This window comes from Takifugu rubripes, chromosome 7, assembly GCF_901000725.2.
Source record: "Takifugu rubripes chromosome 7, fTakRub1.2, whole genome shotgun sequence".
Classification (NCBI taxonomy): Eukaryota; Metazoa; Chordata; class Actinopteri; order Tetraodontiformes; family Tetraodontidae; genus Takifugu; species Takifugu rubripes.
In genome coordinates this window covers 514,496-573,158 of record NC_042291.1, presented here as the reverse complement: position 1 = coordinate 573,158, position 58,663 = coordinate 514,496, and the positions used below count along the sequence as shown (strand labels likewise).

At 40.4% G+C, this 58,663-nt stretch overlaps 5 protein-coding genes across 15 annotated transcripts; 3 read left to right on the top strand and 2 right to left on the bottom strand.

Annotated features, from left to right (window-relative positions):
* The first annotated feature begins 13,864 nt into the window (after positions 1-13,864).
* On the top strand, positions 13,865-15,584 carry LOC101074004 (ladderlectin-like). The gene is made up of 7 exons (XM_011618231.2): positions 13,865-14,055; positions 14,132-14,161; positions 14,244-14,411; positions 14,570-14,661; positions 14,854-14,979; positions 15,129-15,228; positions 15,362-15,584. The coding sequence occupies exons 1-7, from the start codon at positions 14,007-14,009 to the stop codon at positions 15,430-15,432; spliced, it is 636 nt and encodes a 211-aa protein (XP_011616533.1). The 5' UTR covers positions 13,865-14,006; the 3' UTR covers positions 15,433-15,584.
* Positions 15,585-17,749: 2,165 nt separating this feature from the next.
* On the top strand, positions 17,750-22,516 carry ethe1 (ETHE1 persulfide dioxygenase). 2 transcript variants are annotated; one of them, XM_029839200.1, is made up of 8 exons: positions 17,750-17,820; positions 18,451-18,671; positions 19,928-20,072; positions 20,595-20,743; positions 20,838-20,967; positions 21,096-21,185; positions 21,459-21,575; positions 21,695-22,516. In XM_029839200.1, exons 1-8 carry the CDS (start codon positions 17,784-17,786, stop codon positions 21,739-21,741), a joined length of 936 nt encoding a protein of 311 aa, XP_029695060.1. In that variant the 5' UTR covers positions 17,750-17,783; the 3' UTR covers positions 21,742-22,516. The 2 variants fall into 2 exon arrangements, with proteins under 2 accessions (XP_029695060.1, XP_003977175.1); XM_003977126.3 differs by lacking the exon at positions 17,750-17,820 and adding an exon at positions 18,183-18,297.
* A 1,294-nt stretch (positions 22,517-23,810) lies between these two features.
* Positions 23,811-41,205, top strand: LOC101078953 (pleckstrin homology-like domain family B member 2). 5 transcript variants are annotated; one of them, XM_011618223.2, is made up of 16 exons: positions 23,811-23,920; positions 23,993-24,056; positions 30,004-30,156; positions 30,275-30,385; positions 30,593-30,730; positions 31,862-31,990; positions 32,997-33,173; positions 34,525-34,635; positions 36,115-36,207; positions 36,355-36,436; positions 36,811-36,976; positions 38,141-38,222; positions 38,557-38,703; positions 39,075-39,285; positions 39,544-39,629; positions 40,584-41,205. In XM_011618223.2, exons 3-16 carry the CDS (start codon positions 30,013-30,015, stop codon positions 40,716-40,718), a joined length of 1,812 nt encoding a protein of 603 aa, XP_011616525.2. In that variant the 5' UTR covers positions 23,811-23,920; positions 23,993-24,056; positions 30,004-30,012; the 3' UTR covers positions 40,719-41,205. The 5 variants fall into 5 exon arrangements, with proteins under 5 accessions (XP_011616525.2, XP_011616526.2, XP_029694073.1 ...); XM_011618224.2 differs by having other exon boundaries at positions 23,855-23,920; positions 23,996-24,056; XM_029838213.1 differs by lacking the exons at positions 23,811-23,920; positions 23,993-24,056 and adding an exon at positions 24,109-24,176.
* Positions 41,206-42,127: 922 nt separating this feature from the next.
* On the bottom strand, positions 42,128-49,673 carry si:dkey-24p1.1 (B-cell receptor CD22). 6 transcript variants are annotated; one of them, XM_011618229.2, is made up of 17 exons: positions 49,110-49,673; positions 48,689-48,784; positions 48,197-48,601; positions 47,312-47,581; positions 46,915-47,166; positions 46,476-46,739; positions 46,099-46,386; positions 45,142-45,423; positions 44,647-44,916; positions 44,241-44,510; positions 44,068-44,140; positions 43,936-43,981; positions 43,719-43,843; positions 43,544-43,601; positions 43,177-43,259; positions 43,036-43,120; positions 42,128-42,894 (listed from the first exon to the last, which is right to left on the bottom strand). In XM_011618229.2, exons 2-17 carry the CDS (start codon positions 48,738-48,740, stop codon positions 42,682-42,684), a joined length of 3,036 nt encoding a protein of 1,011 aa, XP_011616531.2. In that variant the 5' UTR covers positions 48,741-48,784; positions 49,110-49,673; the 3' UTR covers positions 42,128-42,681. The 6 variants fall into 6 exon arrangements, with proteins under 6 accessions (XP_011616531.2, XP_011616530.2, XP_029694070.1 ...); XM_011618228.2 differs by having other exon boundaries at positions 48,689-48,760; XM_029838210.1 differs by having other exon boundaries at positions 48,197-48,784; positions 49,110-49,672.
* A 931-nt stretch (positions 49,674-50,604) lies between these two features.
* On the bottom strand, positions 50,605-57,071 carry LOC105419302 (sialic acid-binding Ig-like lectin 10). The gene is made up of 9 exons (XM_011620785.2): positions 56,868-57,071; positions 56,230-56,637; positions 55,520-55,831; positions 55,105-55,425; positions 53,975-54,256; positions 53,605-53,886; positions 53,406-53,514; positions 53,242-53,308; positions 50,605-52,666 (listed from the first exon to the last, which is right to left on the bottom strand). Exons 1-9 carry the CDS (start codon positions 56,917-56,919, stop codon positions 52,277-52,279), a joined length of 2,223 nt encoding a protein of 740 aa, XP_011619087.2. The 5' UTR covers positions 56,920-57,071; the 3' UTR covers positions 50,605-52,276.
* Between the last annotated feature and the right edge of the window lie 1,592 nt (positions 57,072-58,663).

Genomic DNA, 58,663 nt, shown 5'->3' with positions numbered 1-58,663 from the left:
TCTCACAGAATGATGATTTGCCTTTATTTAATTGCTAAGCTAAAAAAAAAATTCAGATGATAAATGAGGGCACTTTCAGAGCAATGCCCAGGTCTGTCTGCAGCCACTCCAGTGTCTATGGGACATAACTAACTCCTCCAATGATGTGTGCTGGCACCATGCGTGGAAGCATGGACTCAGGTATAAAAATGTCAGGTATAAAAATCTGCTTGTGAAGCAGGTAATTGATGATTGGGTTTTATTTAAAGTAGAATCATCAACTGATTTAATTCCAGGAAGACAGCAGTGGACCCCTGGTAGGTGAGACAGCTACTGGGGACTGGAGGCTGGCGGGGGTCATAAGCTGGGGTGCGGGTGTCCCAACAAACCAGGAGTGTACAGCAGAATAGCTCAGCTAATCTACTGGGTTCAAATGAAGATAAAGGGTTTTTTTTAAATATATTGATCCAACACTTTGTGCACCTGTTCCATGAGCTATCCAAGAGCTATACAAGTTTGTAGTGGTTATGGAACGGAGAGGAAAAGCTTTCAGGAATTGAGACAACTCTCCCATGGACTGGTACAGTTATTACTACTACTACTGCTACTACTGCTACTATGAAACTACTATGAAACTGCTCATTTCATGCTGTGCACTACCTCATTGACTACCATCAGCTTAGTCAGATTAGTGCCATCATTTGCAAAAGGTAAGAAATCCCATGTGGAATTAGACAAAGACAACCTGCGAGACCATTGCATGGTTGGGATGTTTATACCTGCAGGTACCAATTGATAAATACTGCATTTTGTCACACAGTGCCCTTTCTGAGGCTGAAGTTCAGCAGGTTGTTCAGACAGAGTAAATGTCCATTAGGTGGATCAAATCAAATCAAATCAAATCAAATCAATCTTTATTTCATATTATATAAATCATTATTTATATTTTACAATCAAAATTGTTTCAAGGCGCTTTCCAGAATCCCAAGGCCTGACCCCAAGCGAGAGTGGCAAGGAAAAACTCCCCTTTAACAGGAAGAAACCTTAAGCAGGACCAGGCTCGTGTAGGGGGACCCTCCTGCTGATGGCCAGCTGGGTAGAGAGAGAGGAGAGGGGGGAGGACAGGTAGAGGAGAGGAGAGGAGAGGAGAGGAGAGGAGAGGAGAGGAGAGGAGAGGAGAGCAGAGCAGAGCAGAGCAGAGCAGAGCAGAGCAGAGCAGAGCAGAGCAGAGGAGAGGACGGGCACAGAGCACAGAAACACATACAAAAATACACTGTATTAAGGATGTTTTGTTGTGTGTCAGAGCTGGTGGCTGTGGATGAACAATGACACTTTCTTTTACACCAACTGGTACTTTCAGTCCTCCTCTGTCAGCCACCCCTGCATGTTTTTTTACGGACCTCATGCAAATGCAACTGTTTACATCACTTTAGGAGACGATAAGACTGAAAAGTTTCTTCCTGATTTAACTGGTCTGAGTGTCCTGTAAAAACAGGAAGTAACATAAATTTGTCTTGATATTGTCTACTCCATAATTTTTAGATGGTTTGGGAAGAACACCCAGTGTTCTTCTGCTCTGCGCTTCATCTGCTCTTAGACCCCATTCAGTTGTTAAGCATTTGTTCTCATGTGTCTGCTATTGATAGCACTGATTTATTGTCTGGTTGAATTACATTTCTTTGTTATTGAATTTCTTTTTTTGTGTTAGTTTTTGTACATGACTGCAGTTTTTAATAAGAGAAAAGAATGTACCAAAAAAGGGTCTGTTAAGCAATTTATGATCTATCCTCGTAAATGAACAGTATTTCTAAATATTTTCTAGTTGCCTTTTAACACCAAAAGAGTATTAGCAGCAATGGGGCCTGGGAAAAACCCAACAACAGGGTGTCATCGGCATAACAATATCTGGATACCACAAGGGTTCAAATTTTGGTTAGAACCTGATTAGCTCACCAGTATTTGTAGTTCTCAGTCTCTTGGGGAGTGGGCTGAGAAGCAGAGGGTTCTTGGATTGAGCCACAGTGCAGACAAAACATGGAAGGCCTTAGGGGGTGGTGCCTGAACACATTCTGATCACTGCTGTGGTACCACTGACTAAGGTACCAATCCCAAATTGCTCTAATAAGGCCCTGCAATGAACTGGTGACTCATCCAGGGGTGCACCCTACCTTCGCCCATTGTGTCCCCATGACCCTAAAAGGGATAAAGCAGTAAGCAGCATAAAGCAGCAAGAAGATGAGATTAGATGAGCTGTGGATTTTAAAGATATTCAGGTAAAATTTCTGTTTACAAAGGGGTAAAAGTAACTGATACAAACTCTGTCAGGAAGATGTGCAAATTGATGCAAACTTCACTGTAGGACACCAAACAAGACAATAATTGTTTATACTTGCAAATGCTGATTTATTGTAAAATAAGCACAAAGCCACAGTGGATGAATATCAATTTTTCTCAAAATATTTTAAGTTGCAATGATGCAGTCATTAACAATGAATCAATGCACTGAGCCAAAGTAATAATCAAAAGCTATCTGACTAATCATCAAAAAATCTCCAAATTGAAATAAAAGAGAGAAAAAGAGTCTCAAAGATGTTAAATCAATTAAAAAAAAGAGTAAAGTAAGTAAAAAATTAAAAAAAAAAATAAACGGAAGAATAAATATTAATATAATCCTGTGTAGTGGCAAATCAGTAATTTGTCAAAAATGGGAAAAGGTTAAAAATGCATTCTGCTTTCACATCACACACCCTCCATAAGCTTAAGCAACATTTAAGTAGGCTGTTTTTCCCACATTCCCTATACAGGTGTTCCCCTCCACATCTCCCATACCTATGTTTTACGTTAAAAACTGTACCAATGTGGCCATGTTTAACGTTTGTAACACCTAACAAGAGGCTGAACATACACTCCAAAACTGAAATTATTCAGTTTAGGAGTGTAGTCACAACCTTGTCAGGGATAAACTTATCTTTTACTTATATTTTTTAATTCTACCATCACCAACATGCTGTGATCTTTCTCACCATGCCTGGATGCCAACAGGTGCATGAATTCATTAACTGTTCAACTGTTCCATTTTTCCAGCTCTTTCAGGTTTTCTCGCAAGGGTATTCTTTATATGAATTCTCTGGTACTGCTACCAAGTACAACCATTTTCTTATCTGCAACTTTTTTCACTTTTTCTCATTTAAGTGCTTTATCTCTTTGTCCGGTCTCTTAGACTGTTTGTCCCACACCTATGGGACTGGAACCTCTTTCCTGATGGCAAATGGCTAAACAGACACAGTACCAACATCGTGGTATGATTTTTTTTTTCCCAAGATCTTTGCTGTGCTGATGAAGCTGAAGTTGGCAATCATTTCAAGGGGTTGTATAGGGGAGCTGATGATCTTCTCAACAGACCTGGTGTTTCACTGCAATGCCCTCCTGTCAACAGCAGAGCAGGCAGAAAACCAGATAATCACACAGTACTTTAGCACTGATGGCCTGATAGGACCCCTGCAGCATCTTCTCCGGGTGGTTCGTTCTCACAACTCAAAGAGGTGAAGTCTTCGTGGGCCTTTTTGACCAGCATTGATGCTGGTGTTGGTCTTCCAGTTGAGGACCTAAGAGATATGTGACCCTAGGAACTTGAAGGAAGACACACTCTTTCTACTCACCCTATTGATAGTGAAAGGGGCATGGTCTCCTCCCTGCCTTCTGAAATCCAGGACCATGTCTTTTGTCTATGTGGTGTTCAACTCCAGGTTGTTGCACTGCTGCACCAGTCTGCAAGCTCCTATCTCTCCTCTCTGTAGGGTCGGTAGAGTCATCACCTCCTGGAATCAGGCTGACGCCAATGGTGTAATTGTCAAACTTGATGATGCAGTTTGAAGGGTGACTGCAGGAGCAGTTGTATGTGTAGATACCATAGAGGAGGGGATTCAGGGTATAGGAGTGGAGCTGACCTAGCTTCACAAGCTGTGGACAGTTGGTCACTCTCATCCAGGAACACAATGAGGGGGATATGTTCAAATCAATCAGCTTCTCCAGAAGGATGTCAGGGCTGATGGTGTTAAATGCTGAGCTGTAAGCAACAAACAACATCCTGACTTGGGTACCTGGGACTTCTACATGGTTCAGGGTCATGTGAAGATGAGTGGCAATGGCATTCTCCGGTTTGCCCTGCAAGCTGTGCATGTGGTAAATAACAAGCATTTCAGAGCACTTCATGACCACAGACGTCAGTGCTACTGGTATGTAGTCATTCAGGTCTGACGTTCTCTTGGGGACTGGGATGACGGTTACTGCCTTCAGACAGTAGAAGAACTTAGCATGTGGCAGGGCATCCCCCTCAGGATCCCTACCAGCTGCTCTACACCTGTGTTATGAGTTGGAAAGTTGGCAGGGTACCAGGCATGCAGATGTGGATGTCTTGAACTGGGCTTAGACATGATTGGCGATTGGTGGCCCCTGTGGCTTCTCAGGTGCTTGATCTCCTGCCACACCTGCCCTGAGTCATTGTTGTCCAGTTGTGATAACCCCTATTGTCCCAGAAACCGTGGCCTCAAGTCAAAGTGGGTCTATTAACTTCTGTGCGCGTCTGTAAAAGCCTCAGCTGCACATCCTCACATTAATGTTTGTTTGAGTCAGATGTTATTTCTCACCTTATTATTTAAACAAATATTATCATTAAGCAAAGGTGGTTCAGAACTCACTGTTTGAAGATTTACAAATCTGAATTATTTTGTTACGTGGTATTCAACAACAGCTCAGCTCAACTTCAGTCGTCAACACAGATACCGTTAAATGAGGGCAGACTTTAATAGCACTAAAATAATCAAATAATAAACCATAAATATGTCAAATCTGTTCTCTTTTACATTTGCTTGGATGCCAGAGTGCAAACAAAAGCAGAAATAAATCTTCAAAGGTTTATTTTAAAATCCAAATAAATGAAGATGTCAGGGTTCCTGGGCACAGAAAGGGAATGCTTCTGAGGTCTAAGATGACACTTGAGCTGAAAACGATCAACTTATAGTTGTGTAAGGTTGGCTATGACTTTACTGGCCAACCAATCAAATTGGGGGTTGTGGAGCGCCAACCAGGGTGAGGTGAGGACAACAGGAGTGGAAGATGATCCAATGAGAAAGAGTGGAATTCTCAGATATGACAAGAGGAGGAATAAAACAGTGAGTTACCTTGACTAGTCACCTTGCCAGTCACCTGAGTTGGAATCAACCAGAAAGCTTAGAGAAAGAGAGTTGTGACCAAAAGAGACTACCTGGGAGTATCAGATGGATGGATAGGACCAAAAGACTAATCTCATCAGCACATGCAGGAGTGATGGTGAGGGGAGTCTTGTGATTGCAATGGCAATGGCAGGAGGAGATTATGTGGCCGGAGTGTCCACAGTACAGACAAACCCTGCACTTTGCTGCCTCTCAGACGGGGATAGCTGGGCTCAGCCCAGTTGCATCAAATCAAATCAAATCAATCTTTATTTATATAGCGTCTTTTACAATCAAAATCGTTTCAAGGCGCTTTCCAGAATCCCAGGGCCTAACCCCAGACAAGCAACGGTGTCAAGGAAAAACTCCCCTTTAACAGGAAGAAACCTTGAGCAGGACCAGGCTCATGTAGGGGGACCCTCCTGCTGATGGCCAGCTGATAGAGAGAGAGGAGAGGGTTGGAGGACAGGCAGAGGATAGAATGGAGAGGAGAGGAGAGGAGAGGAGAGGAGAGGAGAGGAGAGGAGAGGAGAGGAGAGGAGAGGAGAGGGAGAGGAGGGGAGGGGAGGGGAGGGGAGGGGAGGGGGAGAGGAGAGGAGAGGAGAGGAGAGGAGAGGAGAGGAGAGGAGAGGAGAGGAGAGGAGAGGAGAGGAGAGGAGAGGACGGGCACAGAAACACATACAAAAATACACTATTTATACAAGCCGCCGGCCGAGTGGGTCAGCAGGGCCATCATCATGCAGCTCCGAAGGCGGCGATACCTGTAAATGAATACAGAAGGGGGGGGGGAACTACAAAGGATCAGCATAAGTAGTCTGCTTGATGAGGAGGAAAGGAGAGGAGAGGAAACCATGACCCAGTGGGGGGGTGACAGAGGCCTGTCAGGTGATCATGTTTCCGGAACCCGGTAGCCTTGGCCTATAGCAGCATAGCTAAGATGTTAACCTAACGATTAGACGACCCCCTAAGTATGATAATTTGTCTGTCTATAATAGTAACTGGAACTACAGAATTAGTAACAATAAGCTTTTTCAAAGTGGTAGTTTTTTAGTCTGATCTTAAAAGTAGAGATGGAGTCAGCCTCCCGTACCTAGACAGGGAGCTGGTTCCATAGCAGGGGGGCCTGTTAGCTAAATGCTCGGCCCCCCATTCTACTCCTAGAGACTCTGGGAACCACAAGTAGACCAGCATTCTGAGAGCGGAGCGGCCTATTGGGCTGGTAAGGTATCACTAGCTCCTCCAGGTAGGATGGAGCTAGGCCTCTGTTTCACCCGGTGTCTTTGTCTGTTCAGCATGTGAAATGTTTAGTTACTCCTCTGCCTCCTTTAATGAAGGGACTAGGTGCAGAAAGTGTAGTTTATTTACGGCTATGGAGGCGAGACTCAGTGAGATTGAGACGCGGTTCCGCAGCTTAGCTGGAGCTGCGTCAGGTAGCCAGGAGAAGCTAGCTGCTACGGAGCCGCCTAGCATAGCTACAGCTAGCGGTTCCCCGGCAGCAGCCGAGCAGCCGGCTAGCCAGGGCGGCTGGGTTCGGTTCACAGGAAGCATAGCCCAAACCAAAGGCCCACGGTGCACCACCACCGCTTCCCGTGGCTAACCGTTTTTCCCCACTCGGCAACACACCCGCTGAGAAACCGACCCTGGTAATTGGCGACTCTGTTTTGTGCTACGTGAAGCCGACTCCAGCGACCATAGTCAAGTGCATTCCGGGGGCCAGAGCGGGCGATGTAGAAGCCAATCTAAAGCTCCTGGCAGGAAGTAAACATAAATTTGGTAAAGTTATTATTCACGTCGGAGCAAACGACACCCGGCTTCGTCAGTCGGAGGTCACCAGAATTAACATAGAGTCGGTGTGCAACTACGCAAAAACGATGTCGGACTCCATGGCATTCTCTGGTCCCCTCCCCAATCTGACCAACGATGAAATGTTTAGCCGCATGTCGTCGCTGGTTGTCACGGTGGTGCCCCGAAAACCAGGTGGCCTTTATAGACAATTGGAGCACTTTTTGGGGAAAACCTGGTCTGATTAGGAGAGACGGTGTCCATCCCACACGAGATGGTGCCTCTCTCATTTATAGTAATTTGGCTAATTTTATTAGACCCAAAGTACCTGACAACCCAGGGTCCAGACCAGGATGCAGAGTTGTAGTCTTACACACCTCTCTGCTGCTTCCATAGAACCCTCATCCACCAATAATAATATTTAACACTATAGAGGTAGTCTCTGTTCCACGGTTAAAAGTTTACCAAGCACAGAGCAAGGGAGCGGTCAATCACCATAATCTTATTAAAATTAATACCAAAGCACAAGTTGGAGGAACTAATATCACAATTAAATGTGGACTGTTAAATATTAGATCTCTTTTGTGTAAATCCCTGTTAGTGCACGACCTGATAGTGGATCATCACATTGATTTATTTTGTCTTACTGAGACCTGGCTTCAGGAGAAGGAGTATGTTAGCTTAAACGAATCTACTCCTCCTACCCAACTTAATTATCACATTCCTCGTTTTACTGGTCGAGGAGGGGGAGTGGCAGCAATCTATCACTCCAAGTTATTAATTAGTCCTAGACCAAAATATGGCTCCAGTTCATTTGAAAGTCTGACTCTTGGCATCACACATCTGAGCTGGAAGACAGAAAAGCCACTTTTGTTTGTAGTTGTATATCGGCCCCCTGCTGGGCCACATTCAGAGTTCCTTTCTGAGTTCTCTGATTTCTTATCTGATTTGGTCCTTCGAACGGACAAAGTCATTATCATTGGAGACTTTAATATCCATGTAGACGTTGTAAATGACAGCTTCAGAAATGGCTTCATTTCATTACTTGAGTCAGTTGGTTTCCTCCAGCAGATAAACCAACCAACTCATAGCTTCAACCACACCCTAGATCTAGTTATGACTTATGGTTTTGAGATAGAACATGTGTCAGTGTTCCCTCAGAACCCACTCCTGTCAGATCATTCTTTGATCACTTTTACATTTATGATTAAGGATTCTTCTATGCTCAGAGCACAGTCTCACTATAGCAGATGTCTTTCAGATAATGCTGTAGCTAAGTTTAAGGAAGTGAGCCCTGTGCTAATCCCAGGACCACTGTGTGTTTCCCCAGGGATCAATTATTATAATCTTAGCCCTGCTGAGGTTGACTCTATTGCTGAAGGTGCAGCAACCTCACTGAGAATCACACTTGATTCTGTTGTCCCCCTGAAAAAGAAAATAGTAAATCAGAGGAGGTGTGCCCCTTGGTATAATTCACATATCAGGACCCTCAAGCAGAAAGCGCGAAGACTGGAAAGGAAGTGGCATTCTTGTAAAATAGACAGCTATCATGTAGCCTGGAAAGACTGTCTATTAGTTTACAAAAAGGCCCTCCGTAAGGCTAGAACAGCTTATTTCTCTTCTTTAATTGAGGAAAATAAGAACAACCCCAGGATTCTTTTCAGCACTGTGGCCAAATTAACCAAGAGTCACAGTGTTTTAGATCCACGTATCCCTTCTTCCCTTAGTGGTGAAGACTTCATGAGCTTTTTCACTGATAAAGTTCTAGCTATCAGAGAAAAAGCTAACCAGGCCATCCCAACAACTGGACCATCACCAGATGTGCTGACTGTGGGAACATACAGGTTCTCCAACGAGCCCTTAAACTCCTTCACTCCTATATATTTTTCTGAGGCATCATTGCTGATTCAGAAATCCAAGTCGACCACGTGTCTCTTAGATCCCATCCCAACACACCTGTTGAAGGATGTTTTACCAGTGATAGGCAGCTCTATCCTGGACCAGATCAGTTGTTCTTTAGTGACAGGTTATGTACCCCGGTCCTACAAGGTGGCAGTGATTAAGCCGTTGCTTAAAAAAAAATCACTGGATCCTGATGTCTTAGCAAATTATAGGCCAATATCCAACTCTCCTTTTATCTCTAAAATTCTTGAGAAGGTGGTGGTGACTCAGTTACTGGAGCACCTGCAGAGAAACAGCCTGTATGACATGTTTCAGTCAGGCTTTAGAGCTCATCACAGCACAGAAACAGCACTTCTTAAAGTTACTAATGATCTTCTTATAGCTTCAGATCATGGACTGGTCTCTATGCTGGTTATGCTGGACCTCAGTGCTGCTTTTGATACAGTTGATCACAGCATCCTGTTACAGAGACTGGAACATGTGATTGGGATTAAAGGGACAGCACTAGACTGGTTTAGATTGTATTTATCTGATAGATACCAGTTTGCTCATGTCCATGGTGTTCCCTCTTCATACAGTAGGGTTAGCCATGGAGTTCCACAAGGTTCTGTACTTTGACCAATCCTTTTCACCTTGTATATGCTTCCCTTAGGGAACATTATTCGGCAGCATGGGATAAATTTTCATTGTTATGCTGATGACACTCAGCTTTATTTATCCATGAAACCAGAGGAGATAGAGAAGTTAGTGAAGCTCCAGACCTGTCTTAAAGACATAAAGTCCTGGATGTCTTCAAATTTCCTCCTCCTTAACTCAGGAAAAACTGAGGTCATGGTGTTTGGTCCTGAACCTCTCATGGATATATTAGATCACATGATCACTCTACATGGTATCTCATTAGCATCTAGTCTCTCTGTGAGGAATCTTGGAGTAACTTTTGATCAAAATCTCTTCTTCAACTCACACATTACATTAGTCTCTAGAAGTGCTTTTTTTCACCTGAGAAACATCGCAATGATCAGGAAACTACTGACGCGGCATGATGCTGAAAAGTTAGTCCATGCATTTGTTACTTCCAGGCTCGACTATTGTAATTCTTTATTATCAGGGTGTCCAAACAACTCTTTAAGAAGCCTCCAGCTGATCCAAAATGTATTGACAAAAGAGACCACATAACTCCTGTACTGGCATCTCTTCATTGGCTGCCCGTTAAATTTACAATAATTTTTAAAACCCTTCTTTTGACCTCCTCTCCTCTCCTCTCCTCTCCTCTCCTCTCCTCTCCTCTCCTCTCCTCTCCATTCTGTCTTCCCCCCTCTCCTCTCTCTACCCAGCCGACCATCAGCAGGAGGGTCCCCCTACATGAGCCTGGTCCTGCTCAAGGTTTCTTGATTTCTTGATTTAATCAGACCACCAGTGAACAGGATACAGTCAAAAATCAAAACTCTTGATGTGTGAGAAGTAGTGATTGAAAAATATGTAAAAGTAAAACAGAAAAGGTAAGGATTAGATAACAGAGAAAAAAACAGAATCCAAGTTTAGCAAAGAAAAATAATCATTTAGTTTTACTTTCAGTTTAACCCCCAAGATAAACATGTTAATTTGATCTTGTCATGAAGCAGAGCCTCATGTTTGTTTGTGTATCTATGTGTATCACAACAAATATTGTGATAATACCATAAGTGTACTTTAGTCTTAACTGTAAAATGATTTATGTTAAAAATGGTACTGTGTCATGTAGTTCAAAGCCTTAAAAGGTGCAGTTCCATCAAGAGAAAGTTAACTGATTAAACTTTAATGATCTAATTTCTTGTTTTGTTAAGTAAGAGTAAAAATAAACTGAATGTGTGTGATTCATTAATTTAAGAAAATGAAACCTACTAATTATAAGCTTTATTGTTGTACTGTATACAAGTACAACAAATTAAGATAAAATACAGAGTAACTAAAAACTCAGCTGACTAGAATTCATAATCACCAGTTTGAACCTCATCCCACAATAGTCACAGAGAAGTAATTTCAAATGCTGATTAATTGATTAATGAGCACAAAGCAACAGCAGAAAAACATCTGTGATTTAGTGACTTAGCCCAGAGAGTGAACTTCAGTCTGCACTACAACAGAGATAAATGAGGGCTGACTTTACTGGCACTAAAACAATCAAATAATAAATCCTAAATACGTCAAATCCAACCTTTGGATGATCATGTGTGACCACAAGCTTAACAAGAGACACAATAATAAATATAAAAGTCTCAGAACAATAAAAGTAAAAACAGATTAACAAATACAAGCAATAAAGCAAATTTGGGATAAAGTTGAAAAAGAAAATTGTTGATGTGTGAAAAATGATAAGATCAGGATCTCAGTGCAGTGGTTGATTTTTGTTTTAATTCAGGCCTGTCAGACTGGTGGAGAAGGAGCATCCAGGGGATGAAGGTGACCTCTTCTTGCAGAAGCTAGGGTAGGAAGGGTAAAAGGTGAAGTTTGACCACAGCAGCCTCTCATCAAAGGTGAAACAGTTAAGCTCAATGCGCCAAGGGTTATACTGCAGGCCATGTCGAACATTGAGCCTGTCATTGCTTGCCAGATGAAGTGCTGTGAAGGGATGCTAGGTGCCCTTGGCCCCAGCATCGGATCACAGGGCTTCTCATGAGGGTTTATGATGGAGGAGGATGAACGGAAGGATGATGGCTAAGCTGTCATCCATTTTGAGCAACACGTCCCACCCCCTACAGGACACCCTGGCAGCATTGGGCAGCTCATTCAGTGAACTCCACCCTCGCTGTGTGAAGGAGAGGTATCACAGGTATCTTTCCTGCCGGCTGCTGTCAGACTGCACAATAAACATAATGCCCGCTAGCACAATCTGAATATTAGATATTCTGATATGTATATTGTATTCACCCTATGCACAGGTTTATAGGGGCCGAGTATCCATTTACCTGGATTATTGTAAATATACATCCTCTTTGTATATTCCAAATTCTATTCTATTTGATTTTATCTTATTTTTCTCTGCGTGCTCTTGCTGTTGTTGCACTGTAAATTTCCCCGTGTGGGACAATAAAGAACCTGAATATGAAGTAGCGGTGCTTCATTGCCTAAATGAACCACCCAACTGGTTCATGTTCCAAGCATTTGATTGACTGACATGATTCAGTCAGGTTGATATTTGAGCATATACAATTTTTATATGCAAACTAAAAATGCACAATTTGGGATTATTGTCAGAGAGTTGTTGCTGTTGAGCTGTTGTTGGTATTGTGTTCAGTTTCTAAACTAGATCACTAGATCATCTCTTCAGCTGGGAAGAGAGGCTGTTCTGACATGTGGTTAAACTGATACTGCTGATTAAGTAGGTGTACTGCAGGTGTACTGCGCAAAAATAAAACACAATTCACAAATCACTGTACTTGGAGACTTACAATCTAAATTACTTACCGGTACTCATGAGGTATTAAACAAGTTCTCAGAAAGTGAACTTGAGTCTTTCAATAACAAGTTAATTGATTAAATACGAATGATCTGATTAGTTCTTTTGTTCAGAGTAAAGAAATAGAAACCCAGTTATTATAAACTACCTTATTCCATAAAATTAAGATGAATAAATAAATAAAAGCACTGTTCTTAACACACTTTTCTGCTGACTGGCTACTGTCGCACATCAAAACCACAGGTGTGACTGAGCAACTGTCTTCTTGAAGTGCAATTAAACTCGAAAGACTTAATTACTTTTACAAGAGTTCATTTTGGTTTGAACCCATTTTTCCAATTGTCTAGTCTAGTGAGTCTGACATAAAAGATACATTTCACTCTTCTCCATTCATTTTTTTTACAGCAGGAAAATGTTGAGCTTGGTGTAAGACTTTATTTGAAACACATTTGTACACAGTAATTGGTTCTACTTTGATGTGGCTCTGGTAGATGTGATAGTCACCTCGATGTTGTAAAGTTTTCGTCTCGGCCATACATTCTTCGGCAACACATGGGACAAAATAAAAACTTGGTTTACATAGATCATATCTCTACTGGATCAGTGCACGTGGTAAATGTCAGATAAAAGAGCCTAAAGCTCGTGCTGAAAAAGCTATAAAAGTGATTTCTGTTTGCAAAGGGCGAAAGTCTCTGATAAGAAATGTCTTAGAAAGATTGTGAGCAAGAAAACAAGCAAATTTGTCATATTATTAACAAAAAAAGTGGCTTTTCTGTGCAGGTGGTTCACAAATCACAACACTCTATTTAAGGATTTACAACCTGATTTACGTATTTATAAGGTATCAAACAAGAGCCCAGAAAGTGAACTTCAGTCTGTTGTCGGCACTGTTACACAGATAAATGAAATATTCAAATAACTGACCATAGTTAATCCAACTTGGGAGTTAAAATTTGTGATCACAACAAGATTAACAGTAGACCTAAAAATATAAATGAAGGGCTCAGAAAAAAGATGAGTGCAAAAAGAGAAAAAATGCTTATTTTTTTTAAAGTCACTCCTAACTTAGGGTTAGAATAGTTTAACAACTACAAGCAATAAAAGCAAATTAAGGATAAGGTTTACAAAAAAGATTATGCAAAAAAGAAAATAACAGGATGTTTTAATCAAAGTTACTTTTAAAGTTCACTTTATAAAAGTTACTTTTATTAAAGTAAATCTGATTTATTCCTTATATTTGTTGAACTTTGACTTTTTTCCTATCATCTTATCCAGAGGAAACTTCCTGGAACCATAAATGTACTTTAGTCTTTAGTCTCTAACTGTAAAAGGCTTTCTGTTAACAATGGTTAATATTCATTAGGTGAATAGGGAGGGTCTTCAGCAGCACATGGGAGAAGATAATGACTCATAGATTAATTATCAAAGGGTCAGTACAAGTTTGTGGTTATTACACCAATAAAGCAGCGTGATTCTAGAACAAACAACAGCAGCAGCAGGTTCTGACATGAACACGCCCACGTGCTGCTCAATGTGGATATAAAGAGCTGCGACAATCAATCCGCTCATACCTGACCAATATCGACTCACCTGACAGTGAAGACATCCACCTGTTTTCAGCCAGAGGATCTGGTCACTCTCAGCTCTCTTTAGAATAATTCTTCATCTCAACACAGAACGACCTGCTCAGCATCACCATGAAAACTGTGCTGATCCTCTCAGTCCTGCTGTGTGCTGCCCTGGCAGGTCTGACACACACACACACACATACACACACACACACAGGATGATTAACAGTAATCTTTGTTCTTTGTGTATGCAGCTCCAGCAGAAGTTGAAGAAAAGTCTCCAGGTGGGTGTTCAAGCTGTTTGTTTTTATCCAACCAGGCATTCAGATGTGGATCTGACCTCTGACCTCTTTAATATATTCACAGAGATGCCAGCAGGATCAAACCCTCAACCAGTGGAGGAACAAATGGCTGCTGCACCCGCCGAGGAGGTAGTGAGCGAAGATGAGAACGGAGGTGCTGATGATGCTGAGAAGAAGTCAAAGGCGCTGCAAGAAGAGGAGGATGAAGAATCTGATCCTGCTTCCAGAAATGGTAGGAATCATGAAATAAAACAACCTGGTTTGCTCTTGTGTTGTATCTATGGTCCCTCACAGCTGGGAGGATACATGTGGGTGTGATTTGAGCAGAAGTTTCTGCTGTGACAGCTGGAAAAGCAGTCCAACAAAATAAACTCAGCCTTTTCTCTGCAGCTCGTTTTAACTTCTGTCCAGACGGCTGGTTCACTCACAACTATCGATGCTACATCTTTGTCAATTCTCCCATGAACTGGTACAGTGCTAAGGTACTTCTACTACTACTACTACTACTGTTACTACTACTACTATAATACTGCTCTATTCGTGTTTTGTACTTACTCAAAGTGTTGGTGGCTGAGTCAGATTGGTGCCATCATTTGTGAAGAATGAGAAATTTCAATAAATTCCAGGGTGTTCCTGTTTTGGTATTCAGCCTTTGCTCTTGTTCTGTCCAATAGGATCACTGCAACAGTTTGGGTGCTCACCTGGCCTCAGTCAGCAGCCCCAGAGAGTACAGCTTCCTGCAGCAGATGACAAAAACATCCAGCCAGTCCATTGCGTGGTTGGGGGGTTTTTACCTGCAGGTACCAACTGATGAATATCTGGTCACACAGTCCACAACCTTTAGAGAAGGCAGGGTTTTGGACTGTTTGAGGCTATAGTCCAGCAGGTTGTTCAGACAGAGTAAATGTCCATCAGGTGGATATACTAAGGATGTTTCATTGTGTGTCAGGGCCGTTGGCTGTGGATCAACAATGAAGGTTTCTATTACACCAACTGGTACTCGCAGTCCTCCTCTGTCAGCTACCCCTGCATGTTCTTACGCACCACATGTAAGTGCAATTATTTTATGTCACTTCAGGATATGACATGACTGAAAGGTTTGCTGCTAGTCTGAGTTTCATGTGAAAACAGTAAGCAACATGAATTTGTCTTAATATTGTTTTCTCTCTCCATCATTTTTAGATGGTTGGGGTAACAGCCAGTGTACTTCTGCTCAGCGCTTCATCTGCTCCAAGAGCCCATTCAGTTGTTAAACATTTGTTGTAATGTGTCTTTTATTGACAGAAATGCCAACAATTTGTTGTCCGAATGAATTCTAGTTTTGTTTCTGTTGTTGAATTTCATCTTATGTGTTTAAGAATTTTGTACATACCTGCTGCAGACGGGTTTAAATAAAAGAAAAAAATGTTTCAAACAAGTGGCAGTCAAATTTCTTTATTGTCTATCATTGTAAATTAGCAGCATATCTCTTGTTCTTTATAGTCACCTTTTAACACATGAATTATGCTACCTCACATCATAGGATTTCTATCAACCTAACAATGACCAAATACCTTATGGGTCCAAAATTTGGTGAGAAAGTGTTTCATCTATACTCTACACAGACACAGCCCCTCTTTCAAAGTGTATAACACCATCTTATTTCTCCTTACCTTTGTCCACTGAATCCAACTTGGAAACTGTGGGAACCAAAAGCTAATGCTAGCTGCCTGCTCTCTTTGTTGTTCAAAGGCTAAAGTAGCATCTCTTCCTGCCACAGACTCTGAATGCACAGACACACAACCAGAATATCAGAAGAATTATGATTTATTTTTTTTAACGTGCACAATAAGGACAGCAGTGATCTGGCAATGTCGTTCTCAGGTCTCAAGTTCCAACCTAAATATAACATGAGCCACTGATTTTTTTTGTTTTTTTTGTGTGCATAATAGAATCAGTGCAAACCACATGGATAAACAAATATAATTACAGGTGTAATGACCAGAGAAATGTACTACAAGTTCTATTTGTAGGAGTGTGTTTATCCTGAGAATTTAACAGTCTGTTGAACTGTTCCTGAGTGTGGGGGTCCAGGCTACAATGCTGCAGCACTGTCTACCAGGTGGAAGCAGCTGGATCTGTCTGTTAATGTGCTGCTGAGGGTCTCCTAGAGTATGCTTGTCTTTCTTCCTGCAGTGCTGGAAGTAGAGCTCCACTATGGATGTCGAGGTGGTAACCAGGTGGTGATGCAGCCAGTCAGAACACGTTTGACGAAGCATCTGTGGAAGCAGCAGAGTCTCTTGGAGTCCATGTTGACTCTCCATTTGTGGAAGAAAAAGATCCACAGTCTGGCTGTTTTATTGACTTCGGTGTAATTCCAGGTCAGGCCCTCAGCGATGTGGGCATTCAGGCACCTACAACTGCTAACTCTCTCCACTACTGTTGATTTCCATGGGGCCTCATCCTGCAGATTCTTCTGATGCTCACTTTTGGAGGAGCAGGCTGAGCACAGAGCTCTGAGGGACAGCAGTGTTGATAGCTAAACTGTGGAATGTGGTGTCTATCAGCACCACCTGGTGCCTTCCTCGCATATCAAAATATTTTTCACCTGCAGACCCAACTCTTGACAAGATGATTGACAAGATGAAGTCTAGCACCGCATTCTTACCAACAGCCAGAAGAGGGAACGCGTTCTCAAAAAGGTTGTTGACAAAGATGCACACTATACCTGAAAGGGGAAATGTTGAACTTCACTGCAAATGATGGGCAGCATGACATGATGCCTAAAATCTCCATACAGTCAACAGGTCACATTGAATTTAATGGCAAGTACAAAGAAAAGGCATATGTTCTCTTGTCTAGGCTCCAAAACATTGACTTCCTCACTGTATGTCAAGTTCTATCCAACCTTACAGGTATCACAGTGCAGCCACATGTTCCAGTCTTTGTGTACAAGGAGCTATGTGAGACAATCAAGGATGAATTCAATCGGTTGATCACAGCATCCTGTTATGGAGACTGGAACATGTGATTGGGATTACAGGGAGAGCATTAGACTGGTTTAGATTATATTTATCATATAGATGCCAGTTTCCTCACGTACATGATGTTTCCTCTTCATACAATAGGGTTAGTCATGAAGTTCCACAAGGTTCTGTACTTGTACCAATTGTTTTCACTTTGTAGTTGTATTAAAGAACTGTATTAAAACTCAGGACTTGTATTATTGTATTGTACTTGTAAAGTTTCAATGTCCTCAAATTTCCATCTCCTTAACCCAGACAAAACTAAGCTCATGGTGTTTGGTACCAAACTTGACAAAGTGACAAACTAATCTGTTCTCAGAATGCTGGTAAAATTGTGGTCCCCAGAATCTCTGAGTAGATTGGGTGGCCCAGCATTCATTGTAACCTTTCTGATTTGTTGGTTTAGTAACCTCCACACTTTAAACAAAAGCTGAGGGATGTGGTTAAACTTTGGCAAAAAAACAAACAATTTACGTTAGCCAAAATGGTCTTGACTCCGTCTACAAGGCTAGAGCCACCCAGAGGGGAAGTGACATTCTGGTAATCCCTCTCCAGCCTCTTCATGCAAAGTTTCAGATAATCCCTTCCTATAGAATCCAATGCTTGTCAACAGTGTCAAACCTGCTGACCCTGAAGGTTCCGTGAGTGTGTGTGCATGTATCTGTCTGTGCCTCCAGCTTTATGTGTAAAGCTGATTCGACTTCCAGTACAAATCAACAGTACATTTTTTTTTTTACAGATTCTGTTAAGAAGATTTTCAATGTTATATGGCCCCAACAATATAATTATCAGTGATCAAAAATGCTTATTATCGCAATTGTCAAAAATCAAAATCAATTCTACACATTTAAGTTGCATGTAAGGGAACATTGACTAATACTTTTGATATTTCCATGACATGATTACCTCTACATGTCACCAGTCACGTAGTCCACTGCGCTGAGGACAACTCTTAAACGCTAAAAGGACAATAAACTGTTATTAAATTTGATGCCACTTCAGTGTGTGGCTGGTTCTGCACGTCTTTATTGGCCTAATCTTTTTTTGTTAGGAGATAACACAGCTCATTGTAGGTAAATTCAAGCAGGTGTAAATCATAGGGAGCAATCTCAGGTAAATGATTCCATTATGTCGTTATACTGCATGAATTTTAACTTCAGGGAACAACAACGTCAAGAAGCCAGTTGGGCGCAGGACTTCCGGGAACCTTCTTGACATTACTCCCGTTTTTCGTTGATAATATCAGATCCCGCCTTTTGTCCTCAGAACGAGCTGCGATGTGCTCCCTGATGAGCAGAGTGAGACCGGTCCAACGGGCTCTGGCTGTCTCGCTTCAGCTCAGAAGAAACACCGAGAGCTCGAAATGCGCTCCAGCCGAGAACAGGTGGTCCTCTCCCGGTGTAAACGCTGGCGCTGACCCGCTTCGTACTACCCGCAGATTCTATTGTTCGAGAATGGCGTCCTCGAAAGGACTGTTCTTTAGACAAGTAGGTTTATGCATTTCTACAATGTTGTGGGTGTGTTTTTGTTATACGGTGAAAGAAAAGCAGCAACTTTTAGCCAGTTAGCTGGCAACGTTAGCAGGAAGTGTTACCCAGCGGCTGTTAGCTAAAGTGTTTTGGTCCCTCCATAGATACATACGTGCTGGTTCTGTTCCCCTGCAGGCTACTGTTGTCACTACTGTGTTACAATCTACATTCTCCTATTACACCTTACATATAACATTCTGCAGATAATGCTAACGTTTACCGAAGAGATGGATTTACTAAATGTGTGTTACACTAGCCGTCTCATAGACAAACTGTCCGCATTCCTCTCAGACTGTATAAAGTATAAACTTCGGATGTTTTTTTTCCTTGATGCTGACTAAGTCCCTCCTAACATATATACCGGGTATACATATATACATTTCACATTCCCTTATTACTCACATTTGATTAATGAAAGGTGATATAGTGGGATATTTCCTTTTCCATGCTTAACCACAGAATCACCAGATTATTTAAGTGTGTCATTAAGTTCACTGACTGACCTCCGTAGTTGTCATGTTTACTTCACAATCCCATGAATGTAGCAAAAAAAGTCTACCCGTGTGTGTTTCCTATAAATGTCAGCAACTTTGAAGGCTGGTACTCACCAACCTGATGGTGTGTGAGTTTACAACAATGTTGTGTGAATGCGCTATTTCAGTTTTATTCCACCCTGAACAGTTATTTGTCACACAGCACGACAGCAACATGGCCCGGTGGAGTGATGCTGTTTAAATTCCCAGAAACTGCCCGACACTTTTGCAGGTTACTTTTACATAAATATATAAGATATTGGTTTTTAGCTTCTGCAGTACTTCCCCATGTTCAGTTTGATATAGCCAGGAGAGCCAGCCCATTACGTAGTCTTTGTCAATGTTTGTTGTGCGATGTCGTACAACTGGCCTGAAATGATCCCGGTTTTTAGTTGAAGAGTAAACATTTACAACTCTCCCAGATTTGCCCTGCTCACCCGGCACAGCAAAGGTAACATTTGTGGAGTTGATTAAATTAAGTAATGCTAGAAGTATAAAAAGAAATAGTTCTACCAGAACAAAACAGTGGAACAACCAATTAAAAGAACACTGGACTGAAATTTGTTGTGCCAATTACAATAGTCTTTAGTAAAGGCTGTGTCATATCCTTATTCATAGTCAACATATTGACTCAGTAAATTATCTGGTGGTTCACCAATATTTACTATTGCCTGTGTTCAGTTGTTTGAGTCTGAAAGCAGCACCTACACCTACCTGCTGGCAGATGTAGAGACCAGAGAAGCTGTCCTGATCGATCCTGTGCTGGAGACCATTGACAGGGACCTGAAGCTCATACATGAACTGGGACTCCATCTTAATGTTGCAGGTATTAAATGTTCCATATATGAATTAAAGTTTAGGTAGGGAACACGACAGAAATTAGCAAAATCTAGCTCGAGTACACATTCATTGCACATGATTCTGTGTGAGTTTTAAATGTTTTCACAGCATAATAATTACAGCAGCAATTAAGTCTGAAACTCCATCCTAATTATAATAAACAGGAGCATACAAATAACATGCCAAATAGAAGCAGTGCTAAACATTTGAAATAGTGAAGTTAAAAAGGAAAAAAATAATCAACCCGGAACTTAAGATCCAGCAGCGAGCTACACAAGCATGCACACACAGTGTGTGTAGGTCCTAAAAACACACTTTCTGTTATTGTAAACATTAGTGATATATAACCGTGGTAATAAGGTGAGATGATTCTCTGATGACTTGTGTCCCACTTATCATTACTCTAGTAAAGATTCATAGCAAAAGCTGCTTTTTGCTTTTATGGCTATACTGATGAATTTTGGACAACATTATTTCAACCAGGCCTTTTTTGTTCTCCTTGTGACAGTTAACACCCACTGCCATGCTGACCACATCACCAGCACAGGGTTGATGAAGACAAAGCTGGTGGGGCTGAAGAGCGCCATCTCCAAATTCAGCGGGGCGACGGCAGATATCCTCCTGTCAGAGAATGACAAGATCACCTTTGGGAAACACGTATGATGAACAGGTTCCTCACTTCATGTATACTGTTAGTCACAGTATACCACACATTTACAAAATGAACAACTTAAAACGTTTCCCTCTGTAGTTTCTGACAGTGTTGGAAACGCCGGGACACACTGATGGTTGTGTGTCGCTGGTGGTAGACGATCGGAGCATGGTTTTTACTGGGGATGCTTTGCTTATCAGAGGCTGTGGCCGGACGGATTTCCAGCAAGGTACATGGATGTCTTGTCACAGCTTCTTGCACACTGCCTGAAAAATCTTGCAATGTTGCTGGATGACCACAAGGAGGCAGTACAGCATCTGAAGAGTCTAATGTCTGCTTAATGTTTCCATAATTCAGGTAGTCCGGAGAAGCTGTTTGGGTCAATTCATCAGAAGATCTTCACTTTGCCTGACGAATGCCTGGTCTACCCAGCACATGACTACATAGGTCAAATGAAAATGCATACATTCTTGTGTTATTTCCCTAAAGTGGCACCAGCCTTTGAGTTGCGTCAGTCTTGTCTAGTATTTGTGAAAACACGTTGTATTTTTTTTAAGTTTCCCATTTTAGCAGACCACGACAAGATGTTGTTCCACATTTGCAATTGCATTTTCAGTAATTTCTTTATATTTTCCAAATGTTTCTGCCAAGTAGTGTGATTTTCAGGGAGAACCTTGACACCACAGGTGACTTCTGGTGCTCTGTCTTTTTGTGCCTCAGGCCAGCTGATGTCAACAGTAGGTGAGGAGCGCAAGTTTAACCCCCGTCTGACCAAGAGCTTAGATGAGTTTGTGAACATCATGAACAACCTGAATCTTCCCAAGCCTAAAAAAATTGGTATTGAAAACATACATTTACACATGTACACAAGCACTTACGCTTTCAGTCTTCCAAGCAGTTACTCGCTGTTTCACATGGATCTTCTGAACCAGTTTTTCTTCTGTCCTTTTTTGTAGATATTTCAGTGCCTGCAAATTTGGTTTGTGGAGTCTACCACGTGTGACGGTCCTGAAGATGGAAGGACTTCAATGACAGACTGGCTGAATTATTGCATTCTTCTTCTTTTGTGCTGTTAATCAATCACCGAAGGCCTTCATTGCATGTGGCAGTGATGTAAATAGATGCAATGAAAATTTGGGTGATTTAAAGCTAAATAAGCTCAATTAAATCCCAATTTATGGGCATAGTTATTAGCTTTAACAATAATCAGATACTGATTTATTGATGTTAATAGACAAATTGGGTTCTATTGTGTTGGAAAAACATTTTACATAATAATATATGGCTTTCTTTTGTATAATGAAACAAATGCTTTGAAAACAAACTTTTAAAAAGGATAATGCTTTTGTTGCACAAGTGAATTACTTAGAAATAAGCGCCTGCTTTTTATTTTTGACTGTGCAGTCCTACTGCTGCCATCGGAAGCTGTGCTTAAATACAGTAGGCCAGGAGTTACTTAATCTGATTAAAGTTCCAAAAGACCCTTATGTGTGTGTGTGTGTGTGTGTGTGTTGTGATTGTTTATGTGCTGCAGAGTCTTTCAACTGGGTGCAAAACATTGGATCAGAGTGTTCCATTCAAGGTTTGGTTTGTATTCATGAATGCTCGACTGAGAGTTCTATTCCAATGTCCTGACTTCTTTTGTTGAGGTTCCTCTCTTCGAAAAACACACTTTTCAAGCAGGAAGTTGAAACTCTGCAATTTGCATGATTGTCCACTGACCACATATTCATTTAAATCACTGTAAGATGCTAAAATAAACTCCCACTTCAAATGTCCCTGTCTGGATTTCCATGCGTTGCATGTGCACTCTTTTTTATAAGGTTTAACAGGTGGTTTGGTGGGGAGCATTTTAAATTTTCCTAAATTTTTATTGGGTCAATATGAGAATATTTTCATCTGCAGGTGTTAAAGAGGCAGATTTAAATCTGACCTGATGCCAGTTAACTGGTGATATGTCTGTGCCGTCCCTACCTCTCGTCTGAAGGCAGCTGGGAAAGCCCCCTGACCTCAGAAAGTCTGGTTTGGTGTGGAATTGCCACAACAAATATATGAAAAAGGGCTTTTTTATGGTTGTAACATATGCATATTCATCAGCTGTATACTAGCTCAGCCTCACATATTCATGTGCATTTTTTAGAAGGAGGTGAGGTGTCTTTGCTGAGAGGCAAATGTGCCAGTTGTCCTTTCACCCAGTGTGTTCCATCCATCCATCTGCCTCACCACAACACTCATCACTGTAGCCCCATGAACATTTGTTCCACTGTCCACACATCAGTGGAAACACTCTACAACACTATCAGCTCTTCCATGGAGAGGTCAGTCGGGGTGAGAAAGTCCTTAGAGTGAATTCCTTAGATAAAGCCTATAGGGAATAAAACGTTGATCTGCGGTGCTTGGATTTAAAAGAAACTTTTTTGTCTGTCATTTTGCTTCAAAAATGTCATCAATACTGTTCTACAGTTGTAGCAACTGCTAACACAACAGACAATGAGGTCTATAACAAATAGTTATCATTTGGGCCATTCTAAATGTTAAAGGCACAATACCTTGCCAATAATATAATAACATCCCCTTTGGAGAGAGGTGGGGTACTGGAGGGGGGGGGGGGGGGGGGGGGGGTAATGTACAGACCGAGTGGACAAGTCACCAGCTTGAACTTGTAATACATTATGGAATTTTAATCACGGATATAAGTTTTCTGTATAGCCTTTGTTAATGATTTTAACTTGTTCTATAGCCGGCATGAAGAATGTAAGTCATGGGATCACAACAATTCACTGAGCCACCACTCTATCTCATATATACAGTAAAGTTTAACAGAGCAGCTTCGTTCTCACCTTTTTCATTTTTTTAAGTCAGCAACCCTGAACATTATAAAGTTTCTTTTTATTTTTAACGTTTCTTCTTTTCACCCTCACAATGAGCGCTGCACGAGCATGAAAACGTGCTGAATTTAAACAGATTGTGATGAACGATATGGTGCATGATATGGATGATGCTATGCTGCACCCGACAGGTCCAGTCTAGTCTCCAGTTGCCACATGAACCTGGAGCTTTCGCGTTTTTCTACAGCGCAACACTTTGTAGACGCCCCCCATCCCCCGTGACGTCACTCTGCGGTCCCACCTGTTGACGCTGAGCGCGAGCTGTCAGCCTGCCTGCGCAGTACGCACGTGAAGGTAAATAACGTTCGGATATAGAAAGAAAGTTGCTTTTAAACGCTCGTATAAACATTCATTCTTTTCTTTTAGTAGAGTTTGTTGGTGCGCGGGTTTGACTGGGGTTTGAACGAGAGGACGTCGCCACGCTTTTCAGGTAAAACTTGCTCACCGCTTTAACGCGCTTCTCATTTATTGGCTCATTAGGTCGGAAGTTTACATTCAAAAAGCTCGATTTCCCAGGTCAGTGGGTAGATTCCTTCGATTAGACGCAAACGTAAGCATAACTTTTCAAAATTCATGTATTGTACATTGTAAATTGTGGTTTAATCCTTTAACCTTTTTGTAACTCCTATTGCTCCTAGAAGAACAGGTAAACTCGCCCTGTCCCTTGACAACTATCCCAGTTTACAAAATGAGCCATGTGTTTACTGTGACATAAAGCTGTTACTTTCATCTGTCCATCAACAGGACAACCGGAGGACAGGACAGTACAGAGGAGACTGTCCTGGTTTGGGACGACTTCCTGTCTGACACAGTCAGATAGTTGCCTACTCTACAAGAACTGAGACATTATTGTCACTTTATTGTTATAACCTTTGGACTCCCTTTGGGACTGCACATCTTTACCCAAACTCTCGTTATCCTATATTTTAATGAATGAATCACTATTTTTCTGTGTCCCAGTGCTTAAACAATTTACTCAGACCAAAGGAATTCCTGTCAGTGATGCCAGGAATTGAGACAGATTATTGAGAAAAGGGATTTGCAGTGAGGGGGGAGTTGGGATGTTCTGACATCAGGAACCTTAAATGCTACTACTTGTTTTCTTTTTGTATTAATAAGTGACTCACTCAGGATGCAGCTTTTTTTCCACACCCTGTCATTTCATAGTTGGAGCATTCGTTAAATGAATAAAATCGGATTGTTAACTTCATCTGAACTGACGACGCTGTTTGGTCATCAACCTATATGTTAAGAAAGTAATGTATTTATGATTATTTTTACTTTAGTTTCCAATTATCGATATATGTTTAAATTAGTTTAGCTGTTCTAGCATAGATTTAAATACAGGCTGCTATTGATCGCTGGGATGGTTGGACTTGACATTAATTATTGCAATGTTTGTTTTTTTAAAATGCTACTAGCTGATGGAGCCTATTTAAAAGAAAATTTGATTTTACAAAACTTCATAGTGGATTTCTTAGTGGTGCTAGCAGAGTCTATGTGAGTTGCTGGTTTAGGTTGCTGCAGTTGTGTCAGTGCCATTTTGTCTGGCAGGGTCGGTCACATTTCCGGACCAGCGACAGCCACAACTCCTGCTTCTTGCCTGTTCTTCAGGTTCTTTCTTCATACCTGGCAGCAAGCCAGCAGGAGTTCCAAACCGTTGTTCCATATTTGAGGCTTGTCATCCACCTAGGAGCTCAAATCACTCAATTAATGCCACTCTGCTCACGCTATTGGTCTAATTTACTGTCCCCACATCAGTTTGAAGCAGGAATTTATAATGACATTTTATTTGTCATTGCTGTCTTTATGGGAGTCATTTGAAAAACTTGATAATGTTTGTGGCTAATCTGTGATCTCTCTATGATTATTGTAATTTATTTCCTAGTAAACATTTCCATCAAGTGGGTTATTAATGTACAAAATAAGCCAAGGGTTTTCCAAAAAAAAGAATCATTAATCATAAGTTACCTATGGAGAAAGTATAAAAAAGAGCCTACTGCAAGTTATTCTGCAAAAAGCGAACATATACAGCAAGTTCAACACAGAGCATGAGTAAGTTGTATATCAGTCAATACTCCTATCAGCTGGCCAGTGCTTGAATATAAACATCTGTAAGATAGGTGGTTTTTGCGGTTTTGTGCATTCATACAGCAGTTATCATAAACTACCTAAAATTTAAAGCTCTTCAGGTAACTAAGGAGTCACCTACACAATTAGAAGTACACATGAACAAGCACTGTAACATTGTTGTTCAAATTAAAATGAAAATCACCCAGAGATAACTAAAAAAAACTTTCATTTATAGAAACAGACAGCAGATTTCATGTGAGGGTAATATTTTCAGGACACAGACATGAAACAATCAATTGGTGAACATAGACAGAGAAATGCAGAATAACAGAATATCATAAGAAGGCTTACCAGTGCTGTGCAGATGTGTGTGATTTAGATGCTAATGTGGTGATGTCAGGCATGAACACTGTTGATGCTGGGAAACACTGTTGTAAAGATGGGTCAATAACCTGAATGTGTACCGGTACATGTTCACACAAGACCAGGGATGAGGAAATGGTTTCATTAATTCTGGATTTTAGCTACTTTTATAGCAGTCTTCTTTCAGTACAACACGGTGCCTTTAACTGACTTCACAACTTTTTCGGCCACCAGAAATATTCATATATTTTATGAACTCACATGACTGTCAGGGAAAGTGGAAATTTAACTAGTTATGTTGTGTAGTTAAAAAGGTGAGCTTCAATGGTTTATGTTTGTAGATTAGCATTCTGCTGCTTTCAGGGCTAACTTCACTTTTCTGCATATCAACTGACAGTAACCCAGAAGGCAGTCATCTCATTATGTCACATTGTTTTAAGACTCTGCGCGTACTAATTCAGATTTTAATTTTTTTCTCACAGAGTGTGTTGTGTTTTCTTGTTTTGACAGGTGTTTGCATTTATATCTAAGCTACATTTGTTTTCAAAATAGTACAGCAGGTTTTATTGATTAGCATTTCTGTCATCTGGGTTTTTAGATCAGGTCTGTTTGGATTGTTGTTAGAATTAGTGGTACAGTTGTTTGGACCAAGGTGGTTTACAGTACTACTTTGAATGTGGCTTTGTTCCAGTGTTCATGCGCAGCAGGTTTTACAGTAACCATTTGCAAGGGCAGATACTGACAAGCTGCAATCAGCACTCACACCCACGCAGAGAATAACGCTGTCAGGGCCCTTTTATTCTCTTGATTCCTGTTGGAATATTGCTGTTGTCAGTGAGTTGACTTTCTTTGTGGACAGACGATGCTCTGTCCGGCTCTTCTTTGTAGCCCCTCACCAATGAAGGGTCGAGGTCATCACAGAGTTATTGTGGTAACTGGACTTTCTGGGTTTGATACGCATTTATCAAACGTTGATAGGGCATTATTCACACCGAAGAAAGTCGTGTTTTCTGTGGCCCTTGTTTTCTGTGGCTCATGTTTAAAGAATGCTATTTACAGTGTATTACCCCTCAGTTGTTTACAGATCTAGTCAATACTTGAGTCTCCAGAGCTTATTCATTGTGTGCCTTTAGTAAGCAGTGTTGGGTTTGAGGCTTTATGCATTTTATTTATAAACCAATTTTATTGACTTTCCTTAAAGTGCTATCCTCAGCAACATTTATTATATTGTTATGCTCAGATCCTTTGTCTTCAATATGGACTCCATTTCAGAATGGGGTTTTGGCATTGGTTCTTCTGGAATGGGTATTACCCTCAGGACAGCTCTTGTATGGTGTTGCCCCCCAGAGGTACATTAAGTACATTTTTAGACCTAGCTAAGGTTATCCTTTCCCACTGTTGAGATAAAATTAGATGTTTATGGCCATATAGGTGGCACGGTGGTGGTTAGCAAGAAGCTTCCCGGTTGGAATCCCGTTTGTTGCTGATTGGGAATGTTCTCCCCGTGGTTTCTCTCAGTGCTCTGACTTCCTCCTGCAGTCCAAGAACATGCATATGCATGAATGGTTCCACGTCTTTCTGGATTGACTCTGTGATCAATCAATCAATCAATCAATCAATCAATCACCTGACACCGGCCCACCAGCGTCAGATCATTTCCTATAGGAGAGGAGAGGAGAGGAGAGGAGAGGAGAGGAGAGGAGAGGAGAGGAGAGGAGAGGAGAGGAGAGGAGAGGAGAGGAGAGGAGAGGAGAGGAGAGGAGAGGAGAGGAGAGGAGAGGAGAGGAAACCATGACCCAGTGGGGTGACAGAGGCCTGTCAGGTGATCATGTTTCCGGTCCCCGGCAGCCTCGGCCTATAGCAGCATAGCTAAGATGTTAACCTAATGATTAGACGACCCCCTACGTATGATAATTTGTCTGTCTAGGATAATAACTGCAACTACAGAATTAGTGATAATAACGATGAAGTCTGGGTGTACCCGGGGCCAGCTGGGATAGGCTCCAGCCACACCCAAGGACCCCACAGGCGTAAGCTGGTTCAACATGGATGGATGTATACAAATATTTACTGAATCCTGCAACTTGTCCATTTTAGTCTTTAAAAAAGAATAATGTGCGTCTTGCGGGTAAACATGACCTCTACTAGCACAACACAGAATCAGTGATTTGACCGTCAGTGGTCAGGTCAAACTGGCTTCTGGAAGAGAAAATGTAAAGTATTCTTGAGATGTTAGTTTTACCTTTACGACATGCTAACTGATGCATTGTGTCCATAATGCATGTCCGTTATGTTATGTTAAGTTATGTTCATAAGTTCTACTGAACCTTCAACTTTCAAAGAGTAAATATCTAGATGTCTGCTTCATATAATTATCTATTGCACAAACCTGCCTTCCTGATGCTGAATTGTGTCTCTATCCAGAGGATTATCTCACTCTGCAGGGTCGCTGTCCTCCCTTAAATCAAGTCTCATTATTATTCTTTGATCTGGATGCCAAACTGAACCTTTCATTTTCCTACTCATAATATCTTGCTGTCTTATACTTTATTTATATAATTCTAATATGTTTTCATGATCTTTGAAAAACACACTTGTGGTTGTGGACCTTACTCTTAGGTATGCATTTCTGCGTGGGTGGGAGTGTTTTGGGGGAGTTCTGGTGGTGATAGCCTATCTGAATGGACTTTAGCTGCAGCTTAGATTGCAAATACTTGTTTGGATATTGCTAAGCCTAAGGGGTTGTCTATTTACATATAAGTTAACAGATTTTAGTGGAAATGATAGAAAATGATTCAGTTTTATGCATCTGATAAAAGCTATAGATGTAGCCATAAACCTTCTAATAGACCTTTTGGTTTTTGTTATTTAGAAAGCTTCACCCAAATGTCAGCATGCAGTAAATTTGTATTTGTTGACTTGGAATCGTGTTGTTTTGTCCTTTATGTGATGCTACTGGTGTCAAACGTCACAGGCATTAATAACTGACTACTGTAAAATGCAGTAAGTTGTTTTGCTTCAAGGAAAAAAAGCTTCATCATTAAGAAAAAAACTGTTAACGTGTGGCAGAATTCCTGAAAGTTATTAATATTTCTTATCAGTCACATGTTACCATATCAAATAGCTGCCTGATTTGGTCATACATTTCAATTAGATAACTGATGACAAATAAATCACCAGAATAAGGACATTCTACAATCTACTGATGACTGGTTCAACCCCCACTTTCATCTCTGCCATCCTTACATTTATCTTTTTTACGCTGCCTTCACGGCGTCCCTACAGTCTAATGAGGTCTGAATAGAAGAAGAGAGGGCGGGTGTCTAGAGAAGGGAAGATTGGGGGGGAAAGCTTGAACAATGGGAATGAGAAACACTTCCCATAGATTGGGTTTTGGTTTTGTCTGCATCTTTGTATATGCCTGTATTCCACAAAGTCGAGATCTTAGGAGTAAAGAGAATGAGATCTTATGGGCCTTTATAGCAGCATATTTGTTGGAGTGCAGTCTAAACACAAGCATATGTAAATATAGATTATTGTAACAGAGAACAAAAAATACAGTAGAAAGGCTTCAAAGCCCATACCAACTCCTTTCAACCTCCATTTTTGTTGTCATTTCTGTATTTCAATCAATTCTGCTTCACTTGAAAACCTTAAAAAAAGAAAGGCTGTATGAACTTCTCACACGCGAGCAAGAGACCCTGAAACACAACCACAAACCATCAGCCACATCCTCAATCTGCCTTTTCTTTCACTATTATTCTCCTTCCCTTTCACTATTGTTTTTGAAAATCTTGCTTTCTGTTCTCTAGAAATCTGTGGGAACTTCTGTGGTGTGAAGTTGAGCACTGTTCAGCCACGTCACCTGATCCCAGATGAGATTTTTAATGACACAGCTGATTTCGTAACCTCAATGTTGGGAACTCTCTCCTCCGTCTCAGCTTTCATAAATGCCCCAACACAACATGGAAGGCGGTGGGAGCCATTGGCAGGAGATCATGCGATTCCCATGGATCCCCAGAGTGGCAGAAGGCCAAAGTCCCTCCTCCTCAGGGGCAGAGTCAGACACAGAGGGCAGCACAGAGAGTGAAAAAGTGAGCAGTGTTATCCCATGTGATTGTGACTCATGTAGCATTATATTAGAGTAGAGTTTTAACTAAAAACATTTGACATTTGTGTGACCTGACTTGTTTGTGGTTCTCCCCCCATCAGTCTTGCATTAATAAGCATGTTCCAAGTGCAATGAGGAATATGACATCACCATCAATGCTCCAACAGAGAATCGCAGAGATTGACCAAAAGAAGGAAGAGCTCAAGATTGAGGTGAAAATTAGAAAAGCAAAAGTGAAAAAGAAACACGTGTTCGTCCGACCTTCATATAGCTTAGATGTCAGTGCCTTTATTTGCGGCCTCTAAAGTCTGCACGGTTTCTTTCTGAATACCACCAGTCATAGTGAAAGAATCCAAATTTGCCACTTGCTCACTGTCTGGTCAGTATGATTCAACTCAGCAGTGTCTTGGGTCTCTCAGCTGCAGCTGGAGATCGCTCTGCTGCAGGGTGAGTTGCAGACGGAGAAGAAGCAGCTGCTCAGACACACACAGAAGCTTCAGGCTTTACAGCAGGAGCCCAGAAAAACTGAGGAAAACAGACACAGCTCCAGACAAAAGGTAGCGTTTCCATTTTTTTATTGTTACATTCTACTTTTCATTTGTCTTAATTCTGTAAACTGCATTTTAAAACAAGTTTTAAATCAAAACCTGGACAAAGCTACAGTGGTCAGTGATTTTTGTGAAGTAGGATGTGCTATTTATTGAGATGCTATCAACAGCAGCATATTTCATGCTATCATAATGGTGAAAACGTAGACTTACATAGCTGCTTTAACATGCTCTGAGAATTAGCTCAAGTCTTCTGACACCAACAAACAACTCATACCATCAAAGACTGCTCTAGCTACCTTTTAACACTTGTAATGTACCATACCCTTTGGAAATGGTCCATACTATGGTAAATGACTGGACATTGGTATGCTGAGCATGGAGCTGATAATTTGTTTCCTCTATGACCAGTCAACTTGTTAAAAGTTCCTTAATTACTTAGTTCATTTAGTTCATGGCCACTACAATGGCTATTCAAAATAATTGTTTTCCTGTTGAATGAAATAATGGCCTCATTTTTAATTTTGAAAATCAACTGGGTTCACGTGGTTTCAGTTAAAAACAGAGTTGCCTATTCATTGAACCTAGAACTGCTTCTAAATGGAAATGCTCAACATTCGTCAGCATGCTTCTCACGGAAATGCAAGGATTGTTATATTTGCAGTGAATAAACTCTGGCTATCATGGTGCAGCCGTGACGTATCCTGAGTTCCCCAGTACCCAAAAGTAATAAGCTTTGCTTGTCACCTCTAAAAGGAAACTACATATAATCCAACTGGTGTCCACTTGCTCTGTGTCTGTAATCATAACATCTAAGTTATTTTGCTTCTGTGGAGGCTAGAATCAGGCCTGACTAGCATATATCCTGCAATTGTAAGGCATGGTCTCTGTGGTACCCAGATCAGCCCAAAATAACAACATATGTTTTTAGTAAAAAAAAAGAATTGTATCTCTGTACATCCAGAATTCCGTGGTCTTTTAATGCAAACAAACATTTGACAAGTAACTTAACTCTTAAAAATATATTTTACAGATATTTAGCACTTTATCTTGTTTTCTTCATTTAAATTCAGTGGAGTTTGGATTTTCTCAGTACAGAGGTGACACCGATTTTGCTGCATTTAATGTCTCCTGTGGAAGGAAAGAGACAGTCTAGAGGAGGAAAGACGCAGGATGGAAATGTTGAAGTGGAGGTGCGAGGAGCAAGAAAAACTGATCCCCACTCAGCCAGAGAATCAGCGAGAACAGCTAAAGCAGCAGCTGCAAAAGGTGACAAAGAAATGTGCACACGACACCTTTTCATTTAAAAAATGAAATCTATTCGATTTTAGACCACCCCTATTTATTTTTTATTTCCTTTTAGGTTGAGCAAATGAAAGTATTTATTGGTTAACAGACAGAAACAAATAGCTTTTGATAAGAACACTTATATACAAAACTGTTTAATCAGCAGAGAAACACTGTAAAGGAAGTCCTTATGAGCCAAATATATTGACTCAAACACGTGCATATTTTGGGCTGTCATCCAAGATTTAAGATTTTTGAACATTTGATTGTTCAACACCTGTTGAACACAACCTAGTGTGTCTGTGTCCCAGTGAGGAGATGTTTTTCTCTTGGGAATGCGAAAAAACAAGTTTGAAAACAGAATTAAGTGAACCCTCTTTCGCAGCAGGACAATGGTGCGTTGTTACCTTTGCTGTGGCCTGTCAGCTAAAGTTTGAATTATCCATTAGTAACAAGTCTGGCAGGAAATCCACCACAAGGGAAACGCCCCAAAACACTAAGGCAAGCTGAGGAATGCACAAGTTGAAAAAAAGCTGGGTATTTAAAAAATGAGACCAGTTTTACTTGCACTGTACCTGCTTATTACCTGAGCTTTATTTGGTTCATTTGTTTAAAGTTATAATTTTCGTATGTTAAAAGTGATTGATTCAAATGTTAAAAGATCTTATGTCATAATGAGACAGAATTTGTATGTTACAAATGAAAATAAAGACCTATTTTTTATGAGCAACATTGTATTCATGAATAACACAACATACTTTACAGCCTACTGAAAGTCCTTACGATGCAGTATATCCTCATTAAACATATGGAGATAGATACTCTTTCTTTTACCCCGTGCTGACAAGGAAAAAATACACCAGAAAACAAAGTACACCCGCATGATTCATTATTATTATTAATACTATGAATTATTATTTCAGAACTTTGAGCACAAAGTGAAACAGACAGTTTCTTATTGTAGGTAAGAGTTTTGTTACTATTGCAGGACAAGGAGGCAATGGAAACAGCGGTTCGGGCCTTCGAGGACTGGGAGTTCCGTGTTCTGGAGAAAGAGAGTGGCGTTGATGATGAAGAACAAAGCCCTCCTGACATGGAGCATAGCTCTGACGCGGAGACTGAGAAGGAACTCATATCTCAGCAGCTATTAGTTGCTGCCTCTCAGGTGAACAATAAACTTTACACACCTCAGTCTGTGTTGAAAGCTTTGTAAATGTGCATGGAGTCGGTGGGCACATGTAAATATCAGCTGCTAAGGGCTGGAGTGGAAGAAGATGGCTAAATCAAGTTTAATTAGAGTCCACGCCCCCACGGTCTGCCTGGGGGGGGGGCTTTAAAAGCGCAGAGTTTTGACTCCCTCTGTTCTTAGACTCAAATATCAGTATACAGTGATCCCTCGCTATATCGCGTTTCATCTTTCACGGCTTCGCTGCTTCACGGATTTTTTTTTGCGAGTCGTTCATTGCAGTTCTCAAATATAATCGAAGGTGGCATATCTGTTTATAAAAATCTTCTTGCTCAGAAAAAGAAAGAGCGCCAACAACTACCCATAACAATGTTCTTCAGTAGAAACAGACGCTACAGCGGAGCGGAGTCAGGACGAAGAGGCACAGCTGGGACTGTGAAATGTACAACTGTAAATTATATCGTTAAAAGCTTCTCCTGGTTGCTTTTTACTCCAACCATTCTGGAATCTTCTTTTTTTTATTCCTTCTGTTAAAATGATGCCAAAACTCACAGGCTGAGACATACACTCATGTCTGATTGTTATCACTAGTTGAAATCTGCCCCCCCCATAAAGCTGTAACTTTCAAAATCTTTTCCAGAATTCACATGACCATACAGTAAACTGCAGACAGATCAGAGGCCACTGAGAGAGAGAGAAAGAGGCTGAGAACAACATCAGAGCTGTGATGAAAAGATAAACCACATGAATGCCTTTGAAATATATTAGAATATGAGTTTCAAAATAGCAGCTTCAATGTGCTCAGACCCCCCACTGAGTGCTTGCTTTCATTTCCTGCCTGAAATGTCTCAAAAATATCATGTAAATTGCTTAAATACCTTTTGAATTGCATTTAGGTTTTAATAATGATTGTGGTACGTTTTCAGTGATTTATTCCCCCTGAAGCTCTTGACGTTTATTACACCAGATGATGTAACAGCAAACTTTTGCAGCTGGAAATATTTAAACTTGTTTACACTCATGCACATAAATTTCCTGACAGAGAGACCATCTGGTCATTGTAATTCCACTACAACCTCGGAATATAGACAGCAGATAAATGGTGAAGACACTGAATTGTTAGTATTGGTACCAATGAAAAGTGCGTGACAGATTTGACCCAAGTGCAGTGATGGTTTAAATGTTACTTAACGTTGACCACAACACTGTCACACAACAGTACTCATATATTTGTACTGGTTGAAGATTAAGTTAACACAGATAAACTATAATGGCTGCGTCTGGTCTTCTTCTGTGCACAATAAAGCTGCATACTTGTCTGCATCTTCAGGAACGAGCTCGGCAGTTGGAGAATCAGCTAATGGAGATGGAGAGAGAGAAGGAAAGGGAGCTAAATTCTTTGAGGATAGAAAAGAGAAAGCTCATCCACACGAGCAAAATGGTAAGAGGGTTTTTCTGTTACTGTTGTCTTCTACTCTTCAGGGTGATCCCGTGCTGATAATACAGTTTTATTCTTTTTACTCTAACCATGTTGAATTTATTTATAATTCAAATTTATTGCCATATTGCCATTGTTCTGTGGTGTTATTTAATGACTGGCTATATCACATCTTTATATACGGCTAGTACATAGCTAACGACTATAGTGTGCTCTGTTTTTGTTATGTTATTCCCCAGAAAAGGTGTTTTAACACTCAGCGTCATGCACTTATATAGACACTGATTTGAAAGGACTTAAAGAATTTTCAGTAGTAATCCCCCTGTTATGGTTATTTTGGCCTGAACGTGAGACAGTGCTGAATCATTGCCATCTTGTTACAGCGCCTCCAAGTGGCCGTGAAGGCTTTGTGCAGTCCAGAGGATTTTAAAAAGAGAAATGCAGGACTCAATCATTGTACAGACGCAACGCATATTTATTTTGTGGAACACTATTTTATTATTATTATTAGTGTTTTGTTCCTAATAGGGCTGATGTCATCAGATATATCTGCTGCTTGCCAGAGGAATGTGCTAATATTTTGTTTGTTGTGAGTACATGTTGCGTGATTGGGTCACTCAATAATTACCCTACACGGTTGCTTCACAGCCAGTGGTTTGAGCTTTAATCATAGTTCTGGCCGCTCCAGCTGAAATGAGCTGAAAGAGTGAGAAATATTGGCTGAAGTTGGAGGGAGGAGAGGAGCAGATGGAGGGGAGGAGTAAACAATGCGAGGGAGGGTGCTGCAGTTGTGAATGTGTGTACATGTGAGTTAGATGGGGTTGAGGCAAGCCGGGAGAAGTTTCACATCTTTCTTTGCAACGATTGGTAAGATGAAAAAAATAAAATAAACCGTTTATTTGAAATTTTGTACTGAAGGAGTGAATTTAGTGTTTTAATGTAAATCACTTGATTTTTTGAAGTTTATCTGCTCTTGGATCAAGAGGGCTGAGCAAATTGAATGAGGGCACCAGGGAGTGGCACAGCAGTAACCAGACAACATGCCCAATTGTAAACTGATACCATATGACTGCAGGAAATGTTTATTTCTGCTTCTAAAGCCTCTCGGGAATAACTATTTATCTGAAGGGTTACCACCAGAATCTGTACCCAACTTGAGTACACATTGTCTTCACTGTGACAGGCATTCTTAATTGGTCACGTGGAAACACAGCCCAAAGGAAAAGTTGTCGTTTCTTTCTTTTTAATCCTCCCCACCATGTGGGTGACTGACTCGCTTGAGTTTAGGAAGGAGGGTGTGAAGGGCTGAGGAAGAGATAATAAGAAAATACTAATTCTTTAAATCATTATGAAGAAATAGTCTGGCAGAATGTGACATATCAAAGGAGGTCATTTTGGCTAGTGTTCGTTAATCACCCATTTACCAACGCAGAAGCTGTACAGCTTCTTCAAGTGCGAGTGTGATATCCTGTCCTCCTGCAGGTACCTAAAGCCAAGAACCCATTCACTGCCATAACCGGGTCCACCCCCTGCATGATGTCACTGCCTCCCCCGTCTGTGCACAAGCCATCTGAGGTATGTTACCACGGAAACTTTTTGACTCATGTTTGTTGATGGTTAAGAAATTAAAGTCCAGTTACAGGCAAATACAGATTTTTAATCAAATTAGCCTGTAGGAATGGTTCAGAACTAAATTTCTATTTCAACCGTTTTCTTTGATAGGAACAATGCAAAAATGCTGTGAGCTTGCCCAGAAGACGGAGCTTGCATTCCAAGCTGAACGACAGGCCTCTGTCAGCACAGGGTGAGCCTTGAGGTGCCCTCTTCTTGCCTGCTTTCTATCACCCGTCTGATTAAAGCTTGACATCAACAGTAAACAACACCTGAGTGCTCATGTTGTGTGTTTACTCAGTTCACTCCCTTCTAGTCAAATCAGAGGTGTGTCAGTGGGGCTGGCAGCTTGTGGTTTGTGACGGTACAGTGCAGGGCCTACCTGAACAGACCGGATTAGCCAGACACGCACATAAACACACACCTTTATGTGTGGCTGTCTACCCAGCAATGTCTTGTCTTGTCGGGAGTTTGTCAATACAATTATATTGGGATCTGCACTCTTCCCTCACTTTTGTAGACTGTTTATTTTATTATGCTTGTTACAATGTCAGTGTCCTTTCTTAGGTTTAGTGAGGATACTTCCAAACAAACAGACACAAGAGGCCTTCACTTCCCCACGTCCGTCACACAGGCTCACAAACGGGCACAGAGGTGACCACGGGGCCCCCATCAGCAATGGCAGTAGCTCCTTTACGTCCTGTAATAGTGCGTCAAGCTCTCGTGCTCCCAGGTCAGTTAATTTACAGTTGAAGCTGATCACTTTTTGAAATTGCATTGGTGATCATTACATGGTGGTTCAGAAGAGTGGAGGGAATTAGGGCAGATGACATAGTTATTTTTATTATGATTGAAGTCTTGCCAGATTTATCTTGATACTATGGATCAAGATAAATCTGAACATACATTTCAAAATTATTTCAGTAGGTCAACAACGTCTAATGAAAGATTAAGACCTGGTATTCTCTTTCATCACTATTTTACAATAAATGCAGAACATTCCTTACAGCAATTGTTGGGAAGTGCAACACGTATGTGTAGGATAAGTAAAAAAATCACAATCATTTCCCTTAAAAACAGAACTGAGCTGTTCCATCAATAAACTAAAGATTTCTCCAAACCACAAAACGCACTTCCTTCTTACTGAAATTAGCTTACTCACGGGTTCTAGCTGAGCATTAGACAAAGATTTGACAGAAACAAGCCAGGTTTTTACAAAGGGAGGCCGTCAGGAAGGTCACCCCATGTGAGCCCAGTCCTGCTCAAAAGTTAGTTTTTCTGTGAATCGCCAATGTGCATTCGGGATTCTAACAGATGCTGTATGAATAAAGTTGAATTAAATTAAAAATGTAATTATTTGAGAACTTTTTTCAAGATGTAAATGTCAAGGGGCAGCTCCAGATGCAACAAATGCATATCCTGTTCTTACATTTGACACAAAGTGGCACCATCTCAGGATAACTGATGTTAAGGGCTTCAATCCATAAAGGAGCATGTCCTGGCTCTCCGTTAGGCACGGAAACACCCAGTCTTTGTTTCCACCATTCCTCTTCACTTAGCTCAGTCCCTAAATCTTTGTTCCAGAAACATGGTCACGTTCATCGTGCTAGCCTCCATCATCCTAGCTTCAGGTGGAGATGGACATAATCATAATTTGGACTCTGTTTGTAGTATAGTAGTGTTTAGTAGTCTCTGAGTGTGTCCACCGCCCTGATCAGTGCACTAACCATACCTCCCTCTGCTCTGTTCACTTTCTTTATATAACATCTGTTACAATTTTAAAAAATTGTCCCTAGGCACTTAGCAGTAAAAGCTACTATAAATATATATTTACCCAGCTTGTCCAAGTTCAAGTGAATAATTCCGCCTCATTAAAGTTTTTAATTTCTCATAACAGTCCAAACTTGCTTGACCTAAAAGAGATCGAGAAGAAATTAAAGGAAGCCAAAGCAGAAAGAGAGAAGCTGCTGAAGGAGAGGGTGAGTCGGCTGCCTACTATGGGAAACTGAAGCTGGTTTCTCTATTCCATCAGGACACACTGCTTTAGACATGGCTGCCTCATCACTGACACCCACTCAGCTCCTACACGACGGTGTGAGAGTCCACGCGTGGAATGTGTCTTTGCAAAGTTGTTAAGTGCCAACATTAAGTGCAGCCAAATGATTCGGTTAACATTGACTACAAAACTCTTGTTCATTTGAAACGATTCTGCTCTCCAAATCTTTATTTTATTTATATAGAAATGCAACTGAAATGCATACAGATTCATCTGGTCATGATTCACCATCATCTGGTCTACATTTCTACACCCAGGAGGAGCAACGGTGCTTGATGCTGGAGGAGAAAAGGCAAAGGGAGCTGGAGTTCCACAGACCAGAACCAGTGGAGCCAGACTTGCGACAAAGACTAGAATGCGATTCAAATGAGCAGCCACAGACAGTTTTTCCTCCAAACTCATTGGTATGTGTGCAATAAAATGCAACATCAGACAGGGACCAAATCAAACAATGCCGCAGACATGTGAATATAGTTTAGTTGAAGCCTTGGGGCGAGAACCTCCATAAGAGCTGTAGCTCTTCATCTCTGGCAGGAGTGTGAAAACCTCCAAGCATCCACATCAGTTTTTCATTCATCGTCCTAATTTATCTGCTGAGGTAGCTGCAGTTAGCTGCTACATACGACTCAGCACCTGTAAAACAATGCGTGGTTTAAACACACGTGTTCCAGACGTTTTAAAGTCTGCAATACTTGATTTTCCTCAAGTACATCTAAAACCATATTAAATATGTTGACTCATGTACCATACAGTAACTAATTTCTAATGTCTTCAGCACCACAGTCTACCTCTCTTCCTCTCCCCTGCCTTTGACCTTCGGGCACACTTGGAGTCTCTGGGTCACGGAGTGTCCAACTGCACAGACTTGCGGCTGACCCCCCGGCGCTGCGCAGGATTCCTGACCAAACGGGGCGGCAGGGTGAAGACCTGGAAGAAGAGATGGTTCCTGTTTGACATGGACCATAGACGCCTGGCGTACTACACAGGTTAGAACACTGCGCAGATGTTTTCCAAAGAATCAAAACAGCTGCATTATATAATGTGGTATCAGTAACGCTTACAGCTGCTCTCTGCCAAGTCCCCAAAATTGGATTCAGAACTGTAACTAAACTGTAAAATCTAATTACAACAAGCTGATATTTAAATCACACTTCCATTAAAACTAAGCACATGTTGCGTATAAAATGAGTTGGGAGATAAAAAGATATATTTTGTTGCTTTATTTGATTCTCGCTTTCTTGTAGACTGTGATGAGAGGAAGCTCAAGGGAGTCATCTACTTCCAGGCCATAGAAGAAGTTTACTACGATCATCTACGAACAGCCACTTCTGTGAGTTGATCTCTAGTGCAGCATTTTCAAACAAACACGATACATTTAAAACTCCATTTTATGAGCAGACTTTGTCCTTGAAGAGCATAAGAGTATGTCATATGGGCTTGCAGTCCCTTTTATGAAACAAGGATAGCAACATTCCAAATGTTGGCACTTAACTGCTGGACTAGAGTGAAAAAACAAAGTCTGATCATTTCAAGTTGAATCAAAGTGGAATCTTTCAGTTTTAAACGTTGCACAGAAAGTCAGTTTAACCCTGATCCACCGGGAGTTGGATCATCACCCATTGTTCATGTTCCACACATTTGCAAACTGTTTGCAGCATTTGATGATGGAATCCGGAGTTAATTGTGTGATTTCTCACTCATGATTACCAACAGTGACTCAGCATGTCAATGAAAACCTGCTAATGATGAATGTTGACTAATTGATGAGCTGACATAACAGGCCAGTGTACAAAAGGTGTGTTATGAGATTGTAATTAAGCAAATATCATTAATGTCTTAACCTTAAAAGGTTAGGCTAAATTCCCCTATAGTTTACAGATTTTTACTAACATAAAATAAAGTTAAAGTTGCTGATTCAAAAGTTAAATTACTGTATGTTGCTTAGATCTTTGTGTGTCATGTGACACTTGTGGCTTACAATTTATCCAGGATTGTAAATCCACTGCAGTTTATCATTTTTAATGTCTTCTTTTTGTTCGTGTTAATGCTGTTCCCAGCCATTCTCCAGTTTCACGCTTGTGGGACGCTGGGCTGTCCACAGAGCTGCATCTGTTTTTATTAACTCAGCAACGCAACAATATCCTGCTCTTCTGCTTTTCATGACATGAATAATAAAAAACTGAAAGTTTTGGGTGCAGCTAAATCTGTCTTGTCCCAAGGTTTGACACACATTGTGTACTTGCATACGTGTCTTCACATCTCATTTTCATCTGTCTCTGCTCAGTCTCCACGACCCAGCTTGACGTTCTGTGTAAAGACCTATGACCGTCTCTTCTTTTTGGTGGCTTCCAATGCGGTGTCCATGCGGATTTGGATGGACGTCATCGTCACCGCAACGGACGAGCTCAGTCGTTATTGAGCTCCTTTTGGAACCTGGAGTGAGAGACTAGGTGGGTCCTGTGGACACAGACATACAGAGCTCCAACATCAGGAGGAAACTGTTACTGGATGGTGATGATCCAGTGGTGACAAAGTCACAGCAGCGCGCACACTGAGCGTCTGTTACTGGGATCTATTATTCACTGTCTCTGAGCACCTCCTCCTGGCCATAGTGTCGCATTACAAGCCTGGTTTACATCCCACTACATGACACTACAACACAACACAATAGAGGAAGTGGATGCACCTGTTGTACAATCCAAGCCTGCAGTGAACATTTAACTGTTGAGGTTGCATTTATTTACAATGTCAAGTGATTCCATATCCTATGTGTGTCTTATTATATGTATAAATGATTTTTTTTTCACAAATTAAGTTATTTGGAGCTCAATATGGGTTTATTTTGCAGATAAATGAAGACATATACTGTTATGAATGCACTATTAAATGTTTATTCATAAGAAGTTGTTTTAGTTGTTTTTTATTGAAAGGTGTATTTTACAAACACATATTGTATTTATTTGAATTGAAATGTGAATGAGGACAAACTCATCGGAGTGGGTTCAGGTAGTTTAACGCTCAGTAATTTAATTTGTGTTTTTTTTACTGGCTGATTTGGTTGGAGGACATGCCTGAATCATACCAAATCAGGGTCATTATGAATATTCTCCAATCACCCCATGAGTTGGTATTAACTCCATGTATTTAAAAATGTGGACATGCTAATGATTAGAAGAGACTGACTGATCTCACAAATTACCCGACTTTGATGTGAAAGGGCATTCACTGAGCTTGTGCCTACCTGAGAACATTTACCGGCCATAATCATCATATTTTCTCTGACATTATCTTATGTTTACTTCCATGAGGGCAACACCTCATGCTGTCCTGATCTCACACTGGTCTTGAGGTCACCTGAAGTCTAGATTCCACAGACACCAGTCTCATAGATCTCATGATGTGCTGTTGAACTATAAATCTCAGATTTGCAGATCCAAAGCCCATGTTCTCTAGAGCACAGTCAGAGCGGCTGTTGGGTCTTTGGTCACTTATTTTTCCAAAGAAGTGGTCTGTTCTAAAGCATTTAGGAGACTAACTCTGCACCATGCACAAAAGCAATAGAGATGTTCATTTATACAGCACAGAAAATGAACGCTGCACCTCTGAACTCCTTGAAGTGAATTGTTAAAACCAGATTTACCACTAAGAGCTGTGAAGTAGTTCCTGTACTGTAAAACTTCAGACCTTAACAAATGTAAGTCTATAATCAAAAGACAGCGCATCTTAGTTATTAGCTATTAGAATTGCAAGCCAAATAAAAGCACTGATGAATACGTAGATTATACAGCCACAAATTGCCGCTGTAATGAATGTCAGCCCCCAAATGTGCCCTTTGAACAAGCTCGTTTATTCATGCGGTTGGTCAAATGTTACCACTATAGTCTCCTCATTTCTCTTACCACTATTTTTAACTTAGCTTTTTATGTGAGAGACAAAAAAAACAGATATACACAGCTACAATATAATAGTTTTTATAAAGAGAGAGATACACAACAAGAATTGCCATTTTTCTCACAGTTTTAAAATCCATAGATTGTTAACTATATGAATAAACACACTGATAAGTATTTTAAACCTATTGCACCCTAAAACACACGTCTATGTAATACATTCAATTGAGGACAGTAAAATGTTAAAATTGTATAAACGGGAATATTTAATTGCTTTAAATAGGGGTACAAGTGGAACCTTTTTGTTTAGCGATACCTGTGAATATAGGCCCACATATTTTTGGAAAAGAAAAAGTGACTGAAAGTCCTACCATCTTTCACTGAGCGACTAACAAATGTTACAATATTGTTTTTGATCTCTTTACACATGTTAATGAAAGTGTATATACAACAGAGCACTAAAGCCACCTTAAAAACACATCCATGGCTGACTCAGAATTGGACATCAGAATACTCGGTCTCCTCTCCGTCACATGTCCTGGACTTTACCAGACGATCAGACTTTGGCAAAAAGTTCACCGTAGTGTAGGAGAGGTCCATTTCTTCCTCACTGGTTTCTGCTGAGTCATCATTCCATTGGTTGGAAGGTTGGACAGCTTGTGCTACACTGAAGTTCTCGTAGTCCTCCAGCTCTGATCCCACCGTCTAAAGTCAATGCAGAGAGTGCAGTTTTAGTTTAGGGTGTTATTCCTGTTCACCTATAGGAGTGTTTTTCCATCATAAGTACAAGCATGGTAGGTAAACGTCATATAGCTGAAATAAAAGAAACCTGACAAAGTGTCTTACCGTTTCAGGGGAATGTTTTTGAGACACTATTGCGTTTGCAACCACCCTCATCTCTTCTTTTGCCTTCGGCCTACAAGAAAATGGTCTGTGAATTTGTTAGTTAAAGCCAGACCAGACACCTTAAATAAAAGAGAATCTCACTTGTTTCCATTTCCAAACTGCAAAGCTGCATAGTTTAAAGAGTCATCTTCCATCTGAGTGACCGGATTTTCTTCAGAGGACGTCTAAGAAGGGGCACAGAGGAGACAATTGTGGATTTGGAATCATGTCTTTCATTGGTATCAAATGCTCAGATCTGATGAGCCGGTGACCCATCCAGGGCTGAACCCTGCCTTATATGCAGCTAGGCTAGACTCCCAGTAATCCCACAAGGGAAATGACAAAAAAAAATCTAATCTGTACTCTTCTATATTTGAGCGGACATGAGTGTTTCAAAGACAGCAAGGCTTCTGTTTTTTCTCAGTCCTGTATTTTAATGATGAATTAATGAAGTTGCGGGGAAACTCACCATTGCTGCAGGATGTAGCTGCAGATGATAGTAAATGGTGTCAAAGCTGGACCTGGGCCTGTTCAACAGCAACAGTAACAGTCATTCTGCTTCCCAATGAGGACACGTTGCAATATGAGCAGGAGCATAAACGTCTTGTGCTGAGCAGAGGCGATGCATGTATTTGTTGTCTTACGTGCTGTCTGCATGAGGCTGCCATCGCTGAGCCTCTGTCATGCACGGCTGGTCTGGCAAAAGGTCATCTCTGCTCCTGGAGGGTGTTGCACTCACCGACTGATTGTTCCTCCCTCTGCCATCGCTCTAAATTAATGTACACGTGCACATAGATAAAATATACAATTTGGCTCAGATCTGTTCAAGAAAAACAAACTCTTGCATCAACAGTTCATCACCGGACAAGCAAAACAGCTTTTATTCCATTGGAAATGATTCTTGTGCCTAAAAAAATGGGGGAAAAGGACAAAACCGATTATAGACGGAAGAAGTTTCAGCAGAATATTTTCAGAAAATATCTTATACCCTACCTGTGGGCAAAGAAAATGATAGCAAAAACAAGAAGAATGGCCAAAAAAATAATGAAGAACTTTATAAAGCCTCCTGTGTTGTAAAGAAAGAGAGAGTTTTAGTGTGGAAGAAAAGCTGGTGAACGGGCGTCATTGTTGCTCAGTGCAGGGCTGAAAAGGACCAAAAAACTCACCACCAGCAAACAGTGTGACAGGCTCCGACTCTCTTTCATTGATTTCATTCTTTGCGATGCAGTAGTAGATGCCAGGTTGGTCTGAAAAGACTGTGAACATCTCACGCTCAGACATTTTGGCATCCCTTCCTGGGTCCTTTCCTTTTTTGTACCATGAGAAGTGGTTAGCTGGAGGATAACACTGAGCACTGCAGATCAGGGTCACAAAGCTCTTCCCATCTTCATGCTCCATTTCTGGCAAGATCCTGATCTTTGTCTGCTTTGGAGCGTCTAAATAGGGGAGAGTTATTGTTATTGTCTTCTAGAGCAATTAAACCGTTTCCTTCATAAGGAGTTAAGACTTCATGAGGACTATTTAAGGATTTTTTTTTGTAATACCATTTCTTGATTGTATCAGCCTACTCACACATTACATGAACCACAGCTTGCTGAGAGTTTCCAGTTCCAATTGCATTTGTGGCTCTGCAGCTGTATTGTCCACTGTCGGAAGGACTGACTGACTCCAGGGTGAAGGTCTGGGTGTTCTGGAGGATTACAGGCTTTCCGTCAATCCACTTCATCCAGGTAAATGACGTCACTTCTGGGTAGGACTTAGCATTGCATTGCAAAGTCAGTGATGTGTTTTCCTTGATCTTGAGGCTGGATTCAGGTTGGACCATCACCTTTTTGGGTGCATCTGTATTTTTCCACAAATGTGACAAAAACTGTCAATGATTCATTTCATAGGCCCAGTGAGCAGATGTCTGGGTAAATTAGCAGTCCTGTTCAGTACTGAAGTCTGAAAATCACCAGTAAATATACAAACAGATTGTAGAATGAAAAGAGAAAGATCTTGTTTTTGTTTTCTTCCCATGCTGTGGTTCTTATTTTTGAAAAATTATGACGTGACTGAATCACTTACATCTCACCAATAACTTGTTTTTCTTTGTCTGTGAACCTTCTGCGTTAGTTGCAGTGCAGTTGTAGAAACCCGCATGGGCTGCAGTTGCATTAACTGTATAGCTGAGTTGGTTGACGTGCTGCTGGCTTGGTAGCTGAATATACTCTGGTGAGGAGTTTGTTGCCAGCATCTTTGTCAGTGTGAGCTGTGCCAGGGGAAAGCTTTCTACAGTACAGTTAATGGTGACGAGCTCCCCCTCGGTGGCCACAGAGTTCATAACCAGGAGGAGGTTGGTGGGAGCATCTGCGAAGAAACAAGATTAAACAGGAAGAAACCTTGACTCCTGTTCATGACTGGCAGCCTACACTAATGGCTTATGGTGGCATTGCTAAGATAAGGCTAAGACAACGGTTGGATTGCTGTAGCCATCGAGTAAAGGACTACAACGGTTTTTCTAACAGGAGAGATAAGCTTAATCTGAAAAATCAAGAAGGTTTTAGCCTTCTCTTAGCCTCTTCCAATCTCACGTAATACATGTGGTGCTCCCTGCCGCTGCCTCGACCAGGGTCGAGGTGTTGTGTGGTGTGGTGGTGGTGTTTACCTCTATTGTAATAAATGACGTTGACTGGATGAACAAATAATCGGAAAATAATAATAAATATGAAAGTAAATGCAATACAGTATATGTAAAGTATTATAATAAGGGGCGGTGAATGTTTGTGTTTCTATAAATTAGCCCATCTAGCACCAAAGACCATATTCTAAGTCATTTAAATCACATTTCTTGTTTATTCCCATGAGTGATTTGAATTTCAGCAGGTCAAGTCTTCATAGCTGATGCATAAAGTTGCAGCATTGTCATTGGTTAATCAGATTAGCCGCTCCAGATTAAATTATACCTAAATTGATGTTTCTGATGGAGACATGCATGAGTTATACATATCATGAAGCATTGTCCCCGATAGCTAAAGTACTTACAGTGAACAACAATGCACTTGGGCTTGCTCTTCTCCCCTGTACCGATGGCATTGGTTGCATTACATATAAAACAGGCTTCATCAGATCTTTGGACTTCTTTCAAGGTTATGGTGCTCCTATGTGTTGACATCCATAATTGTGAGTCAACCTGGGTCTTGTTTTTGTAGCGGTACCAAGAGAATCTTTGTGGAAATGGTTCGGCAGCCGTTACACAAGATATATTTACATTCTGGCCGACTTTCACATTATTGTCTTTACTGAGGGAAATGTTCGTTCTCCTCGGGCTGTCTGAAAAATAATTAGATTGAATGATTACTATAGCCATAACAGCAGAGGCACATAAGCCTTATAATAGACAGGAGTTACATAAAACTTACATTGAACTTTAATTTGAACTGGGTTTGATGTTCCAGTCCCTATGCTGTTAGTAGCTGCACATGTGTAGGATCCACTGTCATCTGGCTCTAATTGTTTCACATAGTGTTTGGAGGGACCATCAGAAACTAATTTCTGATTTTTATACCAGGTGTAGCGCCCAGGCTCTGGGTTACTCTTCAGTAAAATGCAGGATAAAGACAAGGTCTTGCCCTCATTAAGGACGATTTCACCCAAACTCTCGTTCAGCTCAACATGTGGCTTATCTGAAAGAAAAATGTTTGATATTTAAGCTCATCAGTGTTATAATTTATCAAAAAAATCTCTGTGATGGATGTATTTCTTGCAAATTCATCTTCATTGTTGGTAACTTAAAAATATATTTAATGTGACAAACTATTAAAAAAAGATTCCAAATTGTGAAATACTGAACGGACTTACATTGAACAATTAAATTCATCTCATTGGATTTTTGTTCTCCATGTGTGTTATTAGCTACACAATAGTAGTTTCCATTTTGTGAAGGTGCAACTGATGTGATGTTCCACTGTGCCAGCTTGGACACTTGAGATCCATTTTGAAACCACGTAAAGTTGGGGCAGGGTTGACCTCTGGCAGAGCAGGAAAAGGTCACAGGCTGGCCTTGCTTGACGAGCAAAGGGGTTACTTCAGCAATTACGTTTTTAGGCTCATCTGTCCAATAAAAAGAAAAAAAACCCATCTGTCTTTGATTTAAAAAAAAAAAAGTTCTTTACACAGTCACCATCACCAAGAGGTACAAAATGAACCATTAAGTGAAACCAGTACATCAATATCCGCTCTGTGTTTCTGAACTCACATTCAACCCGTAACGTCATCTTTTGAATCAGATAAGGGTCTGTGTTGAGTTGAACTTGACATGAAATCTCCATCCCATCATCCTCCCAGCTGGCTGTAAAATTGGCACCAACAAATGTTTTGGTGCGTTCCTGATATTTGAAAGTCTTTCGTGGTACAGATGAAAGCATTAGCTCCTGAGGACAGGAAGCCACGGTAGAGCATCTTAAGACCACATTATCAGAGTCTTTGACGACAGGGTGGTTCTCCAAAGCGACTGGACACCGATTCGCTGAAAATATAAAAAACCCCAGACAATTTAAAAAATAATAATAGAATATAATTAATTGTTACTGTAATACAATACTGCATGAATTAAATTAGCATTTAAAGTAATTTCCTTTTTAGCAATTATCAGACAGTTTTTACTCTTTTAAATAGTTTTTAAAAAACAAAAAGTATCAACATTATTCATAAATGCAATAACCAATTTAAATCAATTTGTTTAAGCAAACTACATCAAAATATAGAGGAACTACTTGACAAATCAGCCTAACCAGCATGTTTTTAGCAGGGAGACACAGTCCAGTGTTTGATTGTAAAGTTTTATTTTTATTTGTATACTTTTTTATCTACGAGCTGGAATCTATCGCCATGAAGAAGGTTAGAATTTTATTTGGTTGCAAATCTGCTTTAAAGTGGAGACGACATGAATCGTTTTTCACAACTTGCTTTTCACACGATATCTATTTAAGGATTGGCTCTAATCTCATCAATGTGTCAATCAAAAGCCATTCAAATGGAAATGTAAAGATTCCAAACGATAAATTAGTTGGTCAATTGGGAATTAGAGAACGACATCACTTCCTGTGTGTTGAGAACTTTAAGGTTTCTAATCATCACTGACCGTTAATGGAGAGCCTCGCTGTTTTAGTAGTCCAGACAATATTGCCTTTATATCTGAAACTGTATTCTCCATTGTCTCCTTTCTCCAGGTTGCAGATTAAAATGCTGCATCGTGGTGACGAGCTTGGCATCGTCCAGGTGGTGGATGCAGAGCCAACGTATTTCACTCTTGTTGCAAAGGCTGGACTGACAGGATATAGTGAATTGTTGGAGCTATAAATTATAGTGGAATTAAAATCCTTTTTTTCATCATCCCATTTTGCGTCTTTCATCCAAAACCAGTTTGAATCTGTAATATCAACATATTCTGATACATGGCATTTGATTTCAGCACATGACCCCTCTGTAGCAGTCAAGGGACGGTCCTCTAGTTCGAAGTACTGGTGTGTGTAATAAGGAGAAACATCTGTTGGAGTAGAAAAGTCAGACTGCATATAAAATGTGTATAAATACAATTGAAAAAAATGTAGTGGTGTGATGAAGACAATCCTACTTTTGGCCAGGCTTAGAAAGAGAAACCAAAACGTCTGAGCCTTCATCTTCATGCAGAATTAACGATAGACATCTAAAAGTATAAGAGAAGAAAGCACTGTACAAATTTTACAGGATTATAGGAGGTTTTTGTTTTGACATACTTTGCTATATTTTCATTTAAAGGCCAAATCAGTTTTCTTTCTAACGCAAATGCTTTGTTTTCTGGTCTGAGAAATCTCTTTCTAATTTTTCTCTAATTTTACAAACAAATTTAGGATTTTAGGACCCCAATAAAAGAACACAAACAAAAGCCTTGATGAATCTGTGCAACTATAATTATTGCTTTAAAAAACACTTTAAACATTTTAAAGCTTGGGTTAATAGTTTTCTGATATATTTTTTCCCAAAAATATTTTACGCAAATAAATGCTTGTTCTCACCTCAGAGGAGCCACCCGTTAAAGTTTGCAGTACTTCTCGGAAAAAGGAAGTGTCCACAGTTAAATGATTTCAAACCATAAAGGTTTTGCATACCATCTCTAAAACTGCTCACCAACTGCTTTTTGCGGGTAAGCACCTTCCTTCTTCCTCTTTTTGTTGCTTTGAGAAATTAATGTTAATTCTCTGCCATTAGAAAAAGTGACTCTTGGTGCAGGTTTAAAGTGCATAGCAAATAAAAGTTTTTGAAGAACCCAAATAAATTGAACCAAAAGCAAAAAAATGAAGCATCAAATATTAAAGCTGAGTAAAATATACGATACACTTCTCAAGACCCACTATTTTCTCGGCATCTGTCAGCATTTCATCTGTAGTACTGTTAAAAGCACAGAACACAGCAGTGACGGGACGGGTGACCTGTCAGAACAATGCTGCCATTTTGATTAAATTGAAGTCCATTTTCTTGGCACTAGACATGCATTACCAGCCCAATAGACCACTCCACTCTCAGAATGCTGGTCTACTTGTGGTCCCCAGAGTCTCTAGAGGTAAACCTCTCCTCTCCTCTCCTCTCCTCTCCTCTCCTCTCCTCTCCTCTCCTCTCCTCTCCTCTCCTCTCCTCTCCTCTCCTCTCCTCTCCTCTCCTCTCCTCTCCTCTCATAGGAAATGATCTGACGCTGGTGGGCCGGTGTCAGCGGCTCAAAAGGGCCGCCACTCATTCAGATCAGCTGGAGGTGTGGCAGGTGCCATGATGTCACCTCAAGAACTGAAAGGAACCTGTCCCAGAGAGGCTAACAGCATGTTATGACCCCCTGATTTCATCTGACTAACACTTCATCACTCTCTTTATATATAGATAGTTACATGTAGACACCCACTGAGAGAGAGAACAAGTCACTGGAATGTTTTCAGGCTCCAGTCAACAGGTCCAAAAAAATTCCAGTCCTAATAGTTCTATAAATATTTTTTGATAATCAATTTGACTTCATTTACTCTTTGCCAGCTCATTCTGTTGCCTTCAGTACAACTCTGCTGTAATGTGACTGAGCACTCTAATCCTGCCTTTTCTTCACTGTAAAATTTTATAGTGTTTACTCAATATTTATTCTTATTATTTTACTATTTATTATTTAAGTTTCAGGCAAGTTACAGCTGATTGAAGTTGTAAAGGAAATGGCAAACATTTCCTGACATCATGTTCAAAATTTCATATTCAAATTTACTGTGCATTTTTTTTCGTTAAAAATGTGACTAAAACCTGATGAAGTTTGAAAATGGGGAACTAATGTCGGCTACTGTATGTTTAAGGTTTCAACATAGATTACTTTTAAAGAAAACTTTAAAAGAAAGCCGCTTTTAAATATCAGCAAAGGAAATTGACATCTTTTTCCATATTTATGTCTTTTTCATCTTTCAGAAGAATGAATGAACAAAATTGTTTGCAAATGACTTAAAATGATCTAAATAACCATGAAAGAAAAAGGTGATGCTCTCCGTCTTCCAGTAAAGTTATGTAAAGTGAATTTATTAGCGCACTCCATGTTCATCCAAGCAGCATTTTCATCCTTCTATCTTTTATACAACTATTTGCTTTACAAACAAAATGTGTTCAGAAATCTAACTTTACCTATATTTACAAGATTAAGAGTCACCCAAAAAAGATTTGCCTTCTTTCAAAGAAAGATATCAAGGGTATCATTTTTAATGTCACAATTTAGGAGTAGCCCGAAGGGGTAATGGCGAAGCTTCCCTACATGAATAGAAGTCCAAAGTTAATGTGTATGGAAGCGTGAATTCAAAAGATATAAAGAATATATTATCATATATTTTCTACAGTCAGAGAAGGAATTATTAGTCGAAAAACAACTATATATCAAGCACCTCCAGGTTAATTGCCATATTTTTGAACCAGTCCACCAATAAGACATCTCAAGAGTGCTTCTTATGCCTTCCAGTTGCATTTGGAAATGAAGAGTCATCTAGAGGTCATAACAACAGTAGGCCTCTTGTAGGGTGCTTAGCATGAGATAGATATTCATGTATCTGCACATAGCACTGCTATTCTGCTATTCTCATCCATAAGGTCCAAAACTCTACCATATCATTTCCAGAAATCCTTCCATTCACCATCCCACTCCGGTCCTCCAACAACTCAATTGGCTCCCTAATTAAATAACATATACGATAAAAATCATGTTCCCCAACTCAGCATGTTTCCACTGCAGAAACTTGAGATTAATTTTACAGGGCCAGATCTTTGGTGTGTCTCCAACATTTACAGGAATTCTTGCAGAGTTTAATCAGGTCCCTGCTACAGGGTAGGTACTTAAACCATCCCTGACAAATTCCTGAGGGGGAATGAAGTTAAACCTAGAGCAGGATGTGACAAGGAACCTGGCAGAAGAGGAGTTTTAGCCTAGCAGACACAGCTACTCCTCCAGTATCACAACACCACATGTGCAGTTTTCTTAATGTTCATTAACACACTGCTGTGTACACAGGAACAAGAGATCAGAGTTTAAAAAAATATCGCTTGGGAAACACTGTAACCTCACACTTCACGGACTCAGCTACTTCCTCCCTGATGTTTTCTTTAGGTCGCTGAGGGCCAAGTGACAGGAACTGCTGCTGTGGAGGTCCTGCCGCCAGTATTTATCAGGAACCCCCGCAGTGGAAGCCTCCTCCAGGCCCTTCACTATCCCTCTGAACTACTGCTCTTCCTCTGCCTTCCAACTCACTCAACCCTCTGTCTACCAGCCCGTCATGGGGTCCATACCCTTCTGGCACACTCTGGAACTCCCTTCCACATATTCCTTTTGATCAACCAATTATTCCTTTTACCCAAGTGTTGTTTTTAAGCTATGCTGTTTTAAGTTGTGTTTTTTCTTCCTTCCTTTCTCATCCTTTTTTCTTTCTCTATTTTTACTGCCTGTTTTAACTAGGTTTTTATCTGTGGTCTGTCTGAGAGCCAAACCAGGGAAGCAGCGGTAGAAAACCTATTTTCCTTAAAGGATGGTAGGAATCCATGCAAGGGTGCTAAGAGGCCAGTGTGGTCTTAGATGTGTTTTTTTTTTGTACAAACAAGACACAACAATGAAGCTCAACAGAACCTGAAGGTCCATCAAATACATCAGTCCATCATCAGTTAATAGGAGGCTTCTTTGACGTCTTCATATGTCATTCATTATATCTTTTACATTTGAATACACCTCTGTGTTGTCACCTCTCTCTTCTTCTGAGAATGCTTGCTTCAATTCCTCATTCTCTACCATCTCTTCCTTGTTGCCCTCTGTCATTTTACCTTCCACTTTGGCATTTTCTTTTCTTCCTTCTTTTTCTTTTTTCATGATTTCTGAGTATTCTGTTTCCATGGACTGTTGTGTCTTGCTTCCATTCCTGGGAGTATTTCTTTTCAACACTGAGAAGTCAATGTTGGCGTACTCCACATCTGTTAGACCGGCATCAAGATCAACTTCATTTGCTTCTAGACCACCTCCTCCCTCTCCATCTGCCTTTTGGTAGCATGTGTGATTCTTTTCCTCTGGCAGACCAGCATATATCTGTTGAAAACAATGTCAGTTGGTGTCAATCATAAAACAGCTGCAATAAGGGACAAGAATATTTATGCTGACCAAATGTTTCTCAGTTTCATACATTTTTATATCTTAAATGGGGAAGAGAGAAATAGTTCCAATGAAACTGCATAAATTTAAAATTGAAAACATCTATAAAAAACAGCCCATTTAGCATCTAAATGTAGTAGAAACCAAGTGACTATGTGATTATTTCTTAAACTCCTTTAAATTACAAAAAATAATAAATATCCTTTAAATAATATTTGTGTCAAGAATTTTGTCTGCTGCACAGCTCTGGCAGTCTCCTCTACCGGCCATCCGAAACATTGATTCTTTCACTGTCTTTAAATCCACCATCTGTTTCAATTGCCTCCTCTCTGTTACCACGCTGTCCCAGCACTTTGGTCACTTCTTACGCTTCTTTCAGGGTTATGACTGCTGTTTGTTTTCACTTTGACATTACACATTTTTCTCCTTTCTCCACCCACCCACCCACCCACACACCCACACAGACAGACAGACAGACAGACAGACAGACAGACAGACAGACAGACAGATACCAATGGATCCCCTTGACTGGCAACCATCTCCAGAGGTTCATTACGGTTGCCATAGTTTTTCAGATTCCTAAAGAAAATAAATACAGTTTACTGATAGACCTATTGCTTAAATTATCCATGAACAGATTTTCAGTGATCATTAAACTACATTATACGTACAGCACCTTGAGAATAAATAGCAAATGGCTGCTGAAAGAATCACTCCAATCAAAAAGGCAATGGTGACTTCTGGCCAGGAAATTCCTTTAGAAATTGGATCAATAATCACTGGGACTAAAGAAGAAATATATACATACGTATAGTTATGTTGCATATGAGTGTTTTGCAGCAGGTTTTGTTCTTCTTATATTCAGAAATATCCACCTTCCGGTGTTGTAATCTCTGTGGTTATGAGGGTTTCTTTAATTTCCCCATTGCTGTTGCTGCTGACGCACTCCACTGCAGGGTTGCTTTTGTCATTTGCAGATAGACTGAATGTGCTGTTGATGGTGTTTTTTGAGACTGTGGTGATCACGGTGTACTCAGTGTGGTTCCCTAAACGCCGCCATTTAATGGATGGTAAAGGGATCCCCTGACTGACGCACACACAGGTCAAGACCTTTGAGCCCAGCTTGCACCCAGATGATTTTAAAATCCTCGGAAAGACTGGAACAATATAAAAGAAAGAGCAAAATTGTGAAGGAAATATGTTTTGATAGATGATCTATTGGAAAGACTTGGAAAATCTACTTACTGGTCACCATTATATCAGTGTAACTAGAAACACTGGTCTCAAGAAAAGCTGCTTCACAGATGTATCTTCCAGAGTCTTCTGTAGTCACATCAGGGATCAACAGTAGGGCAGACATTTTGTTGTTCTCTTGGTCAGTACTCACTTCATAGTTCAATTCTGCACTAGAACCAAGTTTAGTCCACCTGATACGAGACAGAGGATAACTCTCAACCCAGCACGTCAGATTCAGAGAGTTTCCTTCCTCCACAGTTCTATCATCAGACATTACAAGACTCCTCATATCTGTAAAGCAAGACGAAGATTCTATTAAGAATAGTGGAACATAATATACCACATAAATGCATATATTATAGCCTACGAATATAAAGGCAATTCCTACTGAAATGCAGCCGGCTCAGCTGAAACCACATATCATGACAAATTATTCATTTGATTGATATTGTTGTGGGTGCTGCTGACAGCATAAAGGGAGGAGTGATGGAAGAGGGGAGGGCAGAAAAAGGAGAGGAAAGAAAACATACATGTCATTGCCATTCAGCTTGAAAGTTCATGAATGAAAATGTACTGAAGCGTATAGTAAAATGTATTGTAAAATTTTCAAAACTAGGCAAAAAGCACTTTACCAAGCAGCTGAGTCCCTTAAGAATCCACAATATCCCCCAAATTTAAATATTTGTTCCTCAGCCCATTTTCAACATTTGCTGAAAGTCTCGCTAAAATGACTTTGTAACCATTGAGGTGGGCTGTCACCTAACCGTTTTGGTGGTGGTTACAATAGCACTATAAACACCAAACCACTGAAATTCAAGTAAAGATAATAGTCCCCACATAGACTGTCTATGGTGTTATTAGCTCCTCAAAGGAGGTTATGTGACACCTGCTGTTTCTTTGGTTTTTAGTAACTCCAAAACAGATTTTGATTAAATGTCCCTCAAAGAAAGGGCCATAGAAGAGCCCATTAAAGTATTTGAGTAATGCTGTACTTGGGTGGTCTAGAAGGAGAATATTGTGAAAAGATATAAAAGTATGCCTTTGTAAGTATTTCATTAACCACCACAATCATATCTGAATCAAATACATGTGGAAGACCTAGGCTTAATTTTTTTTAAAAATAATTTAGATTTACTTACAAATCACTTTTATGTCAACTCTTTCCATCAGGGTCGTATTGAGATGCTTTGCTGTACAAATGTATTGGCCGGAATCTTCGGCTGTTACATTTGAAAGAGAAAAACTTGCCATCCCATCCCTTTGTTCCTGCTGGAAGCTCCTGCTGTTATTATCACTTCCATAGAAATCGCTGGAATTGATTTGCAAAAATGTCTCTGTTGTTTCTGGAGATTTTGTCCATGTGAGGACAGAGGGAGGGAAACTATCAAGACTACAAGTTAGATTCAGAGTCTCACCCTCCCTTATAATTAAAGCCCCCGATACTTCGATTTCTTTAACATCTGAAAAGTAGAATCACAGCATTACTCTCACTCGAGTTATAGAAATTAATTTACTTTTTGGCAGAAACCAAAAGCAAAGAGGAAAACTACTCACATGTCACATTCAGAGTAACAGTCTCAAGTGTTGTAATGTTGTTCCTGTAGCGAACTGCACAGGTGACATTGGCGTCATGAGATTCAGCCAATGAGTTGAAGGTCAAAGTTGAGCTCATTTTCCGTGTGACCTCAGTCATCTTCTCAACAGAAATGTTTCCTGTGAAGCGAAACTCCTCCTTTCCTCCTTCTGTCCACGTCCAGGTGATTTTAGGATCAGATCCGGAGCAGAGACCAGGAGCCGTGCAGGTCAGCGAGCCCTGTTGGCCCTCGGTCAGAGGAGGAACCGTCACTGTGGGCTTCTGGCTCAGAGCTGATCAGAGAGAAAAACATGTGGAATCCAGAGTTTTAAGATAATGTTGGCATAATTTTAGATTACTTGGAAACATTTCCCAGAAGTGTTTTTAATTCTTAGTCGTTTCAGAAAGGACTGCATCTCCTACTCGCAGTCCCTAGGGGTCAGCAACGCTCAAGCGGTTTTATGCAGGTAAGTTTTGAACATTTTAAATCTATTGCATCTGGATGAAGCCATATAGGATATGTTGCAATATATTAGGCACTTTAATACGTATTCTGTGAGAACTACAGACTTGGTGATGGTAAATCAACTTGACAGATTATGTAATTCTTGGAAAGAATAAAGAAAGATACAAACTAATGTGCCATTTAAATGTGAGAAGTGTTTTTGTGCTGCAGACATCAGACTCCTACCTTTAGCAGAAACAAATGCCCTTACTGGAAACGTAAATCCTTCTTGATTCCCATAATAATTCAAACCATTGAGTCTGAGCTGATAGGATCCAGAGTCTGACTCTGTCAAGTCATTGACAATGATGCTGCAGTTTTCGAGACGCAAATCAGGCTCAAGCAGTGACACTCGTTTTCTGAACCCATCTTGAACTTTTCGTCTGTTCGGATGGAATATGATGTCTGATTCAGCACACTTTGATTTGGAGGCATCACATTTGAACCAAACCATATTCTGGGGTGTGAAAGAAGACGATGTGCTGAAAGAACATGGTATCACAACGCATAGTCCAGCCTCGGCTTTTATCTCCTCTTCAGGGAAAGAGACACAGAATCCCAACATACATCTTTTCCTCAACATCACTGATGAACCTGTCAAATTGAGACACCAGTGCAGAAGATACTTAAATTCTCATAAAATTTTTACATTTAAAATTCCCAAAAGTTACTTTAAATAAATGAAACACATTTAGGGTGGTTTATTACAAACATACAAAATAAAATGATTTCGACTTAGTATATGGGTACTTTATGTATGTTAGTACTTTAAACCATCTCAAAATTTTAAATGCGTTTTAAATGTCCTCAACAGCAATGCTTACCTTTGTCTGTGTTCACAAGGACAAGCAGAATGATCCAGATGAGAACTGCCATTCTTTGACTTTATTTTTTCTCTTCTGTGGTTGCATTAAAATGTTCCAGTAGTTTAAGCATAAGAAACCCAAAAAGCAAACCCAGAAACTAATAGTGCTCCAAAGAGGATGTTGCAGTCTCAGCTAAAGTTGCATAATCTGCAGTTCACTGCTGTGCTAACCATGCATGAGTACATTGTGCATGTGTGTGAGCGTGTGTGTGTGTGTGTCTACCTATGCCACAAGTCTCTGAAAATTCAGTGATATTTTATTTTGTTATGTTATGTTGTTACATTATATTATATAACATGTTGTTATATAACATACCATGTTATATCATGTTTTAGGGGGACCCTCCTGCCATCAGCATTGATGATGTTATTTCTTGTATGGTTTCTCTGCTCCCCCCAACCCCTCTGTATCCATCAACAGGTCTAGCTGTATGCTGGCCTGCCGACCTCCAACCCTGCTGACGCACTCTTATACCAGCAGCTTCTACTATTAATGTATCTCTATGATCTCTGCCTATTCTCTCCTCTACCTCTCCTCTCCTCTCCTCTACCTCTACCCAGCCAGCCATCAGCAGGAGGGTCCCCCTACATGAGCCTGGTCCTGCTCAAGATATCTTCCTGTTAAAGGGGAGTTTTTCCTTGCCACTGTTGTTTGTTGGGGGTCAGGCCCTGGGATTCTGGAAAGTGCCTAGAAACAATTTTGATTGTAACAGATGCTATATAAATAAAAATTTATTGATTGATTGTTATATTGTAATGTTATGTTAAGTTCTATAACTTTTTTACAGTCTAAAAGAATACACTGGAGTTATTCCTCTCACCAACTGTCTTCTAATGTTTGTGCTGAACATTTTGGTTTTGTGAAATAACAAAGTTTGAGGAAGTGCAACCGTTCTATCTTAAAATGGCCTCAAAGCCTTCAACAAAAAAAAAATCCCCATAGAAACTCACTTCCATAGGTAAAGAACAAGTAATTTTTATATATTGTTTTAAAGTGATACAATTTAGTTTAGGCACTTAAACAGGCAATAATAAGTGTGACATTTTCAGTTAAAATTTGATAACAGACATGAAAACGTTATTAGAAAGTAATACTTGATTTAATAAAGTTGACACACTCAAGGTGTGTTCCCTGAGTCAGCCATCTGTTTCACTTAGACTACCAGTTTGAGACTTTTGATTTTATTTTGAACAGAATAGTTAACATTAACTAGCCTTAACCTGCCCAATAATCATCGAAAATTACTTGTTTTTCCGAGAGAGTTATAGCATTTATTATATAATCCTAGAATTAATAAATAAATGTGCAATTTACCAAGAGACCTGTATATAGATTCATCTAAACTAGACAGAGGACACACACTGACATTGCACAAAGCAGCTGAAATAGAACAAATGACGTGAGTTGTTTGATTATCTGATGATTATGTGTAGAAAGGTCACTGTGCTTAACACACATCAAAACTGTCACTCAACATTCTCAAATATACAACAAACATGATAATTCTAATAATCCACCTGAATAATAGCTGAAGGCTTGGTCTCCCATTCTACCATTAAAGAGTCTGGAACCTCCAGTAAACAGCTGTGGATGATACACCGTTATCAGCTCCTACAGATATGGAGTTTGGCCTCTGAGGACCTTGTGGGTCTGAAGAAGAATTTCGAAGTCTGGATTTTATAGACAATGAAGAGAAGACAGAGTCAGAACTCCTGTCAGAACTGGAGCTCATCATTTTCACACCATTTTCCCTT

Coding starts and splice junctions, on each gene's coding strand:
- ethe1 (XM_029839200.1), top strand. CDS start 17,784: ATGCTTGTCAACAGTGTCAAACCTGCTGACCCTGAAG. Junction 18,672..19,927: donor AAGGACTGTTCTTTAGACAA/GTAGGTTTATGC, acceptor GCCTGTGTTCAG/TTGTTTGAGTCTGAAAGCAG. Junction 20,073..20,594: donor ACTCCATCTTAATGTTGCAG/GTATTAAATGTT, acceptor TCCTTGTGACAG/TTAACACCCACTGCCATGCT.
- si:dkey-24p1.1 (XM_029838210.1), bottom strand. CDS start 48,740: ATGAAGATGAAGGCTCAGACGTTTTGGTTTCTCTTTCTAAGCCTGGCC. Junction 47,167..47,311: donor GATGACGTTACGGGTTGAAT/GTGAGTTCAGAA, acceptor TTTATTGGACAG/ATGAGCCTAAAAACGTAATT. Junction 46,740..46,914: donor GATGAATTTAATTGTTCAAT/GTAAGTCCGTTC, acceptor TTTTTCTTTCAG/ATAAGCCACATGTTGAGCTG.
- LOC105419302 (XM_011620785.2), bottom strand. CDS start 56,919: ATGGCAGTTCTCATCTGGATCATTCTGCTTGTCCTTGTGAACACAGAC. Junction 56,638..56,867: donor CCTTGTGAACACAGACAAAG/GTAAGCATTGCT, acceptor TCAATTTGACAG/GTTCATCAGTGATGTTGAGG. Junction 52,667..53,241: donor CCAGTCAAGGGGATCCATTG/GTATCTGTCTGT, acceptor TGTTTTCAACAG/ATATATGCTGGTCTGCCAGA.
- LOC101074004 (XM_011618231.2), top strand. CDS start 14,007: ATGAAAACTGTGCTGATCCTCTCAGTCCTGCTGTGTGCTGCCCTGGCA. Junction 14,056..14,131: donor GCTGTGTGCTGCCCTGGCAG/GTCTGACACACA, acceptor TTGTGTATGCAG/CTCCAGCAGAAGTTGAAGAA. Junction 14,662..14,853: donor TGAACTGGTACAGTGCTAAG/GTACTTCTACTA, acceptor TCTGTCCAATAG/GATCACTGCAACAGTTTGGG.
- LOC101078953 (XM_011618223.2), top strand. CDS start 30,013: ATGCCCCAACACAACATGGAAGGCGGTGGGAGCCATTGGCAGGAGATC. Junction 34,636..36,114: donor TCATCCACACGAGCAAAATG/GTAAGAGGGTTT, acceptor GTCCTCCTGCAG/GTACCTAAAGCCAAGAACCC. Junction 38,223..38,556: donor AGAAGCTGCTGAAGGAGAGG/GTGAGTCGGCTG, acceptor TTCTACACCCAG/GAGGAGCAACGGTGCTTGAT.